This window comes from Schistocerca serialis, chromosome 10, assembly GCF_023864345.2.
Source record: "Schistocerca serialis cubense isolate TAMUIC-IGC-003099 chromosome 10, iqSchSeri2.2, whole genome shotgun sequence".
In the NCBI taxonomy this organism is placed as follows: domain Eukaryota; kingdom Metazoa; phylum Arthropoda; class Insecta; order Orthoptera; family Acrididae; genus Schistocerca; species Schistocerca serialis.
Window position 1 is genome coordinate 161152068 of NC_064647.1, and position 72089 is coordinate 161224156.

The following is a 72089-nucleotide window of genomic DNA, read 5'->3' on the forward strand; positions in this document are numbered from 1 at the left end:
GACCTCTGTGGTAGTGAACACTTCCTGTTGATTCTCTCATTTCCTTCCCACCTCTTGATAGGCAGGTTACCCCTCTGGACTTTCAAGCATGCTGACTGGCCTCTATGTAGGTCCCAGGTCACTTTTACCCCTTCTTTATCAGATGGTACTGATGAAGTCATCTGTGACATGTCTAAACAATTGTACGTGCTGCTTGCATTGCCATTCCCCACTCAGCCCCTTTCACCATGGCCAGTCCCATGGTGAAGTGCAGCAATTGCTATTGTCATCCGTGATAGACAACAAGCCTTGCAACACTTTTAAGTGGTGACTGTCCTCCACCAATCTTATTACTTTGAAACATTTTCAAGCCAAAGTCCATTACTTAATCAAACAGAGCAAGCAGGTATGCTGGAAACATTTGGTCTCCTCCTTAGGTTCTTCTGTCCTTTCATCACAGATGTGGGCTGTACTCTGCACCCTCCAGTTTGAGTTGTTCCTGTCTTGCTTCTAGTATGGAATAAGCCTAGATGTAGTCTTCTTGCCTAAGCTCTGTAATGGAACTGAATAAAAATTGGTTGCCACTATCTTATAATTCTTATCTTTTGGACCAACTACTCTGTTCCAAATTGCCATGTTACATCATACTTCTTCTGCCAGTTTAGGCTATGTTCTAAAGCTTAAAGAAGGCTTTGATTTTCTGCAAATTACTAAGTGACAAAAGTATTTCTTCAATTAACTTTCCATATATTTTCTCTCCTCCTTCCATAGATGTATGTTATTTCACAAGAGAAGATCTCATCTCTTACTATACAGTTCATTAAGAATAACAGAATATCATTTCCACTGTTTTTATGACTTCGTGCAGATTATTCATGGCTGTCATTCCATGGCCATAGCACATCTTTGAACTCCACATTCCAAGAATAGAGCCCCCCCTCCCCCGTTCAACAAGTAGATGCTTCCTCATTCATCATCCTATCTAGCTGGTATGCTGCGCCCATGACATCTGTGACATTTGCGCAATACAGCATACCATTCCCCACACAGTGGGCTGTTCTTGGCTTAGTTCTAAAAAACAACAATGTCTTAACTTCACAGTCATCTTTCCTCATCTAGAAGGACATAGGCGTGACCTATCCTTTCCCCTGAAATGATGTGTTACACCTCAAGGTTAAGACAATGGTCATCTTTCATCCCAGGCCTTGTCCTCCCAGTTGCTTTTGTATGGATTTGTCAGTCCTTGAAAAACATTTTGCCATCATCATCAGCTTCCTATCTGGTCACATACCTCCTCTGGAAACAGCTGGCTGAAGCTTCCCACTTATGTTTTATCACTTGTCAGGCAGAATCTTATATTGATTGTGTTACTGCATGGGAGCTCCTCCTTCTCATTGTCTTCTTCCCACAATTCAGTCCCTAGCAACAATTCCATATATAATGAACTGCTTCAACACTGCAGTCCTCCACAATGACAATACCTCCTCAAGTGCTTAACTGTATTTGGCTCCAAGGGACAGTTTCGTGGTTGCTGTGTTTAAGCCCAGTAAGCATCCATCATCCCTTGATAGTTACTGGCTGATCAGTCTGACCTATGTTTCCTGTGAGTTGTTTGAATGGATGGTGGATCGTCAGCTCAGTTGGATCCTCAAATCTCTGGACCTTTTTCCTCCTTACCATTGTGGCTTTTGGGAGGGACAGTCTCCAATCAATTCTGTCTTCCCTCTTTATCCTGTCCCCACTTTCTCACCCAAAAACTTCACTTGATTAGTTCCTCAGCTCCAGATTTGGATGGATCTCTGCTGGGGTCCAAAAACCTTCATCACTACGATGGTGTTCCCTTGTTTGTTCTGCCTGCTTTTACTAGAGTTTTGAGATTCTATTGTTTTACATACTAATGGCTCTAAATTTGCCAGTCATGTGAAGTAAGCCATCAGGTCTTCTGTTGGTACAGAACATAATTTCTTGCCTTGATGTGTTGGTGGTGGGGGGTGTTTACTGTGGAACTGATTACAATTTACTAGGCTCTTTGGTTTATTGAACGATCCTCCCTCACCTGAGTTCTGTTATGTACAGACTCAATGAATGGCCTTCACACTATCATCCAGTGTTTTTCCCATCACCCCTCAGTCTCTGTCATTCATGATCTTCTCAATGATCTGGACCATGCTACTCATTCAGGTGATTTCCTTTGGGTTTCCAGTCACATGGGTATCCCACATAGTGAGCTTACTGTTTGTCTGGCTGTGGGGGCAGCCATCTACAAACCACTCTCCATCACCCCTTCACAGGCAGATTTGTGGCTTCATGTCAAATTCCTTTTCAGTCAGTTGGCAGAGAGGGGGGGGGGGGGGGGGGGGGCAACCCCCTCTCTAGTAAACTTTGGCAATGAAGGGGACTCCTGCTACATGGTGCTCTTCCTTCCACCTCTCCCAGTGGGAATCTACCATCCTCTGCCACCTTTGTATTGGCCAGTCTGACCCACAGTTTATTACTCCATCCTGAGCCGCCTTCACCTCTTTGTAGTTGCAGGGGTCCCTGTCACGATTATCCATATGTTGCTGAACTGCCCCCACCTTTTGGCCTTTCACACTAAATGCACCCTCGGACTCTCCTTGTCACAAGTTTTTGTGGATGACCCTCGCCTGGTTACATCCGTCCTCAGTTTTCTTTGCAAAAGTGGTTTCTCCTTACAGATTTAAGTACCTGAATTTCCTTCCAGAACTGCAGTTCCTTGGTTAGCATTGTTATTGGTTTGGGAGGTGTTTGGCCTTGCCTTCACACTACCCCCCTTTCTTGTTTCTTCTTCTCCTGGTGTTGTCCCCGACCACAGTATATTGTGAGGATTGGGATGGGTCAGAGGGAGTGCACATGCACTTTCGCACATAGTGTCTCTGGGGTGCCCCCTGCTCTTGCCCCTTCTCCTCCCCCCCCCCTCCCCCATCACTTCTTTACTCTTCCTGCCACCCCCACATTTCTTCTGCCTCTTTGTTTGCCTGTTTTCCTTTCTCATTGACTGGACCACACTTTTGGTGTCGTTTCTCCCTTAGTTTCTGCTACCTTTGTTTGTGGGACTGATGGTCTCACTGTTTGGTTCCCTCTTATCTTCCCCCCTCCAAACCCACCAACCATTGGGTTAAATAACACAGCAACTGGACAACAGCTGACGGGGAGGGGGGGGAACAGGGGGTGGCATGCAATGTGCTCTACTGAGTCACAATTTTGCCTGCTTTCAAATAATGTGAGCTGTTGATTGCACCAATGAGATGTTGAGTCAGCAATTTGTGGAAGGTGTAGTTCAGGACAGAGGTGGTTTTATAATGTATAGGGGGGGATTCTTCATGCCGCAACTCATTTACGTGAACTAGGCTGTATATTTCAACATTGTTGCCCTTTCTTCTACTTCTTAATTATGAGTAAGTTGTGGTCACTCGCATCATCATAGATGGCAACAGCCATATTAACAGAGCTGCAGGCATATGTCTGTCATTTAATGAACATTAGGGCATCCTCTCACACCTCAACTGGCCCCCTAAATCACCCATTCTTGTTACCATAGAATATATCTGGGTCTATTTGGACCAGCAGGTGATAAGTTCCTGCATTTTGGTAGCTCTACAGGATGTAATCATTGACAAGTCGCCTCAGCTTACATGTCATACCAGAAGAAACTTGTAGACTCACTTCCTCTCCAAACTGAGGTCATTATTGTGTCTAGAGAAAATGTCATGTGGTATTAGTCTTATGTCTTGCTGGAGTGACAAACTTTTTGCGCAGTGACCTTATGTTACATGCACAATTGCAGTACTGCAATACTGTAGAAGAATGATATTTCACATGGAGAAACATCTTTGTTTGGGCTGTAGCCTCTTACCATAAAACACTGTCCTCACATTCAGGACAACGGCTCAAAATGTCATCTGGTCATCAGGAATTAAGTTTTCCATTATTTTTGAGAATTTCTTGAGGCAAACACTGGTGTGGTTTGTTTGAAAAGGGCAAAACCGATTTCCTTCGCCATCATTTCGTAATCCAAGCATGGGCTCCATCTTCAATGACTGCAATGTCAAAAGGATGTTAAACTTTCAAGTTCCTTCCTTATTAACATGCATGTACCAGTATCTGTGAAGTGATTCTATTTGTTACACAGACACAATGGCTTTGTCTGTGGCAGCAGTGACAGATCCTCTATACGAATTATAATTCCATTCATAGTCCACTGCAATATGGGAGCCATTTTACTCACAAAATAGTTCTTTTTCTTTGCCTTAAACTTTCTGTCAAGATAAAAGCACACATTGTAGAGAGATTATGTAGCTGTACACAAATGATAGTTTCAAGCATAGACTGGTCGTGCATCTACACTGCACATATTAGACTGCTATAATCTCTACAAAAATCTGATTTCTGTTTAAGTGTGCAAACCAATCATTGGAATGCTTTTAATGATTGAAATATGTTGTTGCAATGAACATTTCTTTTATTTTGTATTTGTTTTTACAGGCCATAAGTACTGTACTGACTGTTACGGGAGTTTTCAGAGAACGAAATTCAAAACAGAACATATCACCTCGACATTTTATGCGCACCTTTGTCCTTGTCAGACTAGCAAATAATGAGTACCAGATAGTTAATGACATCATGTACATTACAAATGCGACAACGGCAGAGGCAGAGGTAAGCTGCATTACTAGAATTGTATTCTGTTACATATATTTGTATAACAGCCTGCATTTGGAGATTAAGTGTACTTTACTACAAAAGGTGTCACAGCACATCAGGGATGAAGTGCAAATGATGAGCTACAGAATGACTGTAATGTGATTTCTCCTTTTGGAGTCTTCAAACAGCAAACTGTGTATATGCAATTTGAGGTGAACTACTTTTTTGATTGCAGCAGCTCAGCTTTCTTCATTCAGATTCACAAATAATTATTTAATTATATTTTTTCTTGTGCTTTCTTGGCTTAACCACATGATTAGTTTGTCATAAATACTTCTGTTTATTCCAAACAAACAAGTAATGGTTAAAATCTGTTGTTCTTTCATGAACATAATCTAGATTCCTCCTAACTGTTAATAGCTTTCAGTTTCTATACTAAGTATCTATGTAACTGTTGTCTTTTGCATTCGCGGAAGGACATTGCATTGGAGGAGTACTCCGAGGTCCTGCTCGACACACTGTGCAGCACCTGCTGTGATGTCAGGATTTCTGATGAATAACTCCGTCCACCACACATCACCTGAGGAGTACCTCAAAATATTAAAACATAAAACCAATGGTGGGGGACACAAAAAATATCTACATATAAATAAACAGAACTTCCTGGACTACTTTACACATTTCATCCCTTTTAATTATTGTTAAATTAGACAATACAGTTGCTTTAACAATACAGTTGCTCATTTATAGATGGCAACATTACAGACACCTATAATGCATATGGGAGATTTGGCAAATTTTAATTCTACTGAATTCTGTATCCTGTCACTACATTGCCTACTGTTTACTTTTCCAGCCCTTTTCTAAATTCTGCCCATCACCTTAATGACCATTTCTCTGGTACACCTCTCAGTCTAACTGTGGCAGTTTTTTGTACTCTTCTGTGCTGGTTCCCTGTCTCTGCCACAGAATACAGCACACAAATTGGTTAAATCTGAATGTGCAGAGCAGAAAGTTTCTACTATTCATGCACATTCTGTTGGAGCTCATAGTTTTCTCTCTTTGACTGAATGACACTCCTGGTGACAGGAAGGGCATAAAAGCACTTAAATAAAGTAAACTGGAAAATTTTATGGGCATCATTAGTGAAGCATTTTATGGACGCATTCTGAAGAAGAATATTGCTGTTAAAAAGAAAAAAAAAAAACAGTAACACTTATGTTCGGAGGTCTGGAGAGATGCATGTAGTTGCATAACTACACTCCTGGAAATTGAAATAAGAACACCGTGAATTCATTGTCCCAGGAAGGGGAAACTTTATTGACACATTCCTGGGGTCAGATACATCACATGATCACACTGACAGAACCACAGGCACATAGACACAGGCAACAGAGCCTCCACAATGTCGGCACTAGTACAGTGTATATCCACCTTTCGCAGCAATGCAGGCTGCTATTCTCCCATGGAGACGATCGTAGAGATGCTGGATGTAGTCCTGTGGAACGGCTTGCCATGCCATTTCCACCTGGCGCCTCAGTTGGACCAGCGTTCGTGCTTGACGTGCAGACCGCGTGAGACGACGCTTCATCCAGTCCCAAACATGCTCAATGGGGGACAGATCCGGAGATCTTGCTGGCCAGGGTAGTTGACTTACACCTTCTAGAGCACGTTGGGTGGCACGGGATACATGCGGACGTGCATTGTCCTGTTGGAACAGCAAGTTCCCTTGCCGGTCTAGGAATGGTAGAACGATGGGTTCGATGACGGTTTGGATGTACCGTGCACTATTCAGTGTCCCCTCGACGATCACCAGTGGTGTACGGCCAGTGTAGGAGATCGCTCCCCACACCATGATGCCGGGTGTTGGCCCTGTGTGCCTCGGTCGTATGCAGTCCTGATTGTGGCGCTCACCTGCACGGCGCCAAACACGCATACGACCATCATTGGCACCAAGGCAGAAGCGACTCTCATCGCTGAAGACGACACGACTCCATTCGTCCCTCCATTCACGCCTGTCGCGACACCACTGGAGGCGGGCTGCACGATGTTGGGGCGTGAGCGGAAGACGGCCTAACGGTGTGCGGGACCGTAGCCCAGCTTCATGGAGACGGTTGCGAATGGTCCTCGCCGATACCCCAGGAGCAACAGTGTCCCTAATTTGCTGGGAAGTGGCGGTGCGGTCCCCTACGGCACTGCGTAGGATCCTACGGTCTTGGCGTGCATCCGTGCGTCGCTGCGGTCCGGTCCCAGGTCGACGGGCACGTGCACCTTCCGCCGACCTCTGGCGACAACATCGATGTACTGTGGAGACCTCACGCCCCACGTGTTGAGCAATTCGGCGGTACGTCCACCCGGCCTCCCGCATGCCCACTATACGCCCTCGCTCAAAGTCTGTCAACTGCACATACGGTTCACTTCCACGCTGTCGCGGCATGCTACCAGTGTTAAAGACTGCGATGGAGCTCCGTATGCCACGGCAAACTGGCTGACACTGACGGCGGCGGTGCACAAATGCTGCGCAGCTAGCGCCATTCGACGGCCAACACCGCGGTTCCTGGTGTGTCCGCTGTGCCGTGCGTGTGATCATTGCTTGTACAGCCCTCTCGCAGTGTCCAGAGCAAGTATGGTGGGTCTGACACACCGGTGTCAATGTGTTCTTTTTTCCATTTCCAGGAGTGTATTTGTTACTGGTGAAAATCCGATCATAAGTTTATATCTGTGGTCATGCAGCCAACGGTAATCACTTTGTTGACAGACATTAGAGCCCATTGTCAATACTGTAGTACAGTTTTCATTTACTGCTGTTACTTGTGATGGTTGTACATGACTGTAAGAAGCAGTTATTGATTATGTTGCATTGAAATTTGACCAAGACCAGCTTCAACACTGTTATTATATTGAATATAAGGTGCAACATCTTTTTGCAGATCATACAAAATGAGTCCAAAGTTTCACTCAACAAATTGCCTTGAACATAAACAAACTATAATTTTGTTGCACAAAACTGAAAAAAATATAAATTAATTTAAATTCTAATTTGACTGATGTTCCAATAGGTCTACCCCCTACCTAGAACAGATCTCCATACCTTAACATGTTACTAGATTTGCATAAAGCATTTGACATGATGCCACACTGCTGACTGTTATCAAAGGTACAAGCATGCAGAATAGGTTCCCAGTTACCCCATGAGTGGCATGAAGACTTCTTAAGTAACAGTACCCAGTACGTTGTCCTCAACAACAACTTTCCATCACAGAATTCATATCATCAGGAGTGCCCCAGGGAAGTGCAATAGGACCACTAATATTTTCTACATACATAAATGATCTGGCGGACAGGGTAAGCAGCAGTCTGTGGCTGTTTGCTGATGAAACTGTGTTGTATAGGAAGGTGTCATCATTAACTGACTATAGGAGGGTGCAAGATGTCTTGGGCGAAATTTCTAGCTGGTGTGATGAATGGCAGCTAGCTCAAAATGTAGAAAAATTTAAGTTAATGGAGATGAGTGGGAAAAACATCACGTTAAAATACAGTATTAGCAGTGTGCTGCTTGACACAGTCACGTCAATTAAATATCTAGGAATAGTTGCAAAGCAATATGAAATGGGATGAGCATATAAGGATGGTAGTGGGGAAGGCGAATAGTCAACTTCAGTTTATTGGGAGAATTTTAGGAAAGTGTGGTTCATCTGTAAAAGAGGCCACATATAGGACACTCAAGTGACCAGTTGTCGAGTACTGTTCAAGTGTTTAGGATGCATACCAGGTCAGATTAGAGGAAGACATTGAAGCAATTTAGGGGCAGGCTGCTAGACTTGTTACTGGTATGTTCAAACAACACACAGGTATTATGGAGATGCTTCAAGAGCTCAAATGGGAATCACTGGAGGGAAGGTGACATTCTTTTCTGTTGAGAAAATTTAGAGAACTGACATTTGAGGCTGACTGCAGAACAATTCTTCTGCTGTCAATGTACATTTCATGTAAGGACCATGAAGATAAGATTAGAAAGATTAGGGCTTGTATGGAGATATGTAGACAGTCATTTTTCCCTGGCTATATTTATGAGTCGGAACAGAAAAGGAAATGACTAAAACCCACATAACCTTGGACAGCACTTCTGTGCATAGAGGCAGAGTCCAAAGGAAGTGTGGGGCGATGAGAACTGCACATGTACGGCAGCAGAGAGTGGGCAAACAAAGTCCACATTGCCGAACTGCATTGTTGTAGATAACAGTCAGGCTCATTTGCCTACGGTACATTGTATTATACATTTAAATATATGAGGGTAATAATAAATATCAAAACCAATTTTGATCAATTGGCATGAGAGAAATATTAATTCACATCATTAATTTACGTCCACTGCTCCACAGATTTACTCTGCATGACACAGGAAGGTGAGAACAGCTGACACAGCTTTGTGAAGACGTGAAGTACAATTTTTCTCAAAACAACATTGAAACTGTTTGCAATAGTTACCATTTATTGTGATTTGAGCTGCATTATAAGTAAAAATTTAATACACAATAAAATTAACTTCAAGCACAAACTGAAATCATTATATTTGCTTGACAACTGCTTCTGCTCAATAGAATTTTTAAAAATGTGTAAGGTGTGTGTGTGTGTGTGTATGTGTGTGTGTGTGTGTGTGTGTGTGAGTGTTTGAGTGCGTGTGTGTGTGTGTGTGTGTGTGTGTGTGTGTGTGTGCGTGTGTGTGTGTGTGTGTGTGTGTGTGTGTGTGTGTGCGTTTCATGATAGTTAAGTGTAATCACTGCTTGTAAAAAAGGATTAGTTGTAGAAAAGATTAATCTAAGAGACTATCATAAAATGGTCAGTAAGTTGTTGTATTTTTCGTTGTTACCAGACATTGTGAGTGTAAACTAACACATTTGATATTACAGTGAGAGACTGCATTTATAATCCATTGAACAAGCAAACAATTAACCATCATCTGTAAATAACTCCAGGGAATCTGACCGATAACATCGAAAACCACAGATATCTCAACAGGTAACAGCTACTGCCATTTTAGGGCCTTATCCAGTTCATACCTTGAAAATGACAGAGGTTTACAACATGGTGGGAGAAGCTTAACTTCTTCTTTGGCAATATGTTGAGCATTATAGTCTGCATAATTAAAAGGATACAAAGTCCTAATCAAAAAGGCTAGGAAATTCTCATTATTATGTATGCAACTGATATGTTGATAAACTCATTTTTTAAACCTCAAGTCTTTAAAACTAAGAAATATTATTGCTTTTCTCCAAAGTCTACATCATAATACCATCGTTACTTCTATTTGAGTCTGTTTCGAAACAATTACACTGGATTACAAATGCTAGTGTACACACCCACAATATAAGAAGGAAGAATGAAGTATGGAGCATACCCCACCAACTGGCAATGCTAGAAAAAGGACCCCAGTACTCTGGTATCAGACTACTAAGAAGTCTGCCCAAAAACCTGCAAGATAGTGTACTTCACAATGACTTTCCAAAGAAACTTAAAGATTATCTCATTGAAAAAGAGTTTTACAGTGTTGCAGAATTCTTATGCCATTAAATTTGTATATATTGTTATTCATTATCAGTGATGTAAAAATGTAAGCTAAAGGTGTAGAAAACTAAGTGATAAAGAATGTTAATACTTTGACATGTCCTATATTACATGTACGTTTACTGTACACAATGTAATCTTACAGGATCAAATAAAATTCAATTCATCTGTCAAATTCTTCTTTCTGAAGCTTTTCAGCATGCCACACAGACTGTGCCCACACTACAGGTGGGATGTTGTCTGTCACCTCTATTGCCTCGTGCACAATCAATTCACTGTATTTTTTTTTTCCCCCCTCCCACGTATCCTTAAAACCCTTTGCCCAAATTAATTCCATAGGGCTACAATGACAGTGACATGTGGGTAAATGCAAAACTGTGTGATCCCATTCACGTGGAAGGAAGTCAGGTCTGTATGTTCGGTCATCTGCAGGACATTGGCATGAGTCTGGTTTATATGGTGCTTAATAGTTTTACTTTTAAGGCAGGGAAAAATATCCACTTTTCTGGTGTTTTCTCTATAACAGTTGAATTATAACTGGCAATGACCAACTTCAAAAGCTAGGTTTGACAACAAATGTGAATAACGTCACGATGAAACTGACAGCATTCATTGCCAAATGGTAATCATTGCTGTTTTTCTTGGACAAAAATACAAGTTTATTCTCAGAAATAAAACCAGAAGAAGAGTCAACATGCAGAATAATTAGCCAAGAACCTATCCCTATGAGATCTTTAAAACCACCAGTACCATCACTCATTTTGCAGCAGATCTTCTTGGAATGATTCTAATTGACCCATATTTCATCAAGGTAATACACTTGAACTACCTCTTTCTCTTGTATCATGAATCTTTATATGAGATGTAGTTCATGCTGCACCTAGGTCATTTTTTTGAACTAAAATCTCTCTTATTAACATATCTGAAACCAACATCTTTTAAAATTCTTTATCTTTCTGAAGCGCTTACCATTGAAGCCTGCATAACTGTAACACATTTTTGTTATGTCAGGCATTCATCTTTCACATGGAGCACTTTAAAACATCCTTGTTAAAACTATCCATTTCTATTACAGGTTCCTTGCAATTTCAATGCTTTCCAGCGACACAAAACCAACTGTTTCTACAGTTCCTACAGCTCTGACACTTTCCTTTACAATTCTATTTACAGTTCTCTTGCTGACACCATGTAGTTCTGGAGCCTGTTCTTGTGTTTTCCAATGTCAACAGTAGAAGACCTGCTTTTAAATTCACGTTTGAAAAAGTTATAAATGTGGTAAATAATCCGCCTCACCTGCTTGTGAACACTTCACGTTTATTGCCGTCACATGACTTCATTTTTTTTAATCACACTTAAACATTTACAAGATACACATTCACAGATATACTGCTGCTAGAAAAAAAAAAAGGAAACAAAAAAACTGATAGTTGAATGAATAATTTGTTTGTCGCAAAGTGTGGCAACAGAGCAGCATGTAGATTAGATTAGATTAGATTAGTTTTTCATTCCATAGATCCATGCTGAGGAGATCCTCGTGAATGTGGAACATGTAATTTTTTTTTTTAAGCTGAAATAACAATACTAATAGTATGAATATATATAATACATCATTTGTTTCTATTAAAAAATTCGTCAATGGAGTAGGAGTTGGCCACTAGTAGGCCTTTCAGGCTCCTTTTAAACTGATCTTTATTTGTAACTAAATTTTTTGTTTCCTGGCAAATTATTGAAGATGAGTGTTCCTGAGTAGTGGACCCCTTTTTGAAATAAAGTAAGTGCTTTTAAGTCCTTGTGCAGATCATTTTTGTTCCTGGTATTGTATGTATGAACTGAGCTGTTTGTTGGAAAAAGAGATATATTATTTAGGACAAATTTCATTAAGGAGTAAATATACTGAGAGGCAGTAGTTAGTATACCCAGTTCTTTGAAGAGGTTTCTACGTGACGTCCGTGAATTTACTCCACAAATAATACGTATTACACACTTTTGGACTCTGAAAACTTTTGTTTGGCTTGAAGAGTTACCCCAAAATATTATGCCATATGACATTATGGAATGAAAGTAGGCAAAATATGCAAGCTTTTTCATTTTTATGTCGCCTATGTCAGCTAACACTCGAATTGCAAATACAGATTTGTTAAGGCGTTTCTACAGTTCTGTGGTATGCTCCTCCCAACTGAATTTATTATCAAGTTGTAATCCCAGGAACTTAAGACTGTCAACCTCTTCTATCTGCTCTTCTTCATACTTTATGCATATGCTGGGTGGAAACCTCTTACAGGTTCTGAATTGCATATAGTGAGTTTTTTTGAAGTTTAATGTCAGTGAGTTGACTTTAAACCATTTATTAATATCCATGAAAATATTATTAGCAGATCTTTCTAGAACTACACTTGACATACTATTTATTGCAATACTTGTGTCATCTGCAAACAAAACGAACACAGCTACTGGCAGTGTAATTGATGAGAGATCATTAATGTACACAAGAAAAAGCAATGGCCCTAAGATGGATCCTTGTGGGACACCACATGTAATTTCTTCCCATTCTGCTGATGACTGATGACTTAATTCACTAGTCCCTTGCACTGACACACTTTGTTTCCTGTTAGCGAGGTATGACTTGAACCATTTTGCAGCACTGCCTGTGACACCATAGAATTCTAATTTATTTAAAATGATGTTGTGGTTCACACAATCAAAAGCCTTTGACAAATCACAAATACCTGCTGCTTGTAATTTGTTATTTAATGAATTAAATACATTTTCACTGTAGGTGTAAATAGCCTTCTTGATATCAGAACCCTTCAGAAATCCAAACTGTGTTCTTCATAATATGTTATTTGTGGTCAGATGGTTGAGAAGCTGCCTGAACATTACTTTTTCTAAAATTTTTGAGAATGCTGGCAAAAGTGAAATCAGTCTGTAGTTTGGTGGTATCTCTTTATCCCCTTTCTTGAACAGAGGCTTAACATCTGCATATTTTAGCCAGTCAGGAAATGTCCCAATTATAATTGACTGGTTACACAAGTAACTTAGAATTGTACTAAACTCACAAGAACATGCCTTAATTAACTTTGTTGATATTTCATCATAACCACTAGAATGCTTCATTTTTAAAGATTTTATTATGGAAGTTAATTCTTTTGGTGAAGTGAGTTCATATTCATGTACCTGAAGCTATTTGTAAAGGCTAGTTTCAGATATTCAAGAGCATTATTTACTGATCCTGACAATCCCATTCTATCAGTAACGGATATAAAGTACTTGTTAAATAGATTTGCCACACTATGCCCATCGGTTACTAATGTGTCATCTACCCTTAATGCTATTTGCTCCTGTTCCTTTCTGGTTCTACCATATTGTTTTTATTTTGTTCCCTGGCATTGCTATCTTCTTCTCATAATGAATTTGTTTAGATGTGTGAATTACTTTTTTTAATATTTTACAGTATTCCTTGTATTTAGTTAAATCATCAGCATTGGAGCTATTCTTGGTCGACAGATACATTTTCTTTTTTGTCTTACAGGAAATCTTTATTCCTTGTGTAATTCATGGTTTTATTATAGACTTCTGTTTAATTTGAGTAACTTTTAGAGGAAAACAATTTTCAAACATGGTACTGACATTGTTCATGAATGTGTTATATTTTTCATTCATATCATGAGCACTATAAACATCTTTCCAGTTCATATCTTTGAGCAGTTTTCTAAAACACTCGATTTTTGGTTGAATGACTACTCTCCTGTACTCAGATTTAGCAGTCTTGATAATCTGCTTAGAATTTACATCTAAAACAAGGAGCTGCATGTCATGATATGATAGTCCATTTATTACAGGTTAATGTAAGGAGTGAGATTCTCGCTCTTTAGCTGTAACTCTCTGCTAGCCACTTGGAAAGAGAATGAATATTATTGGCCACCAGTGGATAGTGGAGGGGGATGCACAGAACTGAAAACTGGGCAGCCTTCTTACATGATGTGATCAATAGTAGTGGGACAGAGTATCCCCCGCCACGCACTATATAGTGGCTTGCAGAGTATGTATGTAGATGTAGATGTATGCACTTCAGCAGATCAAAATAATTCAGACTGACAGCTAGCCTACCACTAGAACTTATCAAATGGGTTATAGTGGTTTAGAAATTTCATTACATCAAGGAGTGTGCAAGGCTTGCTGATGCACAATAGGAACTAGGATAGCATTTAGTTTATATTAATAATTAATAAATAAGCAACCCACAATGGTTTTGCATGGGGATAACTAAGTGTCTATGACTGGACAATTTGTCCAGCATATCATAAATTTTGTTTACAGGATACTGCACAGAGTTACTATTAAAATGAGAGAACAATGTTAGGTATCTGCATATCATCAGTTTCAAGTAAATTACATGACTTAAGCAACACATGCCACCAACCAGCGTGCTGCTGTGTCTAAAGGCGTGAGCAGACTGTGTGATCCTGGTCTGCTAACAAATGCAAGCTGTGCATACAAGGCACCATGTCTCAGCTGATACTTATTTGTTGACAAGGGGTCATACAGTCCATCTCCTGGCTTCCAAGGCCATCCTTGGTTCTTTTCAGTGGATGGCTGATTTGGTAAACGCAGCTTGCTTCACACTCAGGGTGCAGGCTAAACTCACTATTTGTAGTATCATACCAAGAGTCAATCGTGGTTCTCTGGTTTGCAGCAGAGTGCAAGGTTTAAACCAGAGGTTCAGATGATTCTGTGATGGTATCATATGTGTATTTCTCTATCTGCAATATCAGGTGGACAATCGTAGAGTTCCCCTCAATAGGTCAGGTTTGCATTACATGCAGGAAGCTGTTACTAGAGTAGTAGCGTATGTGTGATGTGCACACAGTGGAGTTTTTAAGTTATAGGAACCTTCCCTAGGGGTTGCAGGTGAATTGACTTCTGAAATCAAAGATACATCAGCCTCATTATTCTCAGTGCATGTTCATCCTTGCAGATTGGAAACAGAAAAGGTTCATTTTATATTAGTGAACTGCAAGAGCATTCTTGGTAAGATCCCAGTATTAGTAATGATTATTAAAGGTAATAATGCCCGAATGATATTAGGAACAGAAAGTTGGTTGAAACCAGAAGTTTATAGCAATGAAATCCTAAATTCAAATTGGAATATTTATCATAAGGATAGGTTAGATGCCAAGATGGCAATGTATTTATTGCAGTAAAGAATCTTTTAAATGTCTTTTGAAGTTATCATGGATTCTGAATGTGAATTAATCTGGGTGAAGTTAAGAATCAGAGCTAGGTCAAAAATGGTAATCAGATGCTTGGATGCTTTTGTAGACCACCTGTGTCAGCAGCTGTAGTGGTGGAATACTTCAGAGAGAACTTGCACAACTTTGTGAACATAGGAAAATAAATCCAATACTGCACAACAACATCATTGATAACAAATTGCTGGAAGCAATATCTACCATAAAATATCTAGCAGTAACCATCTGGACCATCCTTAAGTGGAATGACCTCATAAAACAAAAAGTAGGAAAATCATATGCCAGACAGAGATTCATATGATGAATCTTAATAAAATGTAACTCATCCATGAAAGAAATGGCTTACAGAATATTTGTTTGACTGGTTCTTGAGAGAGAGAGAAGATACAAATTTAAAACATATATAGAAGGAGAATGTATAGGTATATGGAAAAATCCAAGGTTCGACCAGGATTCGATCCCCCAACATAATTGGTTACCAAGCCCATACTTTACTGCCTGACTTTGATTCTGCTCTGGGAAAATGAGATCTATACTTTGACATGGAATTAGATCCAAGTTTCACTTCTGGTGAATGTCCACATCATTGAGAGGCAACTACTAGGTTGGAAGACAGTGAGCAATGAAATGTCCAACTGGGATTCGATCCTGCTACCTTCCAGTTATCAAGCCCACACTTTACGGCTGTACTACACAACCCAACTTAAATATGCTCTGGAAAAATGTGACCTTCATTTTACCATGGAATCCAAATCTCATTTTGGTTCTGGTGATTGTCCATATCATTGAGGAGATGAAAATTCTAGGTTAAAAAACAGTGAAAAATCTATGTTCTGACTGGGATTTGATCCCACCACTTAATTGGTTATCAAGGCAGTGCTTTACTGCTAGACCACTGAATCTGACTTTGTGCTTGGAAAAAATGAGACCTACACTTCAAAATGGAATTTGAAGCATATTTTGCTTCTGGTGAATGTCCATATCATTTAGAGGTGAATACAGTGAAAAATCTGTGGCCCATGCATAATTCAATTGTGTGACCTTTTGATTACTGAGCGTCTACGTCTACATCATGCACACCATACTTACAAGCAGAGGGTACTTTTGGTACCATTAACTGATCCCTCCTTCCCCTTTCCACTCGACCACTAGACCGAAAAACAAGACTTTTATTAAGCTTTGGAAAAGTGAGATCTACACTTTAACATGCAATTTGAATCATGCTTTGCTTCTGCCAGATGTGCACCTCATTGAGAAGTGAATACTAAATTAAAAGACAGTGACAAATCTGCAGCCTGACATGGATTCGATCCTGGGACTTTTCTGTTTTCAAACAAGTGTTAGACAGTGGGGTTGGACTCGGATCTGGATCAATCTTCACAGTTCCCTGGATGTGCAGTGGCTGTAGCACTAGATGGCAGTGCCTTCATTTTCACAGTGGCAGGGCTTTAATTCTTCATAGTTCAGCCAATTTACACAAAATATTTATAAATTCCATGCATGAATTCTCAAGATTCAGCCTAACTAATAGTCAAAACTGGGGCAAAATTCCCTGCAGTAGTTCCTGAGAATAGCCTGGACATATAGACAGAAGCAAGCATGGAAATTCAACTCACATATATTGGCAAAAGAGTTCGTCTGTAAACCTTTTCTTCTTCTTCTACTATTACTACTACTACCATGACTACTAGTAGTACTATTATTTCTGCGTCTTTTGTTACACGCCAGCTATGTTTGCTTCCCTTTCCTCCTCCTCCCCCCCCCCCCCCCCCAGGTATTCCTTCATCTGTTTGCTTTCTTCCCTGCCCTCTTGTAACTGTTTTATCTGGGAAAATGTCCCACATCTTAATTTTTTTTCCTTCAATATCTTGCTTATTTATGACTATTTCTTTTAGGTCTTCATATTCTTCCCTAAGCAAGCTCTCTTTGTCTTTTAATTCTTCAAAATACTGTACAATATTTTTGTGTCTGCTAGGATTCATTCTCTGAATGTGTCTGCAGAACGTTAGTCTTCTTTTCCTAATTTCATCTGCAATATACACTGCCTGACAAACATAAGTAAAGCACACAAGAGACATTGTCTGATGTCACACCGCACCATCGACTGGTATATAGCTGATCATAGCTGCAATTCTCTGTGACTGGTGGAACATTCGCTAGATTGCACTAGTGTTGTTCATATTTAGTGCTGTTACTAGGCCTGGGGTACAGTAAATAATAGGCACAAACAGCATCCGATTTTGAGTGATCACAATGAAGGATGCACAGGTGCTGTGTGAGATATCTTTATCAGCTCCTAATAAAGTATGAAAGGCACCTTATTGTGGGTCTCCATTTGGCTGGCTGGTCAAATTGTGCAATATCCTGATTTGTGGAGAATTCTGATGTGACAGTGGCCTGATGTTGGACTGCATGGGAAAATGAATGCAGGCATACTTGTCATCAGGCTTCCAGTTAACCACATATGATCACAACAAGGGAGGATCACTGTATTGTGTGCCTACCGTCTGAGAACAAATAATGGACTTCCTGTAACATTCTCTGCCATCCCACACCACTGGTCAGAAACTAACAACAGCCGGATTAGTGAATTACCATCCCACGTGTAGGCTGCCATTATCATCACAACACAAGACAGTTGTGTTTGAAATGGTGCTACAACCGGGAAGTGTGGACTGCTGATGAATAGTGTTGTAAGTTGTTCAGTGACGAATCTCGGATTTGCACCACTCCTGATGACTGTCAGCAGATGGTATCAACCTCAGGAGAGGTCCCATTCTTCTGTTGTTTTACAAAGGCAGATTGGTGTTACTCTGAGTACCATGGTGTACAGAGCCATCAGGTCATTGCTGATAGTGATTGACAGAACTGATGGTGCAATGGTACACTGTGGACATCCTGCATCCTCATTTGTTACCTCTCATGTGACAGTATTGTGGTGCCATTTTTCAGTAGGACAGTGGTCATCCACACATGGCACATGTGTGTACAAACTGTCTGGATGATGATGTTGAGGTACACCTGTGGCCAGCAAGATACCCGAATCTGTCCTCAATAAAAGATATGTGGCAATAACTGAGACATCAACTGTCAACTCGTCCTCGCTATCTAGGATAGTGAGGACCAGTTAAAATAGCTGTTGGCCAGCTGGTGTCAGGAGAGAGTAAAATGGCTTTGACACCTTTCCAAACCAAACAGTGCACACATCTTTGCCAGAGGGGTGCAATGTCATACTGTTAAGTGGACTCATACTAACAAATTCTTTGTCAAATACATTGATTTTGTAATCACTGCAATAACATCACATACCCTCTCAATTGTGAAGTTTCATTTTGTTTCCTCACATCTTCTGGGTGCTTCATTGTTTTTGTCAGGCAGTGTATTTATGTAGCACTTCCTAATTTCAATGTTTTTGCTGCTGTCTAGTTCCTAACATCTTCCTCAGAATCTTCCTTTCCTTTTCCTCGTGTTTTCATTTTCTTTTATTGACCCTAAAATTAATGTTTCTGATGCATTCAGTTCCAATTTAACAACTGAATAGCACAAGCCGCCACTCGGGGCACTGAGCTGAGAGGGGCACCAAAGGTGCTGCAACTGGAAGATTTCTATACAGGACACAGGGCGAAAAAGGGGCACTAAGTAATACCTTAATTGTGTAGAAAAATGTTCTGGAATCAGCTCTGGATGCATTTGTGCTTTGTGAACAAATTACTGTCTTGTAATGATGATTTTTTTTTGAAACTATAAACTATAATTCTTTTATAATAAATATTTTTTGGAAAATGAAATCCTGATTTCAACCTTTTTAGAATTTAAAATGTTCTTTGGTCACAAGTGTTATTTTTATTTACAACAAGTTTTGATTCAGATGATGTAGTTAAGATAAGCATCATCAAAAGATGTAGAACTGTAATAAAATAAAGAAACATTGGTCAGTTACTATCAGTATGCAGGTCATTTGTGTTTATCACAGTTTTATTATGCTTTTTATATCATTTGACTGTGCCTGTCTTGGCTGCATGTGAAATACTGTCTGTATGGGAACAATATTTGGACTGGTTGTTGAAATGGTAGCATAGCCTGGCTGTTAAGTTATTTTGTTGGTGAGCTAAATTATGGGTTTGAGTCTCATCAGCTGTCCTCTATTTTTGGTGTACACAGTGACTGAAAAGAGTGATCATCATATTTATTCAGTTAATTAGTTTGAATGTAATTTCCTTCATTTCTAATCCTTTGCTGTGTCATTTAGACCATCTCATTTCAATCATTGCATTAACTTTTTATCTGATCTCATAGTTGCCTTCCCTTCATTCTTTCATTTGGACTCTTTGCCCATGTGATTTTAATTATTTTTATGTATTTACTTCTTTTTAACGATTTATTCTGTTTTATTCTTTTACATTTTCAGCTTCGTTATTGAAAATCATTTCTATTGCTCAATTTGCTTGACTTGCATTTTATTTATTAAGTCCTATTTTGTTTGAATCTTCATCTTCTTTATTTTTCCCAATGGTGCAAGGAGAATTTTAGATGTTTGTATGAGACTGCTTGCCATTCAAATAGTCATGTGCACTGTAATCTTTGACACCATTGCACAGCCAATACAAGTATATCATATCATCTTTCGTTATTTAACTGATAGATCAGCATTTTTAAATGTTTCAATATTATGATAAATAGATAAAAATAATTAAAATTACATGGGCAAAAATTCCAGAAGGAAAAATAATGAAAGACACTAATGAGAGAAAATAAGAATGTTAATACAATGATTAAAATGCCATACCAAAGTATTACAAGTAAAACATTTATATGTAAACAAATTAATTATCTGATTCATTTCCATAAATATTTTTAAAAAATAGAGTGCACTCAACAGGATTCGAGCTTATATCTTCCTGCACACAAATTAAGTAACTTATCCGCTAGACTGTGGTGCCATTTCTGAAATCGGTGTTTCAAGGCTACAGCAGACCATGAACATTTCTTTTTTTGCAAATCAATCACAAAGGAAGTCCACCAGGGTGAATGGCTACAGGGCGTGATACCTGGGATGTCAACAATTATACTGTATAGGGGGTTTCAACAAGTCAGTACCACCCCTCCAGAGCTTCCATTGTAAGTTATCTATTTGCATGTTGTTCCCTTTATAAACAATATTTGAACTATCACACTATTTTTTATGAGAAGTGATGATAACAACAACATCCAGATCATCCTTGTGGAAGATGGCCATTGTATGGCAGAATCTGGTCACACTCAGAAGAGTGTACAAAGAGTGTACCTGTGATTGTATGTAAAAGAATACATAGAATTGTGTACTTAACTTTTTTTGTCAATTATTTTGTACTACATGTCTGACACTTTCAGCTAGTCATTTAGGCGACTGTTACTTCTGTATTACATATACTTTATTCTGTTCTGATGGTTACTGCAAATACACTATGTGATCAAAAGTATCCAGACACCCCCAAAACATAATTTTCATATTAGGTGCATTGTGCTGCCACCTACTGCCAGGCATTCCATATCATGACCTCAGTAGTCATTAGACATCATGAGAGAGCAGAATGGGGTGCTCTGCGGAACTCATGGGCTTCGAATGTGGTCAGGTGATTGGGTGTCACTTGTATCATATGTCTGTACATGAGATTTCCACACTCCAAAACATCCAATGTGATAGTGAAGTGGACATGTGAAGGGACACGTACAGCACAAAAGCGTAGAGGCCAACCTCATCTGTTGATTGACAGAGACCGCCAACAGTTGAAGAGGGCCGTAATGTGTAATAGGCAGACATCTATCCAGATCATCACACAGGAGCTAAAAATTGCATCAGGATCCACTGCAAGTACTATGACAATTAGGCTGGAGGTGAGAAAACTTGGATTTCACAGTCGAGTGGCTGCTCATAAGCTACACATCACACTGGTAAATGCCAAACAACACCTCATTTGGTGTAAGCAGTGTAAACATTGGATGATTGAACAGCAGAAAAACGTTGTGTGGAGTTATGAACCACGGTACACAATGTGGTGATCCAATGACTGGGTGTGGGTATGGCGAATACCCGGTTAACGTCATCTGCCAGTGTGTGCAGTGCCAACAGTAAAATTCGGAAGTGGTGGTATTATGGTGTGGTCATGTTTTTCATGGAGGGGCTTGCACCCCTTGTTGTTTTGCATGGCACTATCACAGCACAGGCCTAAATTGATGTTTTAAGCACCTTCTTGCTTCCCACTGTTGAAGAGCAATTCGAGGATGGCGATTGTATCTTTCAACATGGTTGTGCACCTGTTCATAATGCATGGCCTGTGGCGGAGTGGTTACACGACAATAACATCCCTGTAATCGACTGGCCTGCACAGAGTCCTGACCTGAATCCTGTACAACACTTTTGGGATGTTTTGGAATGCCGACTTGGTGCCAAGTCTCACTGACTGACATCGATACCTCTTCATTGCGTCCCTCTTTGAAGAATGGGCTGCCATCCCCCAAGAAACCTTCCAGCACCTGATTGAACATATGCTTGTGAGATTTGAAGTTGTCATCAAGGCTAAAGGTGGGCCAACACCATATTTAATTCCAGCGTTACCGACGGAGGTCGCCACGAACTTGTAAGTCATTTTCAGCCAGGTGTCTGGATGCTTTTGATCACGTAGTGTAGCTTGTATTTGCTATGTTTTCCTATTATCCATTTAGTATTGTGAAACATCAATTAATTCTAGCTACATTATGATAACACAGCAGTTTTTTATCTTTCCTGCAGGATGCCTTTAGATACATGAAGCCAGAAACAAATTTAAAGAAAATTAGGCCACTGATGCGGTTGAGAGAAGGTGATGAAAATTCCATGATAGAAATGTATTCACACCTTACGAACATGACAACTGAGTGGTCACACAAGTATGTATACTTATTTTTGTACTGTATTCCTACAGAGAAAACAGTTGAGTGGTCACACAAGTATGTATACTTATTTTTGTACTGTATTTCTACAGAGAAAACAGTGTGTTTCACTCTCTTCTATTTTACTTCTACTGCAAACTATTTTGATACTGAGGTAATGAAACATGTAGCAACTCACTGAACTGGACCACAGTCAAGGAAGTATGACCTGCAGAAATTATTATCTGTCACTCTCTTAGCCTTGCTAATGACATGTACTAATAACATTTCTTGGGGTCATCTATTTTGATGTTTGCTGATTCAGACTTGCAAGACAGGGCCAAATAACCATACTGCAGTAGCAGTTTTTGGACTTTATCCCCTTTTGTGTTGCTTTGATGCTGAAAGAGAGCACAGGCTTTCTTCCAAACTATCGAAATAACTCAGAAGAATTCAACATTGAACTCCAGTATTATCTCCTCTTAATACAACAATTTGTTACTTCCATTTACAGTAACTCTCACAATCTTCAAAATGTGTTGTTATCACTGAAATATTTATATCATCTTAGTTCAGACAAGATTCAACTGGCAGTTCATTACATTTTTCCTTGTCACACCATTTCCACTGTTGTCATAATAACATTTTTCCCTGTGGCTGCAAAACACCGCCAAGCCATGGTGTCAAGGAACAAGTGACCCAATGGCAGATGGAGAAGCTGTCTCACCATCCCATCTTGTAGATGTGATGCAGCATTCTTCACACAGTGTGATGCGCAGAATTTAACTATTAATAAAATAAACTTCCTCCAGATCTCACAAGCATCTTTCCTGCTTAACTTAATAAAACAACTTGCAATTCATTGAATACAAGTTAAAATACTACTGACACTTATCCATACAGTTCTTTCTAATGCCACGCATATAACTTTTACTCACAGCCACAAACTTAGACAAGAGCATGGCTCTTCTGCTTATTAACAACATTAGTACATTCTTTTATCACTTTTCATTTCTGGGTTTCTTCTCTACAGAACACCTGTTTAAGTATTTTTCATTTAAATACTTGTTTTACAATGTATCCCAGTCTCTCCCTTTCAGTTGAGTCAATGATTTCTTCATTTCCTCATAAACATAACATTTAGCTTGGATATGCTGTAGTGCATATCCACTAACGTTCCGAAAAAGGTATAATTCCTTTAACAACATATATCTTTCATTATTTTGTTCCTACGACTTAAATGTCTTAATTATACATGTATCTTATTTGTGTAGCCTACTTCAGTTTCAAACTCTCATTTTTTTTTGTTTTGTTTCATTATATACTGTACTTAATGTGTAGAATTATCATGAAATCTGTGGAGAGCCCTTCTTTATTTTCTTCTACTCAGAAAGAGTTAATGAGTATCATTTAACCTTTTATCAATTTATAGTTCATATTACTATTGTTGCCATACCCTTGAGTTTCAGATATGAAGAGAAATTAACAAGTTCATTTTACTTTTCCACTTCACATTCACCATATACGTATAGTCTCTTTTTTCTAAATGATGTAATCACAGTTATGTTTCATAAGTTTGCTGAACACCCATACACAGGTTACTAACATTACTTTCACAGATACTTGGTTCGATTACACTCAGGAAGTACATAGTGCATGATGCAAGATGCAAGATAATCGTCAGCTGTCATTGTTAACTGAAAATCTCTGAGGTCAATTATGTCGTGCATGTAAAGAAATGTATCTGTCATAGATTAGAATTGTGCAGTTAAGTCTCTTTATAGTCTTTGAACTGGGGGCAATGTGATATAGTTATAATTTTTTTTTTAATTTGTATAAATAACGGTAAGTCTTCGAAAATATCTGGTGAGGGCGGCTATTGTAACATTCACCTGAAACACTACTTATTCTCATTAATGTCTTGTAAAGTAATGTACACAGAAGTTACCACTTTACTTCATTTCTACTTGATAGCAGCAGCTCTGGAATCTTCTGCTGCAGCCTTCCTGTTACTAGATAAATAAATTTCTTCTGACCATGCATATTGATAAGGCATTGTCTTTGTGATATAAAATTTTTGTAGAAGGAATCTTGATGGTTGCAGGTTTTTCCACTCCAAACATCTAATAAAAACTGTATTGAATACTTTTTAACAGAAGTTTACACTTTTTTACTTCACACAAAAGATGGGGCATCTCCATAAAACATCCTACCATGGAAGCATCCAAAACAAGAGAAGTGATTAATAAAAGAAAACTGTTAGCAAATGAACATTTAAAAAATTGAAATTATTGAGATAACATGGATTCTATACCACATATTGTACCATCTTGTTAGGTTTATCTTCCTATAACTCATGAGAAAGAGAGAGACAAACAATTTAAAAATTACTGTCTTTCGGGTATCCCAGTTAGGTACACTGCTCCTTCCAGTTTGGAGAATTCTTCATGAATGAGAACTACAATTTCATTACAGTTTTTTTATCTCTGTAAGAACTGCTTATACCTTGTTCTGTGGGAAGGCACTTCTCAGTCACCTGTTATGCGTATGATGCTAGTGTCCTTCTTCCAATCCTACTGCCTTAAAGCAGTTTAGGTCGTCCTTTCCATGGGTTCATCTAACATAGGCGTAGGCCATCCCTTTCATGGATTCACCTTCCCTTTCCTCGCCAATATATAATTGTATGAAGTACACTGTATCCCAAAAACTAACAATAGTCAAAGCATTTCAGCCTTTCCCATATTCATTTTACTGTAGAAATTTCTCCTTATGGTTTTAATTTCCCCGTAAGGTCTTTAAACTGTCATTACCAAGCTCCTTTATAAACACACTTTCACCTATACTTCGTCCAATGTTTTTATAAACTTATAACCATCACACTAACATACCTACAGTCTCCTTCTCACAATATTGTGCACTAAATTTCTCAACCTTTCTTTTATATTCTATCTCTATGGTTTACTCATTGCTTCTATAATTTCACATTAATATATAATATACTGATTGTGAATTTTTCCTAGCCAAATATTATTGTGTTTATTCATTCCTAACAAGTACATATAGATCCTATTCAATACAAATACTAAGTAAATACTTTGTTTAATATCTAACCCCTTTGAATAAATGATCTTTGATGTATAATTTATCGTGTCCAAAAAAACATTCAAGAAAAAATTTATTTGTATCTTCTCCCCATTAAGTATTCCACAATGCCTGTGTACAGTGACCACAAATGTGATAATCCCTAATTTCCCTTCTTTCAATAAAGACTCAGTATTTTCTCAACATTCACATTTTTAAAATAGATGATTATTCTGCACATTAACATGTGCACTCCCACTGGAAATAACAATAGTCTTAGCACTATTTCACTGCTATGGCAGCAAAACAATTTACTCATCGTAGTACTTTTTCACTTGCATATCAAAACCGTAGTACTTTTTCACTTGCATATCAGCATGTCATACTACACTTAGGGAATGGTTTCCTTTCCCTTCATCTTCCCCCTGTTCATATGATGTTGCCAGCATGTCATACACCTTAAGATTTATAACTGATAAATTTTTGTTTCATAAAAAAAGAATGCTGTCAGTATGTAATAAACATGCTATTTGTACCCTGTCTTGGTGTGGTATGTGTTACTCCTTGGCTTTCCTGTGAAAACAGATCATAACTATCATTATGTGATACAGATTTGAGAAGCACAGATTCCCATACCAATCCTCTATCCTGAGATCCCCTTGTCTCTTCACCAAGACACCATAGGATGAAGAATGATCGGGATACCCTACAGAATCAACATGCACCGGCTCCACCCACACAGGCCCCAAGAATTGACCTCACACCCCTTTGCTGTTAGACTGTAGAGAGCAAGTAACAACAAAACTAAAAAAATGTTGTAAGAAGTAACTATATCATAGATCTGTATGTAATTGTTCACTTGTAGCATTCAACCTCTCCTATAAAAGGTAAAATAAACCCAACAATTAATGTTATAAAAGAGAAAGATCTTGTACAAAATCCCACAAGGAAAACATGCAATTTAACCTTTCAATAAATACAAGAAATTTCTGCAGAACGTTTTATATATTTTATGGCTTTTGTGTGTGACCGACCCCACATAATCACACTTTAAAAGAAAAATTGCCGTTGATTAATATATGTCTTTCATGCTTAGATCTTAAGCAACATACTTTTACGGTTACGTTGCATGTTATAGGTTGATATAGAACTCACAACAGTCAAATTTACCTCTAGGATATGACAGCAGGAGATGGATTTGTGTTAAAGAGAACAGGATAGAAAAAGCAGAAGAAACTGTTCCAGAGAAACCAAAATGTGAAGTACTGAAACAGTTAACTTAGACACCCAACAGTTGTCAACCCACTGAACATGCAAAGATTACAGTTTCTCCTGGGGTTTTAAATTTCTTTACCATGCCTGTATTACACAGAGTGTCTCAAAAGAGAGTTTATTTTGAATGGCTCTCTGCACTTGTGCAACAAATCAGAGGAGAGTGGGGGGTATGTTCGTTGCTTGCTTGGCCTTTAGGAATTCAGTCAATATGGGGCAGTTCTTGGGAGCAGACAGCCCATTCTGTGTGTGAGAATTTTACAAAAACAGGGATTTGGTGACTGTAGTATGGAGGAAATTTTTCAGTGATTGTGAATTGCATAATGTAAATGATGCTCCAAATGTTTCTCTTATCTGGAAATGGATCAGAATGTTTGAAGAGAGTGGTTCAACACTGGGCAAGCCTAACCTGGGTAACCCAGGTCCTCAAGAATGGGTAAGTCCATGGAGAGTGTAAATCAGTCTGTTCATGATAATCATAACCTCTCCATTTGTAAGTGTGCAAGTTCTTTAAATGTACATAGATCATCATCACATCTGCAGTTTGTTAATGGTGCGACTCAGCGCCCTCCATTTAACATCATCTTGTCTTTTGATGAGGCTCATTTTCATCTAAATGGTCACATCAGTAAGCAAAAATACTGTTACTGGAATGTAATGAATTCTAAATAGAACCATGAGAAACCCCTTCATTCACCAAAAGCTACTGTATAGACTGTGGCATCAGTTCAAGGAATAATTGGTCTGTAGTTTTTCAAGGACAAGAGCGGTCATGCAGTTACAGTGAATTCGGAACATTATATGATGATATTAAATGACTCTTTGGTGCCTGAATTGCAAAACTCTCTTGGTCATAATCAAAGAACATGGTTGTTTTAGTAATAACAACAGTCTTGCATAGTTCATAGGCTTACCTTTAGTATAACACCGATAAAATTCCACCAGTTATAAAAACAAAAGAACATAGTTGCTTCACATTTCTAGGTTCTGGACAATCATTGATAGCTCTTATTCATTCTGGATCTGGTTGATACCATGTACTCCCTAGATGCCTGAAGAATTCTGGTTCTTCTCTATCTATGATTTTGATAGTTTAACAGTTATAACTGTTGTGACAGTGCCACGACATTTAACAGTGCCGCCATGACAGTACGCGCAAACGGTGATAGAGGCGCTCCGCAACTCGGCTGAGTGTGGGAGCACCACCTAGGTACGAACGGCGCCGGCCACATGTCACGGCACTGCAGTTATAAAAACAAAAGAACATAATTGCTTCACATTTCTAGGTTCTGGACAATCATTGATAGCTCTTATTCATTCTGGATCTGGTTGATACCATGTACTCCCTAGATGCCTGAAGAATTCTGGTTCTTCTCTATCTATGATTTTGATAGTTTAACAGTTATAACTGTTGTGACAGTGCCATGACATTTAACAGTGCCGCCATGACAGTACGCGCAAACGGCGATAGAGGCGCTCCGCAACTCGGCTGAGCGTGGGAGCACCACCTAGGTACAAACGGCGCCGGCCACATGTCACGGCACTGCAGTCGAATGAGAGATACTGAGTTGTTATCATGTAACCAGCTATTGTTTCTAAGTGAGTGTGTTTGAATATCCACGCAATTATTGGTGATTAAAGGTTATAACACTTTTTGGCGATGAGGATGGGATATTTTCACTGCGTTGTGGATTTGTGTGTTCGTGAATGGGCAGACATGGAACAGCTTATGCAAGTGCTCATTGAACAACAAACACAGCTGACGGCTGCTATTCAGGCACAACAAACACAGCTGACGGCTGCTATTCAGGCGTTGTCAACGTCGCTTACTCATCGTCTGTCTTCCTCTTCCCTGCCTCCATTCCCTCCTTACGACAAGGCCGCTGAAGACTGGAAGGATTATGAGAAGCGTTTGCAGCAAAACTTCTTGGCTTTCGGCGTTGTCGACGCTCCTATGTGTAAGTCGTTATTTCTATCTTGGATTTCCCCACGGATCTATCAGCTGCTATCTCAGTTAGCCCCTCTGCGGGAACCTGCATCCCTGTCCTTCCAAGAAATGTGTGACTTATTGTCTAACTATTACCCCAAAAACACCCACGTCGTTGCTGCCCGCGTGGCGTTCTACCGGTGTCGTAATTAGCCCCACCAATCTTACTGGGCTTGGGCGGCGGAACTACACGGTCCGAGTAGGAAATGTCAGTTTGTCACGGACACTCATCATGAGTCTTATGCTGATTCAGTGGTTAGGGATTGTATTCTACAGCTTGCTCCTGATAAAGAAGTTCGGCAACGTGCCCTACAACTGCCAAACCCGTCGTTGTCGGAAGTTCTAAGCATCACTCAATCCTTTGAAGTGTCTCACGCTGCTGGCGTGCAAATAGACGCGTGGGGTGATGTAGGCTCTGTACAGTCAACTTTTGACACGGACAATTTGCCTGTTTCACAGGAGAACGAAGATGTGGCGGCGGTTCATTCGCGTAAACAACGTCGCTTTGGGCCGCAATGCTCGCAGCGAAAACAGCAACCACAGAAGCAGGTTCGTTCCGCACTTCCTTCTTGTCCACGTTGTTTTGTACAGCATGACATGGCCGCGTGTCCAAAACGTTGGGCCACGTGTAATTCATGTAGGAAAAAAGGCCACATTGCTTCTATGTGTCAGTCCCCTAAAGTTCCTGTCGACGAGGACGAGGCATCGGACATGGATGTTAACTGTGTGCTTTCTCAAACAAATAAGTTGTTTGTTACTGTTCGTGTTCTGGATAAAGACATTCGCATGCAAGTGGACACTGGCTCTGCAGTAACTCTCATTAATTCTCGCACATATTTGGAGTTGGGGTCCCCTCCCTTGTCTCCAGTTACGTGAAATCTAAGAACTTATAATAAACAGAAAATTCCTATCATTGGCCAGTTTGATGCTTCCACTGCCTACAAGTCTGTTGCTAGGCCCCTCACGTTTTATGTGGTGGATCATGCGGGCACTGAAAACCTGTTCGGTTATGATGCTTTCCAGTTGTTCGGGTTCTCCATTGATGATGATGTGCACCTCATATCTGAGGATATTCCGTATCAACAGCTGGATGGATTGTGTTCTGAATTTTCGTCTGTGTTCTCTGCTGGTCTGGGTTGTGCCAAGGATTTTGATGTCCACATTACTCTTAAACCTACAGCTCACCCTAAGTTTTTCCGGGCACGCCCTATTCCGGTGGCGTTGCGTGCACCTGTCAAGGCTGAGATAGACAGGTTAACAGCTTCAGGGAGTCTTCTTCCAGTTACCTCCAGCGAATGGGCTTCAAATGGGAGTCTGCGATTGTGTGGTGATTTTAAAGCCACTGTCAATGCTCAGAGCCTCATTGACACTTATCCTCTTCCTCATCCTGAGGAGTTATTTACCAAGCTCGCTGGGGGCCAGTGCTTTTCCCAACTTGACTTATCGGAGGTGTACCATCAGTTGCCGTTGGATGCTTCTTCCAAGGAATTTCTCATCATCAACACTCCTTGTGGGTTGTATCAGTAATAGCGGTTACCATTTGGCGTTGCTAGTGTGCCGGCCATATTTCAGCGGTTTTTGGAACAGCTCACGGCTTAGGTTCCCGGCTGCATCAACTATCTGGATGGCATTGTTGTCACGGGGGCCTCCACTGAGGAGCACCTTCGCAATTTGCGTTCACTGTTTCGGGTTTTGCATTCGGCTGGGTTGAAGTGCAATCTGGACAAGTCACAGTTCTTCCAACCCTCCATTGTGTATCTTGGTTTCCACTTGTCCCGTGAGGGTATACGTGCTCTATGTTTGCGGCCATTAACGCTCTACCCTGGCCGTCTATGGTCAAAGAACTTCAGGCGTTTCTAGGCAAGATTGCTTATTATCACAAATTCATTCCATCCGCGGTAGTGGTAGCTCATCCTCTGCATCAGCTGTTACGCAAAAACGTCCCTTTCTGTTGGTCCGACGAGTGTGCAGGCTTTTGTCTGCTTGAAGGCTCATTTGCAGTCGGCGCCTTGTCTTGCCACATTCCGTCTGGGTCAGCACTTGGTTCTGGCGACTGACGCATCACAGTATGGCCTAGGGGCTGTTCTCGCCCATCGGTATGAGGATGGGTCGGAACGACGCATCGCCTATGCTTCCAAGACTCTCAATGATGCGCAACGGCATTACTCTCAAATTGAAAAGGAGGCGCTCGCTATCATTTATGCTCTAAAAAAGTTCAGCGTTTTTTTGTATGGTTCTAAGTTTCACCTCATCACTGGCCACAAGCCGCTGGTCTCTCTGTTCGGCCCATCGGCGTCGCTTCCAGATAAGGCAGCTCACCGCCTGCAACGTTGGGCCTTATACTTGTCTCGTTTTCACTATGAGATTCACTATCGCCCCACAGCCCAGCACGCCAACGCTGATGCATTGTCGCAATTGCCGATGGGCTCCGACCCGGTTTTCGATCGTGATGAAATACTCTGTTTCCACATTGATGAGGAAGAACGTCGTGTGGTCGAGGGATTTCCACTTACAGGTTCGCAGGTCGCGTCAGCTACTGTGCGGGGCCTGGTCCTGCGTCAGGTGATCGGTTTTGTTCAACGGTGTTGGCCGGACAGGACCAAGGGCCGGGCATCGGATCCCCTTCGCAACTACCATGCCTTGCGCCTTCATCTGTCTGTTCGTGATGGTGTTGTTCTTCTGGCCACGGATGGCGCATCTCCACGGGTCGTGGTGCCAGCCTCTCTTTGCAAAGATGTTCTCAAACTGTTGCATGAAGGCCATTGGGGGATTTCTCGGACTAAGTCCCTGGCCCGCAGGCACGTTTATTGGCCCGGTATTGATTCGGACATCGCCCACATGGTCGCTGCATGTGATCAGTGTGTTCAACAACTGGCTGCGCCTCGTACTCTGCCCTCTCCGTGGCCTGATCCAGTGCAGCCATGGAAACAGGTGCACGCTGACTTTGGCGGCCCCTTCCTCGGTACTTATTGGCTACTGTTGATTGACGCCTTCTCAAAGTTTCCGTTTGTTTTTCGATGTCCGTCGCCCACCACTGCGGCGACGACGCTGGCTGTGTCCAAAATCTTTGCGCTAGAAGGTCTTCCATCCACAATCATCACGGACAATGGCCCTCAGTTCTCTTCTCAGGCCTTCCGTGCTTTTTATACTGGACAAGGGATTCATCATGTTACAGCACCGCCATTCCATCTGCAATCGAATGCGGAGGTCGAGCGCCTTGTCCGCACTTTCAAAAGCCAGATGAAAATATTCCGTAGTGATTTTTCCACAGATGACGCTCTGCTGCAGTTTCTGAGTTCTTATCGCTTCACGCCTCTGGGTGATCGCAGCCCTGCTGAACTCTTGCATGGCCGCCAACCGCGCACTCTACTGCACCTGCTTCACCCTGTCAGGCCTTGTGCTGTGTCCCCTAGTGCAGGAAAATACTCAGTGGGCGACGACGTGTGGGCACGAGGGTATGGATCTCGCCCTAAATGGATTCCAGGGGTGGTCAAGGCTCTTCGCGGCCGCCGGCTTTGTGAAATACGTACGGACAATGGCACAATTGTTCGCCATTACGACCAGATGCGCCCACAAGTGGTGGCCACGCCAGTGCCACCGCCCCTTCCTTCGCCTCCACCAGCCCAAGAAGCCAGTCTTGTCGCTGCTGCCGATCTACCGTACGTGTTGATGCAGCCGACATCGCTACCGCTTCCGAGTATGCCGGAACCGGCCCCAGTCGCGACGCCACCTTCTCCGGGACCCATCTCGCTGGAGCACACCCCCAGGTCCACGAAACCTATGGATGCTGCTCCGGAGTTTTCACACATCATCTCATCCAGGAGGCACGATCCACGCGCGAGCTTCCGTCCTGGACATTTTCGGCCATACTCTCGTGTCTCTCCGCGGGATCTTCTCGGGGCCTCACAAGAGGCCATGGATGTCTCCGCACTGTCCATGTTTCCAAGGAAGTGAGGGGGGAAAAGTGTTGTGACAGTGCCACGACATTTAACAGTGCCGCCACGACAGTACGCGCAAACGGCGATAGAGGTGCTCCGCAACTCAGCTGAGCGCGGGAGTGCCACCTAGCTACGAACGGTGCTGGCCGCATGTCACGGCATGGCAGTCGAATGAGAGATACTGAGTTGTTATCATGTAACCAGCTACTGTTTCTAAGTGAGTGTGTTTGAATATCCACGCAATTATTGGTGATTAAAGGTTATAACAATAACCTTTCTATATAATTTTGTAAGGTTTTGGTTAATAATGTACAATGTTCCCCCAAGGTATTAGAAATTATTAAAATATCATCTGCATAAATGATTAATTCCTATAGCAGTTCAACACCCAAATCTGCATCCAGTGCACATATAGACAATGCTACAGCGATATTTAACCCAAAAGGCAGAATTTTAAATTGAAATTACTTCCATTCAAACAGAAATACAGTATACTGCCTTGAATTTTCATGCAGTCTTACCTGCCATTTTTGACAGTTAACTTCATCAAACTATGGTACTTCAGTTGTTCAAATTTAGCCAACATTTCATCAGTACAAACTAGTCTGTCTCTCTCTCCATGTCTATACGTTTGTTAACCATAGGTGCATCTAATACCAAGCATACTCCTCCATTAGATTTTTGTACTATTAATAAACTATTGTTATATACACTTAAACTACATTTGATAGACTCATTTTCAACCATTTTACTAATTTCTGTTTGAATCACTGATCTTAAGCTCAAAAGTACTGGATACAGTTTACAAAAGAAAGATGTTTCATCTTTTATTTTAAGGTGGCAAACATATTCTCCAACTACTCCTGGTTTATTTGAAAATTACTCCTGATTTATTTGAAAATGCCTGACCATATTTTAATAAGAGCTTGTATAAATCTTTTTTTGTTCTGAGGTTAACAGACTTGATTCTAAGTGCTGATACATATTTGCTCATCAATATCCCCCAAATCCACTAAGAAAGCTCCTTTTGGGTCACTACTTGTGCAGTAGCAACTAAACGCATTTGACCCAAATGTTCATTTTGACCGTCTGTTAAGTAATTAGTAATGGTATTACATAAGTAGAATCTCCACTTGTCCAGTACAACTCCTTAGCATTAAAATTCAATGCCAATTTATACATTAATAAGCAACCAATAACTAGTAATATTTTAAATAAATAAATATTTGAAAAAGGGATAATCCAGGATGGAATAATGACAATACTTTCAAAAACATAGATTGTTACTCTCCATAAAGTGGAGAATTTGAGTCACAGACAGGAACAACAAAAGCACAGTCTAAGCCATCTGGATCCTTCCTACCAACACCAGCTTTTCTGAATTGCACAAGTGGCAACTCTCCCTTCAGTATATCCCATGTTCCCATAAACCTCCTGCCCTCTTGCTAGTCATTGTCCTTACCCACCTATCCTCTTCCTTGTTCCTAATTCAGCACTGCACAGCCCTCTATTCCACCAACTCACCCACAGTATTTTCCTTCTCTATTTCCTGTGCTCCCCCCCCCCCCCCCCCCCCCCCCCGATCCCCTCATGCCCTCTGTCTAACTCCCCATCTGCACCTAGCTGCCCTATCCTCTCTCCACCTCATCCCTGTATGCTCCCTCAAGCAGCACTTTACATCCCCCATCCCTATCCTGCTACCCATCTCTGCCCCAATCTTTTCCTTATCCCCACCACCCGTATTGCTTCTCCCATGGTGTGCTGCTGGCCTCAGCATCTAGAGACTGTGGACATGTGTGTGTGAGTTGTATTTGTGTGAGAGTGTGTGTGTATATGTCATTTAATTCTGATGACGACCTTTTCGTCCAAAAGCTTACCTGTTTGACAGTGTTATTGTTGTCCCTATTTGCGACTCATCATCTCCTCTATATGGTAAATTTTTATTTGATACTATCAATAAGTTTGCATAAACATCAAATTACTTATGTTTAAGGGCTATTTGTTTCTTCTTTTATTAATTTTCCTTTATTGCTGGTTATTCCTACAATATATACACCTGTTGTAAGTAGTATGGGACATAGATTCTTGTTTTTAATTGCTTCAGAAAAATTCTGGGATGGTAATGACACTTTGCTCCCAGAGCTATGTAGATATCTACTTTATTTCCCCATACTTCTCTTGCCATTATAGACTTAGTTTGTTCTTACCCTAATATTTTGTCTTCTTCTAATAGCCACTCACGTACCAGCACAGCATGCGTGAAAGTAACTATGTATGAAAGTAACTATTTTTTTAATCAATGGGTCTCATATTGCATTGTAAGATCCTGGAACTTGGCCCCTGCCCCAAAATGTTCCATGTTTCCCACTATGATTATCGGATAACCTCTCTTTGAGGGTCATCAATTTTGAAAATACTCATTAGGACTTACAGTATTGTCGATAGTACTAGCTGTATTAGGCACAAATAATTGTGACTGTGTATTTTTCAGCACAAGGTTACCTCAATTGTGATTCCTTTTATTCATCTGACAGAAATGGCTTTCCTTTTCCTTTGTAAACTTATGACATATGTAGATAATGACTACTTTTTCATCAAATGTGATTTGAGACTTTCTCGGCGTATTCCATTCGTGAAATCTTCTCGGGTGATCAGCCGAGTAAAGGCGTCGTCTTCTCGCAACGTTTCGAAGGGTTTCGTACCCATCATCTTCGCTTGAAGATGATGGGTACGAAACCCTTCGAAACGTTGCGAGAAGACGACGCCTTTACTCGGCTGATCACTCGAGAAGATTTCACGTACTTTTTCATCCGTGCTACTTTACCCATGTGGAGTTGCTTTGTTCTTTTAGTGTAACTAATCCTTCAATAAGAGTAAACAGATCTTTAACATTCATCAATCCCCAATACTAGATTTCCTTTTTTACACAATACTAGTGTTCTTACTAATACTTTTACTAAATGTGTGTCTTCTAATGGGCTGTCCAAGTATTTTGAATTAGTTAAGTACCACTCTATATATTCCTTGTAAATACCACATGTATTAGTATATTTAGAACCTAACAATTCCAATGGTAATTTTTCTTGTTTTCTTGATGACCAGCACTTTCTTTAAAATTTCTCTTAGAAATCATCCCACAATTTGAAATGATCACTATGAGCTGTTCCCCACCCCTGCTGCCTCACCTACCAGATAACACTGCAAAATTTGTCTTTCTTGAGTTGTCTCATTTTGTGAGTAAAGTTCTGGAGAACACCCATAAAAGTAAATTGGATGCACTCCCCAACTGATTTACATTTCAGAAATTGTTTTGATAAATTCAGTCAATTTCCTAAATGTAGTTCCTCTAACACATCTCCAGAAATACCAATATTACTGGTAGTCTGCCTGTTGCTAAGTTCTATTTTACACTATTGAATTTATCAACTTTTGAAACAGCTTTTGAAACTGCCTCTGACTTTCTGTAGTATCCCCATCATAATTATGTATATTGTTAGGAGGGTCAGCCCTTTGATTTTTTTTTTGTTCCACCAATTCTTGTAATTTCCCCCCCAAACTAGTCAATATATTCTGCATACTTAATGCTCCATTAGATCTGTTACTCTAATCTAACACCTCTATTCGTCCTATCACGTCTGAGATTTGCTCATTAACACTCATAAATTCTTGTTTAGTGAAATCTTTTATTTGTTCCATTTCATTGGTTACCTCCTTAAACTGCTCTTGAATCCCATTCCTGACTAAGTCATATTGATTAATTATCTCCATTTGTAGCTCCTTGGGTAGAGATGATATGGTTGTTTGTAAATTTTTTACCTCTTCTCCTTTGGTTTTAACATCATTAGTCAAATCTCCCCATTGGGTTTTAATCCTATTAGGCAAATCTTCCCCTTAAGTTTTAATACTATTAGATAACTCTCTCTTTAATACAAAATTACTGTTAGTCAGCTCTTCTTTGGTGGATTTATTGCAATTAAATAACTCTTCTAATTTTGTTAATATTTCTTGTAAACCACCTTCCACACTGCATATGGTTACTGGCATACAGTATACACAACAACAAAAATGAGCAAAGAAACCAAGTTTTGGGCTGAGTATTGCTCACTGGAAAATTCTAGAAGCTTATCATGCTGTGATGTGGACAAATAACCAAGTTAATATTATGATGAGCTGTGGTGCCAACTTTGTGTACATGGCTGGATGCCCTGATGCTTTTGGATGGTGAACCACCTTCATAATAAACTCTGACTGTCACAGCATCATCAGGATCTGGTCACTTAATTGTAGTCCTCAAATCCCAAACAGGAAATCTTCCATGTCAAACAAATTTTCTTCTATTGCCACACACAATCTTGTTTTAGCATGGGTATATTTATAGTTGTTGATATTGTTGAGACAACCACAATGTTAGTTTTTGAACTCTTTATTAAAATTTAAAACTATTTCTTCTTAATTTATTTGATACTAATATTTCTTATATACTTAATTAGTTTGTAGAACTACACTGGATTATGCTCCATTGTTTTTTTCTGTTGATGTCAGTTGTCCAGAACAACAATGTATTTTTGCCCTTCCTTTTCCAAAATTTTTCCTCAGAGTCTTCTTTCTTCAGTTATCATTCCCTTCTTTTGCCCTCTTATTTGCATCCTGCTCTAGGTTGTCAAATGACGTGAAACATGGTCACGGAAGTGAGATTTGTGGAAAATATGATCTGTTGCCCTCTTGGCCTTGATAATAACATTCTTGTGGTCATCTGTTGTGATCTTCTGGTGATTTCCACCTGCAAGACTGGGCCATATAAATGTGTACAGACTTTATCTCCCCTTGTGTTGTTTGGGTTCTGAGGGAGAGCATGGATTTTGTTCCAAACTATTGAAATAACTCAGAAGAATTCCACACTGAACTCCTGTATTTGATGCACCACAAGGAATTATCTGAATAGGATGGAAATCAGTGGATGTGATGTACTTGTAAATACAAACAAATGAACCCCATTTTATAAAAATTGGATGATTTATTCAAGAAAAAGAGCTTCACAAATTGAGGAAGTCAATAATGTGTTAGCCCACCTCTGGCCCTTATGCAAGCAATTATTTGGTTTAGCACTGATTGATAGAGTTGTTTGATGTTCTCATGAGGGATATTGTGCCAGGCTGAATGTGTTCAACACCACTGCAAACGGGCTCCTTGGTGTACAGCGGGCAATGGTAGTCAGTGCAAGGGGCACCATGAGCTCACCCCCTTTTGTGAGTTGCTCATTAATTATCCTTGTGGTCATTTAAGTACCAGTTGCATGTTGGATCAATGACAATGATGAAGCCAGGGCTCTTAGTGCCTCTCTGAGGATTGCTCAGTCTTCACATTATGTCATCTCTCTGGGTCGACCACTCCCTTCTTGACACTGTGTTCAGCCATGGTACATCCAATCCTGCCGTCATCAAATATTGGCATCGCTCCTGTTCAAATGTCATGTGTTTTAGCAATTACTCCTAACTGCTTCTTTGAGTCCAACTACATGTCCTCTCTCAAATGCTGACATCTGCATGTATTGTTCACGCAGCTGGATGTGAACCATAGTTACTGTCAAGTTGAGTATACAGAATGAAATTCGCAAAGTCTTTATGCCCTGGTATTGACGTGTCTTCTGTTTACTATCCTAACCAGCTGTGCTGTGATATTGTGCTGCAGCATCAGGCATTATATCATTTAATTTAGACAAGATTCAACTGACAGGTCATAAGATTTTTCCTTGTCATGCCATTTTCATTGTTGTTATGACAGTTCTTTTCTCTGTGCCTACAAAACACCTCCAAGGTGCAATGTCAAGGGACAAGCAGCCCCACAACAGGTGGAGACAGTGACTTGCCATCCTGCCTTGTAGATGTTACATGCCCATATGTTTCATCACACCTGCACACATTGCAAACCATTCCTCCTATAGAGTGATGCCCACAACTTAACTTCTAAAAAAATAAACTTTCTTCAAATCTTGTGAACATCTTTTATCATTATGAAGGCTCAAAAGATGTGATATATCCTTTTATCAAAATTGACTTGTCACATTTAAATGTCCAGAACTGCTTAGGTGTAAGGAGAAGAAACTCAAATAGAAGTAGAATAATATGTTGAACTGTGAGATTTCAGAATGAACCAATAATGATAGTACAAAAAAGATAATAATAAGTTTGATGGATAAGAATAATTTGTATTATTTTACACATATAAGGATACAGTAAGATTTTGATTTTGGCCTGTGACAGGAACTTTACTTTCATTTTTCTGCCTTTAATTAGGAAAATGAAATGCAGGAGAGCTGGATTAGGTAAATAAGTATGAATACATTTTTTTATATTCATCTATACACTCTGCTGAGCTACATTTGATGTACATACTATACATCAACAGTATTGTTGATTTTGATGAATCCTCACAATGTAGAAACGTTGATCTATGGTATTTCTGCAGGAAACAAAAAATAGCTCATGACATAGATTTACTGTAATGACTAGGCATTCTTACCTTTCTCTAAAAGCATAACTATTCATCTCATTAATAGATTTAAGTGAATCATCATCATCAACAACAGCAGCATAAAAAGCAACAACTGTTTGACACCACTTGCAGGTCACATAGTAAATAAGATCATACACTGTGCAATCACTAGGAAATGATTTTACTGTCTTCCTGGGAATTAGTTTGCAGTCCAGTTATTGCCGATAACTGACACATTACCTGAATCACTTTTCACCAAATAGATGAGGCTTTGAACAGTTGGCACTAACACAGTAAAGATGAATTTTTTTTAAATGTGACCATTGCTGACTTCAGCCATAATTAGTCACCCTCACAACCCATCATAACAATCAGAAGATACACAGCATCTGTGCTGTAGTTATCAATCACACAGTACTACTCATTACAGTTTATTCTGATACTGGAGTTTTTGACACTATTCCCCCTCTCAGTATTTAGAGATCACAAATTTAATCAAGATGATCAGAAATTACTTAGCTGGCTCATAGCAAATATATACAGATGAACAAAGTAAGTTGGGAATTGTGACACTGTGCCCATTACCAGTCCCATATCCCTATTCTGGTCTTTTCACATAATTGGCAGTAATTTTATGTTGAAAATAATAGTTAGTATGATTTTCTTGGATGCACTTAATAGGAGGGCTATTCATGAATTAACCTCCAACATGCTATTAAAAAGAAAAAATATATTAACATTTTTAGTACATGCACCTTAACATTATTTCTGCACATATTTGCTCTTGAAATTCAAGCATTTGTCATACCGTCATAGCAGCTTCTTTGTTCCTTCATCAAGGGTGCTTCAGTCAGTTGTTGACAGTCTTTCTTTCCAGAGTTTCATAAGAGTTTCAAAATCACAATAAACCTGTGCTGTCAAAGTATTTTCACATGCATCTCTTATGAAATCTGTTGCCAAAACTCTGTAACCATTATTATGCAGTTTGACATTGCCTGCTTCAAATTTTTGAGTTTATGGGAAGAATGAGTGTGCATCCTCAGTGTGATTGTGCTTTAGTGTCAGGACGCATGTACTGCACATTTGTTTCCTTCCCATTCACAATTCTATTCAGAAATTATGGTAGTGCTGAAAGACTGTCGGGGTCGATCTCATTCCTTCAATTTTAGGAACATTGGTTAGACATTTTCTTACCCACTGTGCTCAAAACTTATTGAAACCTAACCTCACCATGATGATTTCAAGGTGTTTGTCCTTGACATTGGAGGCACATCTTTAGGAAGTTCAGGAATTGTGAACTGACATCTGCACCCACATGTTGTGCAAGTTCTTTGGTCACATCTGAATGTCTTTCTTGGCCACTTTCACCATGCTCATGTATGTAACCAGCCTTGAATTTTGTGAACTATTCTCCCACAGTACCATCACTCACTACCTCATTCCCTTACCCATGACACAATCAACAATGAATCTCAGCAGCACTGACCCCTTGTGCTTGCATGAAGCGAATGACAGAACATACTTCACAACTGATGGGACACCATAAGCCCATCCATTTCAGTCACTTGCTACTCACACCCTGACAAACAAAGCAGACAGCTGACTGATGCAATAAGGTATCCTTTTCCAACCATGCAAGCACCTTGAAGCTACAAGGATTTATTGATGTTTTATAGGCAATTGGATATTATTTTTTGAATAGCCCTTATAATTAATAAGAAGCACATGCAATTAAAGCCAGTGTTTATCAGATAACAATTTCATCCTAACAGTATTTCAGTTCACACTCATGCTTTTCATTCTTTTAAAACCATTAGTTTCATTACAGGTACCATCACTCTGAAAAATTTTCCATGCAGTATATTCATAATTTTTACTTATGGACCGTCTGACAGCAACTGAATAAAACACAATTTTAGTGCCATACGCATTTCGCCTTTATTTTCTGCAAGGCATCATCAATGGCAGGTTGTGTGGACAATTTATTACATATTACGCTCCTGTTGCTTTTTTGGTGTTGTTCTTCTTCTTATGAATGCCAATTTGCGTTTTTTTCCCCACATTCCACAGCACTATGAACTGAATGCTTGTTTCAATGCAATGTTTTGGTTCAAAAGTTGAAGATTTTCCATGCAATTTGGACAAACATCATTGCGGTACATTCACAACTTTTCATTGCATTACTTTCTTTTAACTGGTTACTCGAAAACACCACACAATTGAAATGACAGAGCCCAGCAAATTTTTGTCTCCCCAAAGAACTTAGCATCCTGACCAATACATTACTGCTGCAAGTTCTCATACAGTAGTTAAATTCACATGAGAATACCACTGAATCAACATGTTCACACAAAATGGTTTTTCCCACCTTGATAGTTATATTTCCTTCAAGGTGGTCATCCTCTGAACACCAGAACCTCCACCGTGCTTCACATTTGAAAGAAGACTGCATGTGTGCCCTGGTATTCTACACATGTAAACCATTGTAAAAGCAGATTTGTTGGGCTACATTTTATGTTACCACTTGTCAGTGCTCCGGGTTCTGTTCGCTTTCCTGCACTGAAGTCTCTTCACATTCATTCATTTCGTGAGCAGATCGATATGACACTGCAATGACTGCAGGTGTGCTGATAGTTCAGAACACTTGTCCACTGTGATTTAGTGGGAGGCAGTAACGAAATGGAATGCTGGTGTGCTGCAGAACTGTGGTACTCATAGTAGTTTGTTCATATTGTCTGGCCAGTATCCATACCTCAGCCGGGGTGAAAGCTGCAACAAAAAATTACAGAGACATGAGAAGCTACAACGTTAAAAACAACATATTTTGTTTAATGGTGCAGTTTTAGGTGTTACACCAAGTTGTTTCCATCTTATCTAGAATATTTTGATGACTTACCTAGTCATCCTCTTGAGGTCTGTGAGGGCCTGCCTGGACTCATACCGGACTGTGAACCATTGTTGGTCTTGTGCCACTGGTTATAGCCAAGTTTGATTCTTGACACCCATCTTCCACCATACCCTTTGATGCTCTTCTGTTTTCAGAGCTTGCATTGATATTTTATGAAATGCAGATTCCATCAGCATTTTCCGACTCTAGTGGATGTGATGGTCAATAAGATTTTAATAAATTGGATGTGGGACTCCAAATGTTATTTAAATTTAAACTGCCATACCTTTTTATTATGTTTTCTGACATATTTATACTGCCAGAAAAAAATTTGTGCACCTGGGAAGACAATGTCAATTTTGATCCAATGATAGCATATTCCACCTGGTAGATACTAGTGTCATCTGTCAACAAATATTGTAGTGGCATAGCTAGCAGAGAGTCATCTGTGTCTACCCTTTAATAGGGCATGCTTACAGCAAGAAGGCAGAGCAAGGTTTGAGAGGGGTCAAACTGTGGTCTTCCAAGTAGCGGGATGGTCCTTTCAGAGAATTGCCACACAAGTTGTATGGGCTGTATCAGTATTGCAACAAACCTAACATCAATGAGCACATGAACACTCTCACATCCATAGACAAGGTTCTGGACATACATGCAGCACAGATTCCCACCTGGATCATTGTATTGTAAGGGCAGCAGATTGTACATCTACTACAGTATAGATAAGATGACTTGTGATTCCATATGTGTAAACATGGACTGTTGTGAACCGATTAATAGCAGTGGGACTACAGACACACACACCTCTATCCACCTTCCACTCCCACCACAGCATCGACATGCACAGCTCAACTGGTGCCATCAGAGGATCACTTGGAAGGTGGAATGGAACACCATAGTTTTCAGCTATGAGAGCAGATTCTACCTGCACACATGAGAACGTCATTTGTGTTTACAACTGTAGTGTTGCGGAATAGTAAAGAGTTGGAAACGTGGAATATTGTCAAAGTTTTGTTGCCTGTGCCGAGAGCCAGGGGCAGTAGGTTAGCCAAGAGCTAAGAGGATTGCACATATATCAGAATGTGTTGTCACGCATGGGCAATGGCCTGGTTACACATAACAGGCGAGAGAGAATTGCTTAGCACGCGGGTTTGTGTTAGACGGAGACTTTCGTAGAGTGCAAGACAGAGGTATAGCGTCAGCTGTACTGCATTTCACAACTTCATGTAAGTCTGTCGCAACAACATGTAACTCTGTCACAAGAACACCTAAAGGGCGAGTACGACAGATGAATCAGCAGTATAAGTGGAACGAATGCAGTCATTACAAACGAGCATGACGTCAGGACATCGCTCGTGCTTCCTTTAAATACGCCAGCTTTGATAGCAACAGTTAGACTTGCAGTTAGATGTGTACTGGGTCGCTGCGTAGTGCTCAGCTCGGTGATCGACATGTTAATCTTTATTAAGGAGATATTGCTGTAAGGGCGGCCCATCCAGCAGCAGACATGAGGGGACAGTACCAGCTCTGGGTCTCTCTGCTGCCACTGTCAGTCATCAACGCCGGATTAGCAGACATCATGGCAGACTCGCTCGCCGCCAATGCTGACCACATCAGTGAGCCATCGTTGAGATCGTGCGGGGCCTAGGCCCTGTGCATCCGCCGTCACAACCGGGTGAGCCGACGACGCTTGGGGACTGCAGCCCGTTCCACCCGTACACCACGGATGAGCCACCAGGAGGAGCAGGGAAGAAGATGGGGTGGGCTAGAGAACACTCCGCAATACGAGAACGCTTCTGGTGCCGACAGCGCCGAGGACTCCAACCCGGAGCCTCTACGCGCAGCAGCCTGCTGTCCCCCGCGAGCCGGCCAGCCAGCCAGGCGCCGCCATCCACGCGCCACCATCCACGCGCAGCCAAAGTAAGGACATTCCTCCGCTACGTCACAGCACGTGGCGCTGTGCTAGCAAGACTGCGCGGCCCAGATCTGGTGTCATCGCTACGAGTCAGCAAGGACTCGGGGGAGGTCGTTGATATCACCAAGCCACATTGTACTCGGCAGGAATAAAGGTGTTATGAATTAATAATGTGTCTTTGGCATTTCTGACGCTTCTACAGCTTTTCTTAGCATCCTGACAACTGGAGAGGTCACCGCTCGGCCATCCAGTCCACTGTAGGCGACCGGGACCACCGGGGTGCCTACACAACATAGACCTGGTGAGTGCTGTCTCGTAGAGTGTAGTCATCCGAGACATGCTGGCCCCACCTCTGGCCTTATGGTCTGGGTTATGATAAGCTACAACTCTTGTTCACCTCTCGCATTACTGGGGAAAAGGGGGGGGGGGGGGGGGGGGTGTTAACCAGCACTCAGTACACGCAAAATGTTTTTAGACCTATTCTTTTGCAAATCTTTTAACAGGAAGATGGTGTGTTGTTCCAACAGGGTAATGATCACCCACACATTGCCCATGAGACTCAACATGCTCTGTAAGATGTGCAGCAACTTCCCTACCTAGCACAATTATCATACTTGTCTCCAATCGAGCACCTGTGAGATTTGGTGTCACGAGAAGTGACTCATGCGACTTGTCAACCGACAACTCTTATCAGAACTATGTGACCAGGTCAATCAGGTGTGGGATAATGTATCCCCGGACAGTATTCATCATCTGTATGATTGACTGGGTGCCAGACTAAGCATCTGTATTGCCACCCATAGAGGCTGCACCACATACTAATAGAGTATTTCAACATTGCTCGATACCTGGTACATCAGAACTGCTTATGACAGCGACTTGTAAATATAATCATTTCAAGTGTAAGCTGTGAAAAACAAAAGAGTGCTAATGGCTTAACAGGCATTGGGATTCAAACCCAGTTATAGACAGAGGTGTGAGACCAACTACAGTTTACAGTCTGGTCAGATTCCAGGCACTGAGTACGCATAACAGTGCAACTCATAAAACAGAAACAAATCAGCTGAACACACAGAAGCACACCACTAATTTATTATGTTGAGAAGACCTGAGAGATTACAATATATTTTGTATGAGACAGAGTAAAGAAATAACTGTATTGGCATGAATATAAGCTGCCATTTTTTCCCCAAAATTTCGCCAAGAAAAATGTGCATGTGGCTACAAAGAAGAGTATATTTTCACATCATAAAAATGTTAACTGTAGTGCTCGTTCCTTAATTTGAAACACATCAACAATATCACTAGTGTTTGGAAAGTAATCATTATATATGAGGCATCACAGTAACTGTCTCCAGTTTTTAACATTTCATTTAGTTAGTGTGCTCAAGTTCTGCTATTTTACACGATAGGATAGGTACAATTTTTCTCTAAATAAAGAGTAAAATTTAGTAAAAGAAGAGAATCAATAAACAACTTTCAAATTATACACAGTTAAGAAGCAAATGTCAAATATATAGTACTGATAATGTGAAGAGAGCATTTAATAGATATGCTTTCGAAAAGTATGGTTCAGAAAATGTTGAGTATTCAGTGTCCTGGTTTTTTAGTGAGGACAAAGTGCTTTCTTAGGATATGCAAAAGGCATCCTCTGTGAATTGCTTTCCATATCCTTACCAATAGACTATGAATGAAGAAACAATACTGCTAAGTAGTTTGGACTTCCTTTCTTTTTCTCTGTGTGAGTATAACAACGATTACAGCCTACTTTCAAAAAGTGAAGTAGCATTGCCATCAGTTAGCCAGTGCCCATTTCCATGATTGCTGTTGGGAAGCTTTATTTTATTTTTTTACCTTCAAATGGGCTAGGACCATTGGGACTTGATTTTCATAAAACTAAAAAATGATCAAGTTAGTCGTAAAATCTCTGAACACTATGGCAGCTGATTTCCAATGAATTAGCTTCAGTTGTGGTTCCTCATCATATCTTTCTAGAACATTTATCTAAAATTCATTTTCTTATTTCACAACATACTTGAACATTACACTATCGATGTTAACCCTGTCATTTTCACCTTAGCAAGAAAACAAGCAACAGTGAGAACAATTTATTGCATGTGGTGAGCTTGCTTCAAAAAAGGCAATGAAAGTCCAATCAGCAGGAAAAGCTATAGAGCCAAATTTTTCGAATACGGAGGGAGCAATGCTTATATATATATATATTTTTTTTTTTTTTTTTTTTTTTTTTTTTTAGAAAAATTATCATTGGACAATAATACATTGAGATAATCGACCAATTCAACAGAAAACTGAAGGATTTGTGGCCTTATTTGACGAAGAAAAAAGTACTGTTTCATCACAGCAACATTTCAGCATATGAAAGGTTTTTAAATTACCATTACGAGTCACAAACTTTGTCAACTATTGTATTATTTATTTATTTAGTGACGTGTTTTCAGGCTAAATGGCATTACAAAAACAACTTTAAAACAAGGCTATACTGATATTACATAGTCTTTTCAAAAATGCTGTGGTCATCCTGTGGAAGAAGAGAAAACTAGCAAGAGGTGCTGTCAGTATGGAAGCTGGACTGATGTTTGCACGAAAATGCCATCTGACACTACATAGATCGACAAATCGATAGTCAAATCGCAACCAGCTGTATTTTGACCACCATCCTGTCCACTACACTACAGAACTGTTTGTGATCGTGATTCCAAGTTACTGCTATGTTAGTGACAATTTGTGAAAAGTGACCAGGAGAGGCACAGAAATGGAGGCACCACAGCGCATCACTAGGAGACTTCCACACCAGAAGAAAAAAGTGAGTGGTCGTTACAAAACATTTTTGTGCAAACATCAGTCCAGCTTCCAAAATGACAGCACCTCTTACTAGTTTTGTCTTCTTCCACAAGACGACTGCAGCATTTATGAAAAGACTATGTAACATCAGTATAGCCTTATTTTAAAGTTGTTTATGTAATGCCATTTAGCCTGAAGATGAGGTTTACCTCGAAACATGTCGCTAAATAAATAGATAATACAATAGTTGACAAAGTTTGTGACTGGTAGCGGTAATTTTAAAAAAATCTGTCATATTTCTTGAGACAATCATGGTCGAAAAATAGTCAAAATGGCTTCAAACATTTCAGCACATTCATCAAGAGCTGTCCCTGCAAAACAGCATGAATTACATTATGAACTGCTGATGCATCATTTGGGGTTCTCAGATTTAACTCCCTGTGATTTCTTCCTGTTCCTGGACATGAAGAAATACCTTGAAGATATAAAATTCTCCTCAGATGAGGATTTTATCTTCAAGACAGCTGCTACTAATCAAAATGAACGTCTGCGGATGGAGTATCATCTCAGCTGTGTGACTCAGTTCATGATGTCACATAATAAAGGCCATAATTCTTTCTAACTTAAGTCCCATAGTGCTCAGAGCCATTTCTTACTAACTGATGATACGTAATCTTGTGAAACCGAAGCTACATCCGAGATTCCCCAAGGAAGCATTATAAGACCTCTGCTATATTTAATCTATGAGGTATGTCCACAAAGTAAGTTCCATTTGGTTATATAAAACAAACATGCACAGATACAGAAAAAATATCTATTGTACAAAAATCTACAACTGTTAAACTACTTTTCTACATAGCTTCCAAAATTTTGTAGGCACTTGTCATAGCATGGCACAAGTTTTTGTATGCCTTCTTCATAGAAGGTTGCTGCCTGTGTATTCAACCATGTGGTAGCATGTTCTTTCAGCTCGTCATCATCGTTGAAGTGTTGACCACCAAGGACAAATTTTAGGTGTAAGAAGAGATGAAAGTCAATAGGAGTGAGATCTGGGCTGTACACAGGATGATCAAATGCATCCCATTGAAATTCCCGTAAGAGTTGTTTGGTCACATTCGCCATTTGAGGTCAGTCATTATTGTGGAAAAACATAACACCTTTAGACAGTAATCCTCGTCACTTGTTCTGTACTGCGTGGTCCAATTTCTTAATGTTCTTGCAGTAACCATGTGCATTGATTGTTTGGCCTCGTGGTAAGAAACCAATCAGAAAAATGCCTTTTCTGTCCCAGAAAATGGTGTACATGACTTTTCGAGGTGTCAACATTTGCTTAGGCTTAACCTTCATTGGGGATGAAGTGTGCCTCCATTCCATTGATTGCCATTTTGTTTCAGAGGTGTCATACAATACCCAAGTTTTATCCCCCATGACTATCTGAGAAAGAAAACAATCACCTTCTTCATGGTAGCATATCAAAAACTGAAGTGCACTGTCCATCCATTGTTTTTTGTGTTGTTCAGTAAGAATTTTTGGTACCCAACGTTGGCAAAGTTTTCGAAATTTCAGTTTTTCAGTAACAATTTCATGAATTAGTGATTGTGAGATTTGCAAAACTTCCATAGCAAGGGCACTAAGTGTAAACTTACGGTTGTGCTTCATCTTCTCGTCAGTTGTGTGAACCAGTTCCTCAGTAACCACAGACGGTCATCCACTTCATTCCTCATCGTGCACTTGATCACGTCCTTCATTGAACAGTCTGACCCATCTTCTAACCATTGAATCACTCATAACATTTTGTCCACAAACCTCACAGATTTGCCAATGATTTTCCTTTGGTTTAACTTTCTTTGCACGTGCAGCAGCATTTTCAATTACGGCTGACATTATAAAGAAGCGCTAAAAAGCACACGTCTGCAGCAGTGATCTGAAAATGGCGTACATGTCTTCTCCTTGAGGCATAGTAAGTGCTGCGCATGCTCGGAACTGTGATCCTAGCGCTGCCGCGGATAGAAATAGAAACGGAACTTACTTTGTGGATGAATATAAATGATTTTCTTAATCTATATAAATGATTTAGGAGACAATTTAAGCAGACTTCTTAGGTTGATAACAGAGGGTATTAAAGAGATTCCATTAAATTTCAGTTGCACAATAAACCAGATAGATTTAAAGGTTGTCAGCTCAGTCAAACACCCAGGGATTACGTTATGAACTACTTAAATTGCAACCTTCACATAAAAATTATTGTGGGGAGGTGAACCAAAGACTGTTTTCTATTGGCAGCACACTTGGCAGGTGCAAAACATCTAATAAAGAGATAACTTACACTAGTTTGTTCATCCTCTTATGAAATATTGCTTAGCAATATGAGATCCTTACCAGATATGATTGATGGAGGACACTTAAAAAGTCTAGAGAAGGGCAACTTTTTTTCTGTTATTACAAAAGAGGGAGAGAATGTCATGGATGTAATATTGGAATTGCGATGGCAATCATAAAAATAAATGTGTATTTCATTGCAGTGAGATCTTTTCAAGAAATTTCAATCAATATATTTCTCCTCTAAATGCCAAAATATTTTGTTGACTCCCACCTACATAAGGAGTAATTACCATCACATTAAAATAAGAGATATTCTATTAACTACAAATAGCAATGACTGTCAGGTACAAAGGGTGGTGGGGAGGAGGGGTGGGGGGCAGATACAAAGTCTTTTTGTCAGCGAAAGGCTAGACGCAGAAAGAAATGAATTTAAATTTGATATGACTGAAGCTTTACTGTGAGTTAATTGCTTGACATATTTCAAAGTTGAAGTCAAGTGGGGGCTTCAGCAGATGAAAGCTGAGATCAGGCTCAAGCCTCTCGTCAGCATTCATACAGAAAGTTAGGTATTCGTTTTTCTCACATGCTACTTGATGGAACATTGGAGTTACAGTCTGAAAGTGGTTCTATGTGCACACTGCTAGATGTGTAAGTGTTAATTTTAAAGCAATCATGTAGATTTAGATAAATAAATAATTTGTTTAAAACACATTACATCTCCATTCCTAATGCAGGTACTTAATTAAAGTAATCTTTTATGCAGGTTTTTGTTCTTACATGTTTGCAGAGACATATTTAAATATTGTCCAATATTATTAAAAGACGTTTCTCATTAACATTTTGAAAGTTTTCTGTCCCTTAAACAATAAGTAATGCATTTTTCATTTCAGGTGCCTAGTTACTGCAGGCTGGGACCTAAGAAGAGCACTCCAAACATTCATTGAAATGTATGAAGCAGACAAAATTCCAGCTGGTAGGTTTATAAAGCCAAAAAAATCAGCAAAATTTTAAAATGAGACAGTTTTTAACACTTTTCAATTTCCCAATCTGAAGCAGCTACTGAGAAATATTACTATTTTCATGAATGTGGTAATTGCTGTAACTGCATCATCATTATTACAAAAAATTCCGATGCAGGTTAACATTTTGTGAGGATTCTCTTCTTCTTCTTCTTTTTCATCATCATCATCTTCTTCTTCTTTCCTTTGTTCTTTCTCCTTTTTTCAGTTAAGATCAATGTACAATGCAATCCATTAACTCCATCATCAGATTTGTGATAAAACAGCAACAGAAACAGAAGATATAATTGAAATTAGCCAAACATTGATATAGCACCACAATGGAATCATGTCATGGGCAATACCAGTTTCTCACTAAACACAGATGTTGGCAATCTTGGAGACCAAATCGAGGAGAGAGGTCACTCCTGTGTAGTCAGCAGGTACAAGTACATCGCAAGCTTCGGTCGGTGCAAATATGGGTACACCAGTCTGTGACTAAAAGAGATTAAGAGCAGATCGGTGTGCTGATGCAAAGCTGAGTGTCCCTATCTGCTTGTAACCTCTTTTAGTCTCGAGACAGTTAAACTGGTGCTGTCTCCCTCAGAGGAAGTTGGCAAAGCACAGCAAGCAGGCTGGGTGTGGACAGTGAGAAGTCGAATGGAAGTGCTCAAAAAAATCAGATGTATATAGCATTCTCACTAATGAGTATAGAGCTGTGAGCAGTTAATGTAATGTTCCTTGTATCAAAAAGAAAATGAGACAATATTGTTGGCCAGTATAAACTTTGAGGAACTGAAATATTTACTACTGACGATACACACATAAAAGTAAAAGTTCACAACACTATCCTAGTTTTTGGAACTGTTAGTACCTCCCTTCGGGATTCAAGATGGCTAGGTGGGGCAAGGTTAAAAAGGAAAGGCAGCTCACTCAGACACCTGTATGAGATAGAACAGCCAGGTCATTCAGGTTGGATATTCAGTATTTGAGGCAATGTTTAACCAAATCTCGCTACAACTAACTTTGACCTCTGTGCATGACTAAGGCCAGCGGACTTCTAACTTTCGAAGTTCTTGTAGAAAAATTTGTTTCACAGCAAATAAAACAAGTAGAGACCTTAAGCTTACAGTTTATATCAAACTGTAAGAAGAATAGCAACTCATGTCTATTAACTAAACGTAGTGGCAACTGATATTGTTTTGGCACGGTCACCTACAGAACTAAACTATCATTAATTATTCCTTAATATTAATTTGTTACATGAAGTATACATGTCATTAAATTATATCTGGAAATATGGTACCCATACTTGGAAAGGACTTCTGATCGTGGTTCCAATTGGAAGTTAGGAGGTGTGTACACCTGTCTGTTGCTGCCACATCAGTCATACATTGTCGCTTCTATGATACCTGGGGACCTTTCGAACTTCACCTGAACAAACTACCAACAGTAACTCTTCTTACATAAAACCATCAACTTAATTACTCAAAATTATTCTGAATACAATAGTTTCAAGCTACACTCAGCTAAATATTGCTTTGACATCATATGTGATGGCATTTGCAATGTAATGTATATGCACAAATTCGTAGCCTCACAATGGGTCATAGTCCTCTCTTGTCGTATAGTCTGAGTGATCTGTCCTCCTTTTTTAACCCCTACACCCTATTTCTCTCTCTAATAGTTCTGAAAGTTCATGTAGTGTTGTATGTGTTTATACATTTTCTTTTATACATGTGTATTGGCTATACTAAATATTTTGCCTCAATAACATAATTAGTGGCTAACAATTCAGTCTCGTAATTTTATGTTCATTAGATTGTATGTAAATAAAGTATTGCTTATGTGAAATCGGTCTAAAACATAATCTTCAGTTAGATTAAAATACATGTCTTGTATATATGTTATGTGCAGAATATTTTTAACTTTGTGCATTACATTAATTATATTCAAAGTATCCCAGGAGTCTCTGGGATATGGAAGATGTACATTTCTTTTTTTTTTTTTCAGTATAATAAAGTTATGGAAGTCTGTAGTGTTACAGTACTAATATGAATTTTGTTATAACGAAACACACTGAGGTGACAAAAATCATGAGATACCTCCTAATATTGTGTTGGACCTCCTTTTGCCCGGTATAGTGCAGTAACTCGATGTGGTATGGACTCAACAAGTCGCTGGTAGCTCCCTGTAGAAATATTGAGCTGCGCTGCCTCTGTAGCCATCTGTAATTGTGATAGCGTTTCCGGTGTGGGATTTTGTGCACGAACTGACCTCTCGATTATGTTTCATAAATGTTTAATGGGATTCATGTTGGGCAATGTGGATGACCAAACCATTCACTCAAATTGTCCAGAATGTTCTTCAAACCAATCACGAACAGTTGTGGCCTGACGACATGGCACATTGTCATCCCTAAAATTGCATTGTTGTTTGGGAACATGACATCCATGAATGGCTGCAAATGGTTCCCAAGTAGCCAATTATAACCATTTCCACTCACTGATTAGTTAAGTTGGACCAGAGGACTCAGTCCACTCCATGTAAACAAATCCCACACCATTATGGAGCCACCACCAGTGCTTTGTTGACAACTTGGGTCCATGGCTTTGGAGGTCTGCACCACACTCGAACCCTACCATCTGATCTTACCAACTGAAATCAAGACTCATCTGACCAATCCATGGTTTTCTGGTCATCTAGGGTCCAACTAATATGGTCACTAGCCCAGGAGAGGCACTGCAGGCGACATCATGCTGTTAGTAAGGGCACTCACATTGGTCGTCTGCTGCCATAACCCAATAATGCCAAATTTCGCTGCAGTGACCTAACGAATACATTCGTCATACATCCCACTCTGATTTCTGTGGTTATTTCATGCAGTGTTACTTTGTTAACACTGACATCCCTACACACATGCCATTGCTCTCAATTGTTAAGTGAAGGCCGTAGGCTGCTGTATTGTCCACAGTGATAGGTAATGCCTGAAATGTGATATTTTCAGTGCATTCTTGACACTGTGGATCTCAGAATACTGAACTGACATATGTTTCCAAAATGGAATATCCATGCATTTACCTCCAACTACCATTTCACGTTCAATGTCTATTAATTCCCAATATGCAGTCATAATCACACTAGAAACTGTTTCACACGAATCACATAAGTACAAATGACAGCTCCACCAATGCACTGGCCTTTTATACTTTGCATACACAATATTACCCCCATCTGCATATTTGCAGATCACTATCCCGTGACTTTTGTTGCCTCAGTTACAATAGTTTAAACTGTCCCTTGCACAACAGAAATTGCTTTCTCCTGAAGGCATTGAGGCCCGAATGTGGTGAGCAGAGATCTCAGCTAAGTAGATAGTGGAGGTAGAGGTGTGGTTTGGGGGGAGGAGGGGGGGAAAGTGAGGTATAAAAGAGTGGGGGGGGGGGGGGGGGGGAGGGCAATGAGATGTAGTGCTTCCTGTGGGAGTGCAGAGGCATGTGACAGTGACAGAATGGCGGCTCCTGGCTGCAGCATCAGGCGGCTGTGCTGTGTGCAGGGGAGAGGACTAAGCAGATGCACTGTGGAGATAACAGATGGGATTGGGGTGGAGTGTGAGCAGGGAAGGGGACAGAGGCATATGGACACAGACCAGCGAAGGTGGTTACAGGTACAAAGGATATGTTGTAGGGTGGTTTCTACCTGCACAGTTCAGAAAAGCTGGTGTCAGTGGGAAGAATCAAGATGGTACAGACTGTGAAGCAGTCAAAGTCGAGCTCGCCACATCGGATCGCACACTTGGCAACTCTTTAACTGACAGTTTGACAGAGGCGATTCGTACAGATGAGCAGTTTGTTGGTGGTTGTCACCACACACAATGCCACACCGTGAGTGCAGGTAAGTTGCTAGACCCCATGGCTGATTTCACAGGTGGCTCTGCCTTTGATGGCATAGGAGATGCGCTTGATAGAACTGGAGTAGATGGTAGTGGGAAGATTTGTGTATTAGGCACAACTATCTAAAAATTAGTTTTTAAATATTAATATCTTTGGAGGTTTAAGGATTAACACTAGATGTAGTTCTCATAATCTATTTATATGTTCTGAAACTCCCATGCACCATGTTTTGTCAAATAATAATTCCGTAACTTATACAAGGTGCTATCCAAAATATCTGAGAATTCCACTGTAAAAATCAGAAAACTGTACTTACATTCTAATGCCCTCGGACACCTTTAAGTATTCACCTTGGGCATGTGGGCATGTATGCAATGATCCCAGTGTAGTTCCCATGTTTTGAAGTACTCCTGGAATTCTGCAGGGTGAAGGGTGTTCAGGAGCCATTGTGATCCCACTTGGATGTCTTCAGTCAAGTCAAAACATTGCCCTTTCAATGTGATTTGCATCTTTGGAAATGGGTCGAAGTTGCATGGGGTGGCTAGGTCTGGTTAGTAGGGAGGGTGGAGGACCGTTGCCGTGTTGTTTTTGGCCAGGAATTCTTTCATTAGGGACAAGATGCGAATGAGAGTGTTGTCATGGTTCACCTACCAACCTACCAGTCTTTCTTTTTCCACAACTCTGGCCACTAGCACCAAACATTTTCCCTCAGTCACCTCAGAATCTCTCAGTAAAACTGTTTGTTGACAATTTGACCAAGTGGAGCAAACTCCTCATGCACTATTCCCCAGATGTCAAGAAAAAAGAAGATCAGTATTGACTTCGTGTTGCTGTGAACTTGTTGAGGTTTTTCAGCCTTGGAGATTCCCCAGATGTCAAGAAAAAAAAAAGATCAGCATTGACTTTGTGTTGCTGTGAACTTGTTGAGCTTTTTCAGACTTGGAGAAGATGGTGTTTTCCATTATGATGATTGCTGCTTCATTTCAGGGTCATAACCATAGAACCAAGATTCACCACCTCTTATGAGTCTGGATAAGAATTGTGGACACTCTCGAACTCTTTATTGCAGCTCACCGCATGTCTGAATCCTGAGATTTTGTTGGTCAATGCCGAGAAGGCGAGGGAAAAACTTAGCTACAATGTGTCTTGTGTTCAGTTCATTAGCTGGAATTCATTGACATGTATCATACAACAGCCCAAATCTGTTACAAGCATTGTAAATTGTTTGCCTTAAGTCTTCACAAATAATGTTACACATTTTCATGATCATTTCTGGTGTTGTGCATGTTGACAGCCAACCAGAACATTTGTCGTCTTGCAGAGATTCTAGGCCTCCATTAGACCACTTGAGCCACTCAGATGTTCTTGCTCAACTCAGTGCCCTCTCACCAAATGCCTCTGTCAGCATGCAGTGGGTCTCAGCTGCAGTTTTCTTCAACTTGAAATAGAATTTGATGCAACTCCATTGCTCCTTTGCTTTAACCATTTCACAATTTGCAGAAGCACTAAAACATGTCCTGACTCACCACTGCAACTTAGAACTCCACACACCAAAGATGGCACAACTTTGTGTTGCAGTAGCTGAGATGTGTACCTCAAGACATCTAGCAGCGGAATTTCATACTGCTACTTGTTTGATCAGTGCAATGAAATTCTCAGGTTTTTATGTAGCATCTCATAAGTAGTGTAAATACAAAGAATAAAATAATTTCTTCATCCTTAAATCACATACAGCTGTATTAAGGCACAGAGAAAATGCATCAAAATAAAGACCTATTTAGCCTGTTTGTAGTAATAAAACCTGATTGCTATCTTCTTCTTGTGTTAAACTGCTTGAATAGATTATAATTACAGGTTCTTGCATTCTAATATGTCAAAATAAAGGCCTATTTAGTCTGTTTTAGTAACAAAACCTGATTGTTGTCTTCTTCTTGTGTTAAACTGCTTGAATAGATTATGATTACATGTTCTTGCATTCTGTGAGAAGTACTACTGAATTATTTGTACTGAATAAATTCTGAGTAACAATGCACTGAAGTGCAAGAAATGTTGAAGTTACATGACTTGTATAGTTTTCATGAGAAGATCAAGGTTATAGCAGGAAACTTTAAGAAGCAGAATCTAACTGCTTTAAGAGATGAGGATAATCAGATTATTCTTGAATCGGAAAAAATGGCAAAACACTGGGAGAATTACATATTGTCTCTGTTTCATGACAAAAAAGACATGATGGTAAGTAAAAATGAAGAAGAATCTGGTCCACATATTTTACAATCAGAGGTAGAATATGCACTGAAAGTAACAAAGAACAGAAAAGTGCTTGGTGGAGACAACTTACCCACTGAAATTTTAAAATGGATACACCCAAAAACGTTGAAAGCCCTATTTAATGAAATTTACAGCTCAGGCCAGATCCTGGATGAATGGCTGAAATCAACCTTTGTCCCGTTACCAAATAAAACAAATGCAAAAACATGCTCAGAATTTCGAATGATGTCATTGATGAGTCATGCACTGATAACTTTTCTAAGAATTATACATAACTGAATTTATCATAAATGTGAGGAGCATTGTGAGAAAACCCAGTTTGGTTTTATGAAGGGAATGGGAACCCAAGAAATGTTATTTGGCATGAAGATACTTATGCAAAGATGCTATGGCTATCAGCAGAATATCCATATATGCCTTATCGACTATGAGAAAGCATTTGACACCATTAAGCATGACCCCCTTATCACAATCTTATGAGAAATAGGATTGAATGGTAAGGACATAGGAATCATTCAGCAATTATACTTGAACCAGAGAGCAGAGGTCAGAATTAACTAAAATTTAAAAACGGAATCTGTGCATTACTGTTCAATTTGTATCTGGACAAGATTTTTCAATTCAGTCAAGACTCAGAATTATTTGATATAAAAGTAAATGGAGAGAAGACCTGAAACTTATGGTATGCTGACGACACAGCTTTCTTTGTGCCATCCGTAGCCAAGCTACAGAAAATACTTTCAGAAATAGATAAAGCTGGTCAGCATTTTCGTGTCAGAATAAATTCCAAGAAAACTAAATAGATGTCAATTGAAAGAACCCCTGGTCAAAATGAATCCCTAGTCATTAATGGTAGTAAAATCGAGAAAGTAACCAAATTTAAATATCTAGGATCTGTGTTAAACTTGAAACTTGATTGTGGCGAGGAAGTTAAGATTCACTATGGAATTACCAAAGACATGTTTCAAAAGCTATGATATGTGCTGATATACACAGACATGCTGCTCCATCTGAGGGTGGTACAATGCTATGTTATCCCCATCCTAATCTATGGAGCGGAAACCTGGCCAATTAAAGCAGCTTCTGTAAAGAGATTAGAAGCAACAGAAATGTGGTTCTTGTGCCAGTTACTAAAAATACCATGGATTGAGAAAGTGAGCAATGCTGAAGTGCTGCAGCCGGGGTGGATAGAGAACTAATGGGGACAATTAAAGAAGAAAGACATCATACCTGGGGCACATTATGAGAGGAAAGATATATGAACTTCTGCAATTAATTCTTGAAGGCAGAATAGAAGGAAAGTGCCCACCAGGTAGAAGTAAGCAATCATGGTCACAGAATATCAAGACATGGACTGGCATCAACAACTCTGAAGAGCTGGTTCAAGATGCAAGGGAATGGCGCCTGTGACCAGCCAACGCACTACAAATGCACGGCACCAAGAAGAAGAAGAAGAAGAAATTCGAAACTTAATGGTAGTCCATTTGCTTTAACCTATTGGCATACAGTTATTTTATTGACATCATGACACAGCATTACACTTATTTTTCAGCAATTTTCCTCATTTTTTTAGCAATATGTTGTACGCTGTATTAAAGCAATCTGTTTATTGTATTTCTCTATTACACTGTGAAATATAATCATACATAGTTTTTCTGGGTGTGATAAAGCTTAAAATATTTATAGGCATGTAGGCAAATCTTGCACTTTCCGCACTCAAAGCAAGATTCTCCGCGCCATCCTTTACCATAACAAATCTTACATCTTCTAGTTGACACTGCTTTTTTGTCTTTTGTGGTTATTTTTGTTGGAAAATTTCCCCTGTATCTTCCTTGTAGTCTTAACGGATTTGTTCCTTGGCTTGGGCATATGCAAATCCTGTAATTAGGAAATCTAATGTTTTTTTTCTGAATTTGTTCTGCCAGCTTGAGACAAAAGTCTGTGAACCTCACTCTTCCTTTACTGGAGTTCATCACAGTAAGAAATTTATTTGCTGATGCAAAAGTCAGTTCGTATTTTTCCAGCACTGAGTCCTTGAACTGTGGTGGCACATTTTTCCTATTTTACCTTAGAGCTCCAACTGTATAGTTCTTCCTTTCCAACAGCTTTAGAAACAACATGGGAGAACTATGTCCATTAACAATTTATACTGCTTTCCATTTATCCAGTAAAGTCACACACAAATCCAAAACAACTTTCTCATTTGCTGGGGTGCTGAATACTTTTCTGCCTTGAGACTTGTACAAATTTTAAAATTGCCGGAGTACCCATTGTCAGATGAGCATACTTTTTATATCTTCAAACCAAGTCCTGCACTCTTTGAAGGGTTGTACTGTGCATATGACATTCTGTCCCTGAACTCATCAGACTCTCATCAATACACAGTTTTCTTCTGGGCTTGTGTATCATCTGAAATCTGTTAAGAAGAAGAACGGTAACTGGTCTGACCCTCATCAGTTTGTCATGCTGTGTATCTGCAGAATCAGTAGCAGAAAGAAGATACCTTGAGAGGGCTTTGAATTTCCTAAAAGAAATGGTTTCGCTGAAAACATTTGTGTGAGGCTTTACTGGATAAATGGAAAACAATATAAATTGCAAATTGGCATAGTTCTCCCATGTTGTTTCTACAACTATTGGAAAGGAAGACCTATGCAATTGGAGCTGGATTATATTTCTCTTTGACCAGTTACCTTATACAGAAGGTTTCTTTGTTTGGAAAATAAGTATGCAGAGTGCTGTCATCTCATCTACAGTCAACCAAATCTTCTCTGTTTTGCATTTACAGTTGTTTCTGCGTGCGTTTTAGCTGCAAATAAATTTGTTTCCTTAACCACTCACTTCCACAAATGTGGTGTCAAAAACTACCATCAGTATCAATCAGATCACTTTCTTCAAGAAATTGACATATTCTTTCAGCTTGGATTTAGTATGGATCAGCCATGTTGTGCTACTGAATCTAAGAAAACATGCCAACTTTGCATCATAACATTTAGCTACAATTGAACATTTCCAGTTAATTTAAAGGCAGAAATAGCTGCTGCCATGTATTAACATGCTGCTTGAACTAAAAAAAGAACCATCAGTAATGCAGTTCATGCCTAAGCACTGCACAACAAGGCAACTGCACAGTGATGGCTGTATGTGTCATTGCATGTAAATGCAAATGTGAGCACAGTGATGGTTATACCTGTCATTGTTTGCCAATGGGTAAAACATATCCTGACATTTACAGATGTTTAATTGACAGTCTTCACTCTAGGAGACTAGTGCTATTTTTATTGCTATATTTGTGTTGTCTTCAAGAAGAATAAAATTGATATCTTGTGAGAATGCTAGTGGAAGATCATAACATTTTTTGGAAACAATATAGGAGCACATGTGCTTGTGGCAGAACATTAATTTATATTATGAAGGTAATTGCAAAAGTACGGTTCCCTGATTTTTAGAAACACAGAAAACTTTATTTTCTGAAGTATTTAAGTCATTTTAAAAGTTGAACATTTATCTGTTTTTCTACATAATTGCCATTTTGGTTGATGCTTTTTTGTAGGCTTTGTGACAGATTTTGTCTGCCCTTGTTATACCAGCTTACTGATATGCCCTTGTGGAATCATTGCAGCTCATATTTTACTTTTTGTTTCAACTGAATCGCCTTCTGGCCAAAAGTTCTTTCAGCTCAGAGAGGAGGTGGTAGTCACTGTAGGCAGGATGGCTGATGATGTTCCATTCAAACTTTCACAGGATAGTGACAGTTTGCAGGCAACACATGGGTGGTCATTGTCGTGGAGAACAGCTGTTGCTTGATGTTCCTCTTCTCTGATTCTGAATTGTCCTTCTGAGTTTTTCAGTGTTTCATGGCACCTGTCCAAATTTGTTGTGATCCCAATATGCATGAAGTCAAACAATATCATCTTTCAGTGCTTGAACACAGTTGCCATGTCTTTACTAGCAGACTCTGTTCATTTGAATTTTCGTGGCTCAGGTAAAAAGAAATGCTGCCACTCATGTGATTATTGTATAATCGCAGGTGTAAAACGGAATACCCAGGTGCTTTTACACATCACAATTGAGTCAAAAAAGATGTCCTTGTCATCTGCATAGTGACAAAGAATACTGTGGGAAGAAGTCTGTGGCCTTCTGTCAGCATTTGTGGTATCCATATTGCTCACATCTTACAATATTATAACTTTTCCATTAGAATCCTACAAATGATATCCCAGGAAACATCAAAACCAAAATGCAGAAATCAACCTGGGTGATTTTTCTATCTTAATACACTGTTTGCTCAACCTCTGCTACTGTATCATCAGCTGAATGAACAAGCTGGTGTGACAGCTCTTCTCTATACCAATAACTTCCATGTTGGTGAGTTTTAGTACGTGGTCGGTCTCACACAGAGCTTGCTCCATCATGGCCAGTTTCTCTTCTTCCAACCTGCAGTGCAACTTATGTTCAGTGATCCGGGTGTTGACTGATCATCCAGTCATTCCAACATAGACTTTTCCATATGTACGAGGTATGCAGTATACTTCCCATGTTGTGAGTGGGTTCCTTTTGTCCTTTGCCAATCTGAGATGTTCTTTGATCTTATTTGTCATTTTATAAACGCTCTTTATGTCATGTCTGTGCAATATACAGCCAGTTCTGTCCATCACTCTGGGACTGTATGGCAAAAAGGCTGTACCCAACATTTTTTCTTCCCGTGTGTCACTTCACCAACTGTTTGATTCTGTGACTCTTCTTATATACACTCCTGGAAATGGAAAAAAGAACACATTGACACCGGTGTGTCAGACCCACCATACTTGCTCCGGACACTGCGAGAGGGCTGTACAAGCAATTATCACACGCACGGCACAGCGGACACACCAGGAACCGCGGTGTTGGCCGTCGAATGGCCCTAGCTGCGCAGCATTTGTGCACCGCCGCCGTCAGTGTCAGCCAGTTTGCCATGGCATACGGAGCTCCATCGCAGTCTTTAACACTGGTAGCATGCCGCGACAGCGTGGATGTGAACCGTATGTGCAGTTGACGGACTTTGAGCGAGGGCGTATAGTGGGCATGTGGGAGGCCGGGTGGACGTACCGCCGAATTGCTCAACACGTGGGGCGTGAGGTCTCCACAGTACATCGATGTTGTCGCCAGTGGTCGGCGGAAGGTGCACGTGCCCGTCGACCTGGGACCGGACCGCAGCGACGCACGGATGCACGCCAAGACCGTAGGATCCTACGCAGTGCCGTAGGGGACCGCACCGCCACTTCCCAGCAAATTAGGGACACTGTTGCTCCTGGGGTATCGGCGAGGACCATTCGCAACCGTCTCCATGAAGCTGGGCTACGGTCCCGCACACCGTTAGGCCGTCTTCCGCTCACGCCCCAACATCGTGCAGCCCGCCTCCAGTGGTGTCGCGACAGGCGTGAATGGAGGGACGAATGGAGACGTGTCGTCTTCAGCGATGAGAGTCGCTTCTGCCTTGGTGCCAATGATGGTCGTATGCGTGTTTGGCGCCGTGCAGGTGAGCGCCACAATCAGGACTGCATACGACCGTGGCACACAGGGCCAACACCCGGCATCATGGTGTGGGGAGCGATCTCCTACACTGGCCGTACACCACTGGTGATCGTCGAGGGGACACTGAATAGTGCACGGTACATCCAAACCGTCATCGAACCCATCGTTCTACCATTCCTAGACTGGCAAGGGAACTTGCTGTTCCAACAGGACAATGCACGTCCGCATGTATCCCGTGCCACCCAACGTGCTCTAGAAGGTGTAAGTCAACTACCCTGGCCAGCAAGATCTCCGGATCTGTCCCCCATTAAGCATGTTTGGGACTGGATGAAGCGTCGTCTCACGCGGTCTGCACGTCCAGCACGAACGCTGGTCCAACTGAGGCGCCAGGTGGAAATGGCATGGCAAGCCGTTCCACAGGACTACATCCAGCATCTCTACGATCGTCTCCATGGGAGAATAGCAGCCTGCATTGCTGCGAAAGGGGATATACACTGTACTAGTGCCGACATTGTGCATGCTCTGTTGCCTGTGTCTATATGCCTGTGGTTCTGTCAGTGTGATCATGTGATGTATCTGACCCCAGGAATGTGTCAATAAAGTTTCCCCTTCCTGGGACAATGAATTCACAGTGTTCTTATTTCAATTTCCAGGAGTGTAGCTCATAGAGTATCCATTGCAATGCAGAGTGCTGCATCTCATGTCTAAGGTCCTGTGGCTCATGTATTCATCTCACATGCATTACAAGCATCTTAGTCAGCCCTCTTTTCTGGCTCAGGTGGTAAAAATCTGGGACACAGCATGTTTTGAAAACTGTCACACATGAACCAGTACCTGCATAAACTGTCAAATCAGCACACTAGTTGGGAAAAGAGGGATGATTAATATGCAAAACAAATATGTTGGCCGCAGCACCTCAGATGCAAGATACAACAACCAAAAACTGTAGTGACGTGCAGTGGCAATGGGTACTTCACCCCTTGCAGTATCGAGAATACACCACATACCATGTATGTGTAGAAAAGCCAGTGTTGGAATGACTGGATTATCAATCGACACCAGAACCACCAAACATAAGAAGCACTGCAAGTTGGGACAGGTGGAGATATCAGCACAGGCAGAGCATGTACTGTGTGGGACTGACCACATAAAAATTTGATGACACGGAAGTTCTTGCTGTTGAGAAGACCTACCACACCCGGTTGTTCAGGGAAGCAATAGAAATCCACAAACATGACATAAGCTTCAGCAAGACAGAGGAAAGCCTCTAGGTGAATGGATTCTGGATTACTGTGCTGCAGCAAATGACTGTTGCTGGTAACAAGTGGAGGACCACAGCTTAATGACAACAAAAAAGCACTCGGATGTTGGTGTGCCAGGTATATAATAATCTGTTGCTGCAAGCTCAACTTCAGTCTGCCACCAGTGATGGAGGATGAAGCTCTGATAGGGCCAGATACTCATGCGGATGAAATGTCAGAAAAATTCCAAATGAACATCAGCCAAAGAACCCAAGACAGAATTCATTGTGCAATTTTTCAACAAATGGCCATAAAAGCATTATGACAATTCTTTTACTTCTAGTATTGTAGCTGCAAATTGCTCAGTACATCTTAAATTGACTCATCTTATTAACCATGTAACATAGCAAGTTATTACCAGGTAACGTTCGGTACAGTACAACATGCAGACGTGTATCATGGAGGCTGCAGGAAGAAGCCTCAGCTATGTATCATGCACAACTGACGCTTGCATCTGTGGGAACGATCACACGTAATGCCTAGTAGGAATGTAAATTCATGCCCCCTATGAATCTAAATAAACTATAGTAATTATTAACTGATTTTGTTCAAACTTCGTACACCATCTTTTGTTATTCAGTAAAGGATCTTCTCAAAATTTCAAAATTGTACCTATTATAGTATCAAAAATTGAGAAAATTATTTTAAAGTCAGAAAACTGACACTTAGGTCTAAAAACTCAGTTAGGAACAATAACAGTTTGTCTTTTGTTATCATTTAATGTCATCCAGAGTTCTCAAAGTCTATAAATAAGTGGAATTTTTCTTTATTATTTGTTTATTATTTTGTTGTTTGTATAAAGGGGAATGAGTGAGAGAGTGTATTTGAGAAATACATAAAATTTAATATTATTTTCTGTAAAACATTATGAAATTGGACCATGTGAAAGCTGTATGGTAACTACGAAACTGATGACTTATGTCAAGGTGTGCATGCTTTTGTAAGAGAGCAACAAGAAGACCAGTCTAAAGTGTAATAAGTTTCTAAACTAATTTCAAAATTATTTTTCATTACAGTCATTTTTATTAAACAATATATTAGTATTTACATTTTGAATGATGTCAATGACTTTCTGTTTAGTGATTGGCTAAGGCAAGTTTTGCTGCAAGAATAATCTAGAAAGATCATTCTGATTCGCCAGTCAGACTTATCAACCAATCAGAATTAAGATGTTCCCGTGCACCGAAAGTTAGAAATGCAGAGAGTGGAGTAGCATTGGGAGAATCTCTCGCTAGCCATCGGACATGAAAGGTCATGTTAGATGTCAAGGTGAAAATTATGCGTAAAACAAAGAATTGTTGAGTCCGTTGCATTGAGGACTAGTCATAATGTGGGAGATTCCAGTTATGAACAATTTGAGTAAAGTTTGATGTGTTTGAGTCTATTGGTTGAAGAGTTACGAGCCTGTGAGATTTCGGCCTCTATTGAAAATTCCACGTGGCATATTCTGCATTTCATTATGGAATATTTGGCGAGCATTTCTTTTATGAAAGCCCACTGATAAGACCGAATCTAAAACGCAATTATAATAGTGGATCAGGGACTGTGAGAGCACGTATTCAGTCGGGTTGGACTGATATAGAATCTGGCTGCTTTTGCGTCTGAAACCTGTAGTTGTGACTGTGAATTGTGATGGATAGAATCGTATATCACTAAATAAGGACTTAGTAGCCATTTCCCTCTGTTTTCGAAGCAATAAACATACTGGTCTTGGAATTTTCGAACGCTTGAAAAATGAATGAAAAATACACCATATTACCGCCTGAAATCTTGATAAATATGAACTTGCAGGAACTGTTTTCCACTATTAGTGTTACATGGCCTCAGCAGGGTAGGCATTAGGTGGCATTTTTCTTCAACACTGCTTTTTCGTGCCTAGTAAGTACCTATGATTTCAGTGTGAAAGGACATCGAGCGGAAGCTGTACTGAGGTAAGTGGACATTATAATAAGAGCAGTATGAAGTACAAACTGACCCTGCCCTGCCGCAACCACAAGTAGCATTAGGGAGTAAAGGCACAGCTGACAAAAAATTAGCCAACCCCCAGGAGACACCACACCGATATCACGTAACATCACCTCTAGCCTTGATAATGGCTTCAGTTTGGTAAGGCAGATAATTTGAAAGTTTCTTCAGGTGTGCCATATCCAGCTGAAGCCACTTGTTGATGATTAGATACAAAGCAATCACCAAACTGTATGAATGTTGATTACTATGTCTCACGCACTGTTCCAAACAGTCCCAGACTTTTTCTATGAGATTAATATTGGATGATCCTATGGGCCACTCAAGGTACGTTGTGGTGCCTGAGTGTTTGGCACACTGGGAATGTGTGCTTGCAGCTCTGTGAACACAGCTGCTCCCTTCTTTGAAGGGGAGTCTCCACAGTGTACTCTCAGTGAAGATGTAGAAAGAAGTGCAATGTTTGGTCATTGAGAGTGCTGAAATAAACATCATAGTTCATGAAGCTTCCTGGAAGATTAACACTGTGTGTCATACCAAGCCTCAAACATAGGAAGTTTGCCTTTTATGGGAAGTGCTCCTGAAACTTGGTTCATGTTCACAGCAATCTGAATGTGTTCTTGAATTGTGGTACATGTTTACAGTAACCTGAATGAGTGAGCCCAACTCATAATACAAAAAGCACCCCCAAAACATCACAGAACCACCTCCAGCATGAACTACAGCATCCACACACTGAGGGTTAAACACCTTGTGGGGCCATCGGGGCACTCGGCACCTCACATCATCTCAAAAGAAGCAAAATTGCAACTCACTGGACTGCACTAGTGCCACCAGTTATCTACAATCTAGTTTGTCTTGTTTGGACCATTGAAAACTAGCAGCTAAATGTGCTGTTGTGAGCAATTGCATTTTTTAATGTACCTTGCACACAGTTCCCTTTGCAATGTTCTCTGGAAACTGGTTGAAATCGACCTTCATTCACTGACACGTCCAACTGATTGTCCTTGAAAAGGCATGCCACTTGTCTCCATTTCCTGTTGTTTAGGATCTTAAGCTGTGAATGGTACACCATTCCATGTAGATACACTGGACAGTCCACACTGATACACCAACAAACTGGGCAGCTTCATTCACAGTGTGGTCACGGGGACGTTGAAACTTGATAGCTCCTTTGGAGCACCCGGTAATGTCAACCTATCTTAGTACACTGATTCTGTATGACTGTCCTTGATAATGGTCATGGGAGGAGAGGTGGGGGAGGGGGTGGGGGGCACATGATGGCCTGGTGTGAGTTCTGCATCACTTACTGCACTTCTAAGGGCCGATGTGCTCTTTCAAAGAAGTGATGAATGTTTTGCTTGGTGAGCTTCTATATTAGCACATCAGTATGAAAACTGAATAGGCCAGAAATACTTTCCAGAAAATGAAGGTAGTTCTGACTACCCATGACAGAAGTACTGCACTTTAAAGTAAACTACTATGACACTCTGTGTTCAGTAGCCTACTCTATGCAGTTGAGTCGTGGGCACTTACCACTGTATTAGTTAAGAAATGGGAGGCATTAGAAATGTGGACATATTGAAGGGTGTAAAGGATACTGTGGACAGATAAAGCCACAAGTCAGTCAGTATTGCAGGTTATGAACAAAGATTTAGAAATTTTCAGTACTACCAAGAAGAAAACTCAAGTACTTTGGCCATATAGTGCACAACAACAAATACAGCTTGTTGCACTAATTCTTCAATGAAAGACTGATGGTAGATGTGGTCCATGACATAGAAGATTATCCAGGGTAAGGAACTTAAGCCAGTGGTTTGAACTGAGCACATAATCACTGCCCAGAAGACCCATCAACAAACAACAGATATGCTACTCTTTGCATTGTTCTTGGAGGTCAAGGCACTTAAAGGAGTAAGAATCCTCAGAACCCAGAACAAGTTTCTGCTACTTGCTTGGTTACTAACTTTACACAACATTCTTACTGCATACACATTCTTAATAATGAAAGCAAGGAGATTCCAGAAGTAATATCAGATGAGTGTTATAAAGATATCTGATGTGTGGAAAGAGGAAAGGCAGTAGGAGATTAGGGTGTTCCAATTGAAATAATAAAATCTGCTGAAAACGTAATACAAAAGTAACACGCAAAACTATTTGCAGACTGTCTTAGAAGTACACAAACTTGGAGCAAGGTCTAGTTATTTTGCTGTACAAAAATGGTGACAGAACACACAAAACAGCTGTAGGAGGAGGTTAGTGTTCAGTGTCTCATCAACAAGCTCAGACTAGGGAACGAAATATCCCATGTCCTTTCAAAGGAACCATACTAGCATTCACCTGAAGTGAATTAGGGAAATCACAGAAAACATAAATCAGGATGGCCGGACGCAGATTTGAACCATCATCCTCCTGAATCTGAGTCCACTGTGCTAACCGCTGCACCGTCTGCCTCAGTCAAAACATCTGTAGACACATCAGTTTCCTTTCTGTAATGTACAATATATGCACCAAAATTGTCAGTGTGAAAGCACAAAAGAAAGTTGAATTTTAATCATATGGAGGTGATAAATTTGCCTTACATGTAGATATAGCACAGTGGACTATTTGCAAGTTGTGGATGAAATTGTAGAATGGAACAACAAGTATTTGTTACCACCTTCTCTGGGAGTCACATATTTTTTTTAAGACTTTTGTTTCAGTTTCCAAAAACTGTGAAAAAACAACCCTTGGGACAGTTGTACAACCCACATTAGTACTTAAGATGTATATACACTACCATTTGTAGAAACTGCAACATCAAGTAGGAGATATGCGATGACAGTGAAATTTGTTCTACAGAAGAGGAACATGACTGTACATAAATTAAACAATGGAAAATCCAGGACGGAATGTAACAATATTATGAAAAGGATAGTTGCTACTCACCATATAGCGGAGATGCTGAGTTGCAGATAGGTTCAGCTAAAAGACTGTCACAAAATAAGCTTTCGGCCAACAAGGCCTTTGTCAAAAATAGATCTCGCGCACACGCACACACACACACACACACAAACACACACACACACACACACACACACACACACACACACACACACACACATGCAAATGCAACCCACATACACACATGACAGTGTCTAGCAGCTGAAGCTGTGTGTGTGTGTGTGTGTGTGTGTGTGTGTGTGTGTGTCATCCATTTTTGACAAGGGCCTTGTTGGCCGAAAGCTTATTTTGTGACAATTTTTTTGTTGTGCTTATCTGTGACTCAGAATCTCCACTATATAATGATTAGCAACTATCCTTTTCATAATACTGTACACAGATTATTAGGATCACAGAATTGTATATGCACTTTGACCAGAGTGAAGCTGCTACACGCTGTGATCAAAAACAGTACTTGCATTTTGACATCCTTTCCAAGCCAAACGTTCCCTCCCACACAACCTTGGCATTTGAGGCAAACGTATTTATTCAGATGCAGACTCTTTACAGCAATACACCACCATTCTCACCTCAGCCTTCACTATACGTAATTACCCCATCAGCCTAGTTCAAAAACAGAATTCCTGGGCTATCACATCCAATTCCGGTACTGCTGACCCCTCCAAAAAACAGCTTTGGTGCACGCCACTGGTCACTCAGTATTATCCTGGTCTGGAATGTATTAATCAGCTACTTTGACAAGGCCATGACTTCCTAAAATCGTGCCCTGGAATGAGATCCATTCTGTCTGAAGTTTTGCCCACCAAACCTAGAATAGCTTTTCGTCACCCTCCCAATCTCCGCAATGTTCTAGTCAGACCTTATGCTGCTTCTGCACCCATCTTCCTACCTTATGGCTCCTACCCCTGTGACCATCCCTGCTGCAATGCTTGCCCTATGCACACTCCTACCGCCACCTATAAAAGACTGTAACTGGAAATCATATACCAGCTGTTATGTAAACACTGTTCAACCTTTTACATCAGTATGACTACCACCAAATTATCAATTAGGATAAATGGTCATAGGCAGAGGGTGTATACTGGAAGCACACAATATCCTGTTGCACAGCATGCTCTACAACATGACAATCTTGACCTTGGTGCCTGTTTCACCACACACGTCTCTTGCATTCTTCCCCCAGACACTAGTTTCTCTGAACTTCATAGGTGGAAACTAGCGCTAAATCATGTCTTTGGTTCTTGCCACCCGTCTGGCCTTCATTTAGGTTAATTTCTTAAGTCTCAGCATTTCTTCACAGTAACTACTCTTTTCTTTGCTCTGTTTTAGTTTTTTAGATCTTTCATTGTCTTACCTGTCTATATTTCAATGCCCCCTCCCGCCTCTGTTACATATGATGCACTTAGCTATTCAATCTTATTATTGATGCATGATGTTTTAGCAGTAATCTCTGTCTTGCAGATTACTCTGTTTTCCACTTTTAAGCTCTCAGGTTTTCAAATCTCATCCGATTCAGTCCCCCCAACAATCAGTCTTTCCTTCTCATCTCCCCTGACCTGTGGTTCTGGACGACTTTCCCGAAATCTACCTCTCCAGTCCTTTTACTTCATGCCTCTTCCTTGCCCTTCAGCCCTTTTGCCTGAAGAAGGAGCCACTGACTCCAAAGATTTCCTTACTTATAATCTTCTTTTATGTGAGTGTTTTGCCACTTTTCATTGTTTACGATGTCATATCTCCTAAGTATGTTATTAGGAAGGCAAAGAGTATGTGGTGCACAAACAGAATAGCTAATTAAAACCATATGGTCAGTTGTGAAGGTAGCAGCACAAGGTCAACAATATAAAGTCAATTCATAGTAAAAATATTTCTGTTACTGATAAATCGGATATATTTTCAGTATTTAAATGGTCAAATGGCTCTGAGCACTATGGGACTTAACATCTGCGGTCATCAGTCCCCTAGAACTTAGAACTACTTAAACCTAATTAACCTAAGGACATCACACACTTCCATGCCCAAGACAGGATTCGAACCTGTGACCGTAGTGGTCACGCAGTTCCAGACTGAAGCTCCTAGAATTGCACGGCCACACCGGCTGGCTTTACAGTATTTAACAATCATTTTCTGTACATTGCTGGTGAATTAAATAAAAATTTAGTTTCTACAGGGAATCATGTAACTCCCCTGGAAAATGCCTTTCCAATACTGATGTCTGAGATAGTCCTCTGTGATACTGACAAGGGGGAGATTGAGTCAATAATTAAATCCCTGAAGACTAAGGGTTCTCATGGATATGATGGAGTGCCTAGCAGAATATTAAAATACTATGTTGCACATGTTAGCCCTGTACTTAGCCATATTTGTAATTTTCCCTTTAGGAATGGTCAGTTTCGTGAATGAGAAAAGTGCTCAGTAGTAAAGCCGCTTTATAAAAATGGAGAAAGGGATAATGTAGACAATTTGAGACCTATTTCTATGTCATCAGTGTTTGCTAAAGTTGTTGAAAAGGCTGTGCATGTAAGGATAATTGATCACTTTATATCACATAATTGCTATCAAATATACAGTTCAGCTTTAGAAGTCATTTAACCATTGAAAATGTTATATTCTATTTCTCTGTGAGGTACTGGATGGGTTAAACAAAAGGTTTCGAATGCTAGGCATATTTTTTGATTTAACTAAGGCGTTTGATTGTGTTGATCACAAAATATTGCTCCAGAAGTTGGACCACTACAGAATATGGGGAATAGCTCATAATTGGTTCACCTCTTACTGTAACAACAGTCAGCAAAAGGACATTATTCAGTGTGTTTATAATGGCTGTGATGTGGAGTCGGAGTGGGGTACAGTCAAATTGAGGGTGCCCCAGGAATCAGTGTTGGGGCCACTCCTGTTCCTTATTTATATAAATGATAGGCCCTCTAGTATTAAGAGTAACTCTGTTTGCTGATGACACTAGCTTGGTAGTAAAGGATGTTATGTGCAACATTGGCTCACTTTCAACCAGTGCAGTTCATGACATAAGTTCATGGCTTGTAAAAAATAAACTAACTCTAAATCCCAATAAGACTCAGTTTTTACAGTTTCTAACACATAATTCGACAAAACCCGACATTTTAATTTCACAGAAAGGGCATATGATTAGTGAAACTGAACAGTTCATATTTCTAGGTGTTCAGATAGATAGTAAACTGTCGTGGAAAGCCTACATTCAGGATCTTGTTCATAGACTTAATGCTGGCATTTTTAATATTCGAACCATATCTGAAGTAAGTGATTGTTCAACACGAAAATTACTCTATTTTGCTTATTTTCATTCACTTATGTCATATGGTATTATATTCTGTGGTAACTCTTCCCATTCTAAAAGGATATTTATGGCTCAGAAACAGGCAGTGTGGGCAATAAGTGGTGTAAGTCCATGAACCTCTTGTCGACAACCATTCACTAGTCTAGGTATTTTGACATTTGCCTCTCAATATATATATTCCTTACTGTCATTTCTTGTTAACAATATTAGCTTATTCCCAAGAATAAGCAACTTTCATGCAGTTAATACTCAGCAGAAATCAAACCTGCCTTTGGATCGGACTTCCTCAACTCTTATGCAGAAAGGTGTGCAGTATACTGCTGCATCCATTTTCAATAAGCTACTACCAATTTTCAAAAACTTAGCAGTAATCCATGCATTTTCAAATCGAAACTGAAGATTTTCCTTGTGGGTCACTCCTTCTATTCTGTTGAGCAGTTCCTTGAAAAATTAAGCTGATTCTTATGTTATACCGTTGACTGCATTTAGTGAAACTTATGGCTTGACGTTTTTTGGGTTCATAAACATTTTATTTTTATCTGTTATTACTTTTATGTTGTAATTTCATGTACTGACAGGTTCTATGACCTCAGAGATTTGCTCCTCAATTTGGTCCTATGGAACTTGAAATGTAAATAAATAAATACAATGATATAATTTTTCAGTTACAGTGGTGCATGTGAACACTGTCTGTAAAATGTGTCACAAATACTTTTAGTTGTAAAGAAGTTATAAATTAAAACATCATTACCAGTGTGATAGTTGTCTGTATGAACAAAGAAAATGTAGTAAGCGGCTAACATTTTTCCTTTCATCATTTTGTGAGGGTTGTCTGAGAATATGTTTCATAAAGGTTTGCCATTA